Below are 72089 nucleotides of genomic sequence, written 5' to 3' on the forward strand. Positions count from 1 at the left end.
CCTAACCTATAGCCATAGTGAGACATCTGGGGAAAAAAACAAACAAACAAAATAAAGCCACAAAAGTTAGGGTTTTGTGAGGCCAAAAAGGTTCAACAGAATTTACGAGCTACTAGCATTTTCTTGGATGTATTTTTAAAACCTGCTTTTCTCACTCCTAATAATTTGTACAATAATTGTTTATTTTCTCTAAGTTAATTCCATTGTTTCTTTTGTCAACTCTTTCTCATTTTAAATTGACACAAGAATGAATGGCATTGCAGGCTAAAAGTAGGTTAGATAGAGCCTGAACTCCTCAGAGAGATGAATTTTCTAATTGTGACTGAAAGATAGGCATTTCCTCTTGTGAAGCTGTTTCAATTTTTTTGAAGGAGATACAGTGTGCAGGAGTACACTGAAAAACATTTTCAGAAAAAACTGTTCTAACCTATCCAAGTCTCAAAATGCAGTTTGGAGTGGGTTTTGTTTTATAAGTGAACAGTCTCTGAATAGATTTTTCCTTGCAGGCACATGTGGCTTCTTCGGAGGCAAGCTTTCCATCTTCCAATAAAAAGCTGATACACTAATTTTGAAACATCCTATGTATTTTTTGCAATTAAAGCACAATATGTTGATCCTTAAATTTAGTATTTGGTACAATACACTGATCTTTTCAAAAGCTGTTACATAGCATGGATGCCTAGCTTTTTTCTGTGTCCATCCTCCAGTGCATTATGCAACACCAGATTTTCAGAAACTGCACTTAGAAAATCAAAATTTATCATAGATATTTCAAAAAACTGTTAGTCACTTTTACTTCAGCCTTTAATGGTTTGTGTTCCTCATATATTTTGATAGATGAAGATGAGTCAAGAAAATCAGTGGCTAGGTTCTGAAATGGCATAAAACACAGGATGTTGCAATTTCAATAAGAATAGTATGATTTGTGTCTTCTGGAGATGTGTCCCAGCATGCTCATAAATTCATCTATTACATATGCAGATCTAAAAAACAAACCAACCAAAAGACCAAAAGTAAGACAAATAAATGCAAAACAAGAATATTCATAATAAGAGTAGTTTAACTTTTATTCAGCTGGAACACAGAGGATGTGTGCTATCTTCTAAACTAAAATTTTTGGAACAAAATATTCCCAAAGCTAACTGAGAAACAAATTGTAAAGAAGGAAATAAAACAATGAGTAATGTAGAAAAAGGTCTAGAAAAAAGGATATCCTTCTTTTTTTTTCTGATTACCAATTAACATTCAGCTGTAATTCAGTAACTGGAGGAATTGCCATCACATTTAAAGTTTTTCCTTGTAGAATTAAACTCTGTTTCATTTAGTAAATCTCACTTTGTTTTATCCAGGTTGACTATGGAAAATTTCTGTTGAGGAACGTCAGTGCAATTTTAGTCAGCAGAATCCTTTGAAGAGCTCATTTACAAGAATAAAAGTGAAATATATATATATATATATACACTTTAAATAGTAGTCAAAGAAAAGCTCATATGTGGTTAAGGCAAGTTAAAGTGAATGACTCTTCAATTGCTTAAGGTAATACAATGGATATTTTAAAGACTCTTCCCAAAATACCCAAGACTTTTATTTTTAAGTCTTTATGTTGTGAATATCAATTTGAAGACTTCTACTGCATTATTTTTAAACTTCCATTTCACCTTTCTTTCCTCTTTAATAATGAATCCCAGTCCATACTGGTAAATTTTGTGATGACATTTCTTATATTTTCAAAGTCACTATTTTGTATGTTTAGCTGAAGTTAAAATTTTCTTCCTCAACAGATTGCCAAAAATGAGCATTTTAGTACAGAGAAAAAGACACAATGCCTTATGTAAATGTTGTTTTTTTCCCTGTTCCACTCCTTTTTCTTGACTTTCCTCAGTAAAGCAGTCACTAGCTCCCCCTGAACAAGTTTACTCTGTGATGACTAAATTGGAAATCCAGGCTGACCCTTGTATTCACATGTTTTTCATAATCTGGGAATAGGCTCTTCAGAGCTGCACAGGATGTGCCTCATTTTGAATGCTGGTTCATAACCCATGACTAAAAGAGTACATGCAAGGAATACAGTTACAACATTTGCATGAATTACTGTCATCCTTTTCTAGGGCATTGTGTAATTCAGCTGGGATGACGAAGCTTATCCAGAGCATGATCTAAGGGCCGTCAAATGAGAATTAAGGTTTGTATTTTTCATATGAACCTTGGAAAAAGTTGGACTGCAACTCAAGATACTGCAAAATATAGAGAAAGGCTAAAATCTGATGAAAAAGCTTCTCACTGGAAAGAAAATTAATCTCCTCTTACCAAAACTAATCCTCTCTCCTCTTCAGTCATCACTTCCTTTTTCACAGCCCACACTCCCAAAATTATACTCTTTTCTGGGAAAGCGTCTTTCTCAGGGACTTGTAGGCTCCTGGAACCTTTGCTATGTTAGCACACACTTTCTTTCATACAAGAAATTTTATGGAGGACAGAAGGTTGCTGATGTTCTCCTAGAAACCAGGCAGGAACAAAATTTAATGCTGCCTGTCACTGAAGTACAGCAAATGGAGAACCTGAGTACTGATACTCTGTCTATCAATGTGTGAGAGCAAATGTTTTTGCCTGCATTTTCAATTTCTTTAGTTATAGGTGAAGAAGTAAAGTCAAAGTGAAGTTCTGAGATCTTTAGTCAAAAATCACTTTTATTTTTCCCTCATTTTTTGCTTGTAGCATGGCTAGGAGCTGGTATGACTCATACAAAGTCTAGTTTTACCTATTTCCTGCATTTTTGAGGGAGAGAAGTAAGATCAATCTGAAAATGTACATCTACACTACAAAAACATGAGGGTTAGGCAGGAAATGTTTCCTCCTCAAGGGTAGAAGTTAAGTTCAGAGTGTTTGAAATCCTAGTGAGCAGTAAGGTTACATCAATATGTGGTTAACTTCGACAGCTGCTAGAAAGACCTGGACAACATTATTTGATTCAGGAGAGAATAGAAAAGCCAGGAAAAATGAAAGCTAGTGTCAAGTTTAGGAACAGATAGGCCTTTCCAAAGAAAAGAGACTAAAGTGAAGAATATGATCACACCAGTCCTCCAAAGAGAGAGGTCTGTCTTTTGAAGTTTGACTGCATTTTGTTCCAACAGTTGTACGAGTATTGCTTTTCACGGAAGCATAAATAAAATGTTACTGGTAGCACACATCCAAAGTCTGATACATTAGCCCTTTTGATCTGTAGAAATGTGAAGGAATCCAAGCTGATAATTTCTGAGGTCACAGAGCACTGAAGGAAACTTTCATACTCAGAATATCCAGAAATTATATTTCTTCTCTTTAACTACCTTGTTAGGCTGTGCCTGGGTCAATATTTACCTGGATCAGTGTTTACTAAGCTGGGTGCATATTTACTCACATTTTTAGTAAAGGGACTCCACTGCTAACTGTGAAGAACAGTTTATTAAACTTAAGGGGAAGAAATTATTATGCCTAGTGTAGGAAGAAGAGACAGTCTGTAGTACCTAGTGAATGTGGAAGATGAAATGCTGGGAAGCTGTTCATAAAAGCCCAGGTGTGGGATACCAAGGAGGTGGAAAGAGTTCCCATGAGGCAGCCAAGCAGGAGATCTGTTTTCATCCCTTCCTGATGGGGATTGGCACTTACCTGATGGGGACTGGCACTTAACTCTCTGTTATATGAGAGCTTTGAGGCAGACTTGCCTGCCCTTCTTTACCACAAAAACCGCAACAATGCTAACCAGTCTTTGATCATCAAAGCCAGGATTCATTAGAAGGCAGCCCAAGAAAATGCCTTCTTCTCTAGTGAAAACTTAGAATTAGTAAGAATCTGTAGCTCTGGGACACAGGACACCATGTTCCTGCAAAATGGATCCTGTCCTCCTGCTTTGGTTTCATTCCAGGAGCTTTCTAGATTGCAATAAATGTTACCCATTTTTTCCCAGACTCCCTTAAGAAAGCCTTTCTTTCCACACCCAGGGACAGATTATGTCAGTTCCTCTAAGGAGTCTTCAGCCTGTTCTGGCAGCACAGTGTGCCAGAGTGCCTGCTGGACATGCCTCTCTTCCAGCTCAGCCACATACTCCAGGAGCAATTTCCCCAGAAAATGCTTTCTGCTTACAGGTCAGTGTTCATCTCTTTCATGCAGACTTCCACTGGACCCAGGTAAAGCACTCACCAGCAGGCAGGCTCCCTGCCTTCTTTCCCACCACTGCCCTTTGAAAGTTCCACAAAATAAGCTAAGAGCAAATGAAGCAGATGCTATCCATCAAAATTTAATAAAAATATTGTTATATAAATAACATTAACATGCAGTTGCCTGTAACTTTCTGGGAATCAGTATTTGGAGCAGCATGTAGCTCTAAAAGTTTGTTAAATTGGAGTAATAAAATCACATAGAAACCAAGACTGTTCTAATGATGATTTTTTATATTGACTAAGCAGTAGTCAAAGTAGGTCAGACTGGGAAGGATAGCTGATTGTGTATGGGAAGGACTGGGAAGGATAGCTAGGCCCTGTGTATGATCAAGGGCCAGAAAATTACATAATCACTTAATATTGTTCTTTGGTTGGTAGTTTTTTCTATGGTTGTTTATTTTCTGTGTGACACAGCAGGGGGCAAAGAGTGGGATTCAAGGAATGCTTGTATCAGAAAGGATCCACATTCCCATGGAAGCATGAAAATATTGTGTGTGCAGAGAAGGGTAACGAAGCTGGTGAGGGGTCTAGAGAGTAAATCCTAAGAGGAGCAGCTGAGGGAGCTGGGATTGTTTAACCAGGAGAAAAGGAGGCTCAGGGGTGACCTTATCACTCTCCACAACAAACTGATGGGAGGACCTAGCCAGGTGGGTATTGGTCCCTTCTCCCAGGCAACCCTGCAGTGGGATAAGAGGAAATAGCTGCAAGCTGCATCAGGGCACGTTCAGGTTGGACATCAGGAAGAATTTATTCATGGAAAGGGTGGTTTGGCATGGGAATGGGCTGCCCAGCAAGGCGATGGAGTCACTATCCCTGGAAATGCTCAAGAAAAGACTGGTCTTGTCACTTAGGGCCATGGTCTAGTTGACCAGGCAGTGATCAGTCCAAGTTTAGTCTCAATGACCTTGGAGGTCTTCTCCAACTTAAACGATTCTGTGATTTCTTGATTCAAAACAATTGTTAGGATATTACATCAATAATTTAATGTCATAAATCTTCTCCCATTCAGTTGCTCTGTTCCACCTAACTCCACTTTCCATTTCAGTAAGAGCTGGAAACCTAACACACTAACTCTTCTACTTCTGGGTATCAACAGGTAGCATAAATGTTTTCATTGTTCCTAAAGCTCATAGCATCTTTTCCTCTCTGAACTTCTTGGAATGGAATTCATGAAAGAAAACAGAACCCCCAGCCCATCCAGCAGACACCCTGTGCTCCACCTGTTCCCACCAATATCTTCATATTTTGGTTTGAATCCTAATAATGCCCAAGACAAAGAGAAGGAGAGATGGCTGTTCATCCCCACCCTGCCTCCAAAGAAATTACTGAGGCATTCAATTACAACACCTTTCAACCCCATGACAGATATCAGAACAAATGTGTATTAAGGCTTTGCTGTGAAAGGATATGAATGGGTTTTGTGAAGCAAACTGACAACAAGTTTACCCTGACCTGTTCCTCATCAAAATCTTGCTTTGAAATGTTTTTATACACCAGATGCAGCTGGTGACCAAGGTTCAAATAGCTGACATTACTAAGATGCAGCCAAGATTTCAGCAAGCCTCATGGCGACACTTCTGGACAAAGATAAGGCTTTGTTGTAAGCATGAAAGCTTGGAACACCACTAATCATATATAGGAAAATGTCACAACAAAAACCATTAGCAGTCTTGAATCCAGTGGAGAGGCAGGGAAAAGAAGTTAGCTTAAGGACCAGGGGTGAATAACTGATCCCTAACTTTTAGAGTGAGCTATATAAGGAATCTGTAATGTAAGATGTCTGATTACACCTTTGTTCTACAGAGACCAAAACTAACAGACAATTATTCTACCATGCTTTCTTCCACCAAAGGAGAACAATTTTAAGATCTATTATAAGGGCTTTTCTTGAATTTAAATGAGAAGGACAGCTAAACTTTCAAGAGTCTATTATGTTTCTAAAAAATCCTGACTTCTTTTAAGCATCATTTTACAGGCTTTAATTTCAGATTTGCACCTGGTCTTGGCCTAGGGGCAGAAATAAAAAGGATGCAAGTCAAAACACAGAGACACAAGCCTTCAGTGTTTAGATAGGACAGCTAACAGCGCAGTGAAGTTACACATGTTCACAATGTGTTCAGTTTACTAAATAAATAGCAATTATTGTATTTTCTCTCATTTCAGTTCACTAGACTTTCAAAATTATGTAGGAATAAAGAAATCGCATTTTGTCTGCCAGTGACATTTGCATAAAACCAGAAATTACTAAAATAAAATATAAATCTAAACAATAAGTCAGATGCATTTTTCATCCCATATTTTAAAAAAAATCTCTTCTGGCTCTTAAAAAACCCTAACTAACAAAAAAAAACCCACTAAAAAATTAAAATATACATAAAACCACCAACACAAAACCCAAACAGTTAAAGCTAATTTCCCCTCTGTTTTGCTGTCCTGGTGAGAAGGCAGCGAAGGAAAAAAAAAAAAAAAAAAAAAAAGCAAAGTTTATATAAAGCAGCTCTAACCACAAATGTTAGAATCATTTTACTAATGAAAACATGATTTTCCTATATATCAAAACCATGCTGTCATTTGAAAAAATACATGCAAACTCTATTATTAGACAAGATAATAATACATTAAACTATATACTACTTAGTTTGACAATGATTATAACATAAGCAAAGGCAGGTTGATATCTGTTTAAATAGTTTTACTCAAAGCTAACCCTTTTCTTCTGATACTAATCTCTAGTTTGCCTAACTCAAAGATTAATTTTATATAATTTCCTTGATTTCCAAAAACTATAAACAAGAGGCAGAGCTAAAGATTCTTTTCATTAATGAATCGTAAAACCCCCTGTAGTTAAAACCAAGAAAACTTTCCTAAATATATGTTGTGGGGACATAAATAAAGTAAGTAGGATGAATTACAGCTAAGAATCTGTCTTATAATGTGCAAGTAGTTTGGGATTGTAAACAGATGAAAGAGAAATAAAGCAAATGAAAAGGAAAAAGGAGGAAAAGAAAGCAAAAGAGCTGATAAAGTTTCTGGCTGCAATACAGGAGACATATCATTACCATATGATCTAATGTGGGTGTCAGCCTGGATTGTGTTCATTGAGAGAAACATTTTTTAACTGTGCTATGGAATAGAAGCAGGAGGGTTTTCCACCAAGTGACAGTCACTGAGCTGAATTTACCCCCTCCTCCTTTCCACACCTGCAAAGCCTTCTGCCTGGGTTGAATATTTAGTTTAATTACATCTCAGCTTTGAGAGCTCCTGTTGCAAATTCCTGGATTAAAAGGTACGGTTTTTAGTAATTCTCTTGAACTATGGTGCACTAATAGAACTTCGGGCAAGTCTACGGCAAGAACTATTTGAATTTTAAAAGAAGCAAGTTAAAAATCCTCCTAAATGTTTACTAATGTTAAGTTTTCTATGCAGCACTTTTGTTTCTTGGAAACATGAGAATACATTCTCAAAGACTGTGCAGATTTCCTACTGTTTATTTGACTGTTCTGTCTCTTGTTTTGATTTGTATAAGCACTGCTGTAGTCCTTTCTTTTTCTTTGCTGTAAACTTTTACAGCAGTATATTCTCTGCAATCCAGTGTTTAGAATCGGTGATATAGAGAGTGTAAAAAATGTGTGTATGATTACATTTCTGCTTTAAACTGCGCTCTGTGATTTTTTTCTCCTGTGTTTCTTCCTATATTTTTCAGACACTGATGAATATAATTTCAATTTCAGAGAAAAAAAAAGCGTAGAAGTAAGTTAAACGGGCTCTGTGTATGCCTTTGTAATGTTAGAAAGTGCTGTGTTACAGGGTACAAACAAGGGAATCATGATTAAAGAAAGTTCTTATGAATGAAATAGTAGAAAAGAAAATTCATGCAGTTGAAACTCCTGTTAACAGAGTTTTATTCTCTAAAACATCTAACTCCTATGTTTGCATATATAGACTTTATTGCACAAAATGAGCAAAACATAAAATGGAGGGGAATTTTTTGAAACTGGAAAATATTGTTTAGCTTGTCTTTGTGGAACTTTGAGAGATTTCTGACAGTAGGTGAACTAATAATTTAACCTTAATATTAAGGTAAACTGACAAGAAGACCACCAATACAGTGGTGACGTGAACTGATGGAGCATATTTTCAGTGGTATTTTAAAATGAAGTGTGGCCAAGCCTATGGTATAGTTTCCTCTGCTTGTGGAAAACTCTTCTTCATTGTAAACACATAATTAAAGGAATTTTAAACAGTTATATCCTGCAGACATAAATATTGTGTCACAGAATTCAGATTTTTTTTGTTCTCCCTACTCTTTCTTTTTGTAAGTGAAGTGTAAACATTTCTTGGTCGTACAGCTTTGTGTATATCTTTTATTTATGTTCAATTACACATGCAAACAATAGGGACAGATACATGTGTCTGCAGAATTGATGCATATATGCCTGGAGATATCTGTTCCTATATCCTGATTAATATGTGTCTGCTGTTTTCTCTGCTGTATCCTCAGATTATATACTTGATATCCTTTGTTGTCCTGCAGTTTTTCTTTATAGCCAGCTCTTTTTTGATTTCATAAATGTTTTTACAAAACAGGGACGAAAGGAAAGGCCTGCTACAGGGTTTAACTGAGATAAATGAAGTCATCAATATTAATGTGAATAAGAAGCAAAGTGTGAAGACACTCCAAAGTGCCTTTGCATTTGCTTTTTTTTTTTTTTTTTTTACTTTTCTGAATGGTAGTAATTAAAGTCCAGGATAAGATCCTGATTGTGCATTCTTGGGATGGGTGGTACTTCAGCAGCAACCCTGAGAGGGAATAAAGAAGTTTTAAATATTTTAAAGTGTTTTAAAAACATATTAATACAAAAAAAAAGACTGAGGATGGTCTTTAAAGGTCCTGAATGCCACTGCCATTCAAGGATTAGTGTGCAGCATTCCCAATTTTTATTGTTGTTAATATATATTCTGAAAATTAATTTGTACTGGGGAAATGTTTTATTGGTCATTTTCACAAAGCAGCTTATTGTGATGAATGGTGATGGTTTAGCAAATTTTTCTTCTCATCTGAGGTAATAAATAAATTGCATTTTTATTTTACAATAATTTGCAGATGATGATTACTCTTTCAAAAATCATGTTTTAGATGAAGCCCTGGTAACAGCTCACTGCCATGCATTAACAGCACTTGGCTGTGGCATCCTGACATGTCCCTGTGCACTCTGCCTGCAATGGCAGGGGTGTTGGAGGGAAAGGGACACAGCCCCAGTGTCAGTGGGGAGCCAGGGCAGGAGGAAGCACAGGAGGATGATCCACATGGGGACACAGCCTGCCCCTGCTACATGTCCTGAGTTTACAGAGCACTGGCTAACAGGACATACTAAAAACTCTCCAGCTGATGTTGGGGTCTGTGATCCCCCTCAGCACATGCTGTCAGTAAGGTGTCTGTTCCAGGAACAGAAGTACTTTCCTGTCCAACTAAGAAAGCAAATATGCCCCTGAAAGAGACAACATAAACAGTGTTTTACTCCATGTGATTTCACTTTGAAGTCTTTGGGATGCCTGAAGATAGTAGATACATATCTTCCTGTAAGGTAGATCACAGGAATATAGGCTATGATTTTAAGACACCAGCATATTTTATTGGGCAACCTAAGCATCTTCTCAAGAAACAGACCTAAAGGTTTCTGGAGAAATGTATACTTGGCACCTGTAGGTAGAAATTCATAAAGGAAAATGAACTCAGACACAACATAAGTTGTATCTAAATCCAGTCTAATGGCTTTTTTATATATTTAGCTTTTTTCTTAACAGTATCCATTCCTTTTAGAGTACCTGGTGGTAGCATGTTAGAAAGGTAGGCTTCAGTAAACTCTCACCTAATATCATCTGTCCATTCCTGACATCTGCCTGGTAGGTTCCATATGTCAAAGTAGAGAGTAAGACAGTCCTCCCCTTCTACCTCTCCCAGTTTTTTATCCAATAATAAATATGGAGCTGAAAAATGCTCTACCACACCCCAAGCTGTTAGATAACTTCTTCTAGAAAAAGAAATAATCCCAGCTAGCATCCAGGCAAGGTGTTTCTAAGATATTGACCTGAAGATGCAAGTGGACATTTTTGCTTTCATTACAAAGAGCAGCATCTGCATTTAGGACTACACCATCCATTTTAAGAAAAAGCTTATATATAAATCACAAGCTTCCCTTTGTGTCACTTGGCAATTTGAAGGCAGATTTGGTTTTGGTGTTTTTGGTTGCTTTTGTTTGTTTGTTTGTTTTGGTTTTTTGGGGTTTTTTTGGTGGATTTTTAAAATCAATTAAAATCAATAAAGTACGAACTTCATTTTATAAAATAGACAATAAAAGAAAATAATATTCAGAAAATTAGCTATTCTTTACAGTTTTGGTACAAAACCTGCAAACAGTTGTGCAATTTCCCCTTAATGGACAGCAAGACAGGTAGCACAAGCTAGAGTGTGTTGAATTGCATCTAGGCCTAAGTCCTGAGAACATGTATTTAAGCAGCTTTTCTTGTTAATATCTATGGCAATACTTACTTGTAAAAGTTGCTCCTGACCATGAAAGTCTGCAGAATGAAGCTCTGAAGTCCTATTAGAAAGTGTGCACACAACACTTCAAGCATCAATTCAAATGCTTATGCAGTGCAAAGCAGAGGATTCTCAGGGTGGATGTCAAAATTTAGAAAGAAAGCCAAGAATATTCAATATAACACAACATTGTATTCCATTTTATTGTACTGTTTGAACTAGGAAAGAAGTATAGTGCATTTAAGCAACTAAAGACCTTCCCCTCACTTTCCACCCTGTCACTAAATCCTAGTCATTCTCAGTCAGTTTTACTAGGCTATAATTTAAAACATGCAGCAAGCTGACACTTAAAAATATTTCTCAAGACATGAAATACTGAACTACAGTGAGTTTGGGAACCTCAGGTTTGTCCCCAGGGTCAAACCCATTGCTATGAAATAAATGCTAATGAAATCAAATAGACTGTTACATTGGCAGAAGAGAGGCACATGGAAAATGTGGCTTATTGCTTTGACTCTTTTGCATAACAAAGTTGACAGTGCTGCCTATTCCTAAAAAATATTACTCTAAATATGCAAACAGATGTGTTTACTGTTGCCTTCAAACTGCTCTCCAAAAAAAAAAAAGAAAGGCCTATTGACAAGTAGTTACCAGACTCCTATCACATAACTGTCCTATTTTTACAATTCAGTTTTCTTTCATTGAGAGGAACAGTTATGCAATTGGTGGATGTTCTGGACCTCCTTCAGGAGGAACTGTGCAGCTTTGGGAAACTGCTACTTTTGTTTTTAATCCGCTGCTTTGAATCCTAGGTTCTGCCAGGCGTCCATGAACTGAGCCATGAGGAGGCTGGCTCTGCTCCTTGTGCTCCTGCTGCCAGCATGCTTGGCCAAGCCATTCCACCAGCAGGGCCTCTTTGACTTTATGCTGGAGGACGAGGGCTCGGCCGACATGGCTCCAACGGATGATCCCGTCATATCCGGCTTCGGGCCCGTGTGCCCCTTCCGCTGCCAGTGCCATCTTCGCGTGGTGCAGTGCTCCGACCTAGGTAAGCCCAAGAGCACCTGCAGGGGCTCTGTGCTCACACTCCAGTCACGGGCTAGCCGCTGGGATGGTGAGGCTGCCATGGACTGTCACTCCCTAACTGGCTTTTTGCAAAGAAACATGCTACAGCTGCGCTTAACCAGAATTTACTCTACAAAGTGGGCCACAAAGCCCTGGCAAGATGGGCATTTGTTGTGACCATGGAGAATGTTTTGATTTTTTAAATGTGTATTTTGAATGTGTGCATTTCATTTGTTCTTTGAAATGCCGCAGATTTCTCTTGCAGAGAAAATAAGTTTTCAAACTATTCCTTCAGATTAATATTAAATAACTGCAGTGAGGTCAGATGTGGGGATGGAAATATTTTAGAAGGTTCTAAATTGTGTGGTCTAAGGTCCAACACCTTTAATCATACTGTCTAGTACCTCAACATAGAATTCATCCAGTTTCCATAGAAATATATAAGCATGAAATAAGCAACTGAATCATATATCCTGGAACCAGCCTTTTGGAGTAAAGAGCTTGGAAACCCACCAAAATAATGAACACAGCATGGAATTCCTTATTAAATATCTTTCTGAGCCACTATATGAGCTGAAACCATGAAACATTTCTCACAAACTCTCCTTACTCCCTTATGTAAGGGAGGGGCTGGTGTGCACAGTCAGAGTAGCAGGATATGAAGCCATGTCTGCCATCATTTGGCTTTTCCATGCAGAAAAGTCTCAAGTAATGAAGTTGACTTCAGTGAGACTGCTCTTAGTTTAAACCAGTATAATTCAGTCTTAGTTAGTGTACAGTGCAGAAAATCAATTAGAATTGGTTTTGCTCACAGGAAAACAGATGAATAGCTTCTCATGATCTTATAGAGCTTTTTTTTTTTCTTTTAGTCATCCTAGTTCTTTAAATGTATAGCTGGGTGTTTCTATTTTCTTGTTATGACGTTGGCTTTGATAATTACTGTAAATCATGGCACAAATCCACCAATTAGGACCTGTGTCTCATTGTATTAGGGATTGTATAATTACAGAAAGGAGGGGAAATTTTAGCTACACCCCTAGAAACTTCTGTGAATTTATTAAACTGAGCCATTTAATTATGCAATGGATATGTTTGGCAAAGACCCAGTGAACAATGCAAGCCAAGCTGCACGAAACAGAGTGGGTAACCTAGCCATACTTTCGGAAAGCTTCCCATAGTAGTGTCTCTCTTGATAGATGTTTTTTTTTTACCATTTAGGTGCCAGAGAGAGCAAACATGGAGTGGGGGCTGAGGAGGAGGTTGCCCCACATGCCATGAAAGCCTTAGGTTTTATTGTTGTTACACTTAGTAACGCTGATGGAATTTAAGTTATTTAGAGAACTTGTTCTCAGTCTACTTCAATTCTGCAGAATGTAATGAGCTTTCACTTGGTGAAAAAGTAGAGACATTCACTCAGGGACCCTTTGCTCCTGTACTTGCTCCTGCAGTTGTGCACTTCTTCACACACACATTGCATAAGATACTTCTCTGTTAGTAGAGTCCCACTGACAAGGAAACTCCGAAATACAGCAATTAATGCCCCAGGTCAGTGTTTCCCAGATAATTTCAAATGGTGTGAATAGAAAGAGATATATTTTGAGCTTTCTTTATACCCACATGCTGCATATCATGCAATGAAAAGATTGTGCTTTTGGATCAGCTAGGCTGATAACATCCAGCCCTCGGGTACAAAGGAAAAGAGATCTCCCTGGGCTCAAAATATGCAGCCCTGAAAAATGGTAAATAATATTTCCCTGGCAGAACTCAAGGAAGTATTTATCAAGCAGTGCCAGCCTTGGCATTAAGTTTGAGCCATCTTTGTCCCAGCCCATGATGGGGCACGGCCCAGCTGGGAGGCTCATGAAGAGCACAGGGCTGCTGGCTGCCCTGCAAGCAGGGACAGGAGAGCTGTGTGGCACCTGCTCACAGGCAAACCTGACCTCTACTCTTCTGAATTCACTTCTGTGTAACACACCCAAGCAAAGTCACATTTACCTACTGACTTGAGACAAGGCAGTTATTGGCCTTTTGCTGCAAACTGTGGAGGTGACCCCATGCGCTCCTGAGCTGTGGGATGAAGGGCGCTCGTGTTTCAGGGATCAGGAGTGCAATTTGCACACAGAAGGCATGAAACTAGCAATGACAGTTCTGCCTCCCTGTTAACCTGTGCTCCCAGCCTGCTTCTCCCTTCAGCTCTGGGCTTTTCCAACCCAACCAAATTAGCTACATCCGTCCTCCAAAATTATCAAATTTAGTCATCTAGTCCCGTGGGTACTAGTTGAAGAAAAATTTCAGGCACAATAACAAGGGACCTCACAAGGACAGATTAAGACTTCCTAAATAAATTCTCACAAAGGAAAGTTGAAACCTGAATCAGGATCCTTTCCCCTACTCACTCTCTGGCGTGGAAGGAGTGTTTACAGCCATGAGCCTATGGGTGCAGGGGACATGCCAAGCAAGGCAACTGGAGGACCCTAACATGGGCAACATATGGAGACATTTCCTCTTCCTCAGCCTGTTTCTTTTGTGCCTAAATGGACATTTGCTATTTGTAGATTCTTACTTCATAAGGAAAAAACCAACCATCTGACACAGGATTATGTGAATAAACCACAGGAGAACTATTGAATCCAGAGTCCAGAGATCAGGTTTGCCCCTTTTATCATGAGCATTGGATGGGAATAGCAAAAAAAATAAAATCCAAGTTCAATAAAAACAGTGAACAAAAATGCCCAGTAGTCCAATTACACTCTTGTCAGCTGAATTTTTGCATTCCTATAGTCTTAAACTTCAGTCACATCTTCCTAAACACATACCTACAAATTAATTTATTTTGCTTCCCAGCCAAGAGCTGAGTTGACAAGAAGGATAATGCTGCCTTCTCACATCCTGAAAAAGAATTCTTTCTAAGTTTTGGTTACTGATGGATCAAAAGCAGAACCCCATTTCCTACATTTCATGAGATGTATCACCTTTGTGAACAGGCTCAAGGATCTTATCAAGGAAGGCCACTGTGCTATCTTTATAAGAGTGCTGCCTTTTATTAATCTACCTCCTGTTGTTAAAACGGAGCCACAGGTTCACTTTTTGATCATGCTTCAGTATGAGGCATTGCTATGCTGTACCTAGGCTTTTCATAGGAATCACAGGCATCTTCCTTATTAGAGCACAGTACAGGTGGGGAGTAACTGATGTAGCTGCTCAGAGGCCACTTTTCCTGCTCTAAAGTAATATATACAGGGAAGATGTGCAGTCAGCTGGGCAGGCAAACACGCCTCAGAAACCCTAGCAAGGATTAACAGTTCCGTTTAAAGTCTCATCCTCCCAAAGGGAGTCTCAAGCAAAGTTCATCCCAGAGTGTCCTGGTAGGCAGGAGGATGCATGTGTGGTTACTCATCCCTGCAGCAGATGCAGAATGCTTCATAAGCACACTCAGAGGTGGTGGCCAGAGCTTTCTTTCACCTTCAGATAAGTCTGGCAGCCCCTTCTAAATGAGCAGTGTCTCTATACAGGATGCAATGAGATTGCCCTCCTTGGAGAGTTACAGGGCATAGTGGGGGTCTCTCCATCCATATCACTTGGAGTATCCATGGAGGTTTTGTGGTTTCCTAAAGGTGTGTGAGAGAGACATGCCAGCAAAGATCAAGTGGTATTATAGCTAAAATTGAAATCTTGCCTACAGCTCAGAAATGCAGGGGTTCTCCAGCTTGTATAAAGAAGGGTACATTAGAGCTCAGCATGGATGCTGGAGGGTGTGTTTGAAAAGCACTTTGAGACCAGGAGATGAAAGGTTCACAGATATGTAAAGTATTATCAGTAATTATTATCTGGTAACATGAGGCAGTTTATCTGAACAAATAGTGTCTCAGTATATCAACTGATGGCTCTTCAACACTTGAACCATTGTAACATGGCAATATATTTGTTGGCAAAAGATAATTTATCTCATTGTAAGAAATCTACCAGAAATATCTGAACAACCATTTTCTGATTTTGACTTCATGTGAGAACCTCATTTTTCACTATAAAGGAAATTATCTCCTTTGCAATATACCTTGTTTTGAAACATAATCTTTAAGGCTAAATGCTCAGCTCAAAATCCTATAGGTAAATAAACATGCAAAAGAAAGCACATGGCCAGGCATTAACAAATACAATTTTTAAATAAAAAATTTTTGTGAATTTATGTCATCACTGATGGGCCTTTAGGACAAGTTATTCCATTTTGATGTGGTTTTTTTTTTTTAATTTTTCTTTTTTTTTTTTTCTTACAATAAAGATTAAAGTCTTACTCCTTTTATGTTTAATAGAAGCTGATACGCTCATGAAATCCCCTGGCTTCATAGAACTGGATCATTTACCAAGTTATTATTATTAAAAAAGGAGCCATGAAATCTGGGAAAGTATTCTGTAACTTATACTGAGAATAGCATCTACATCACAAGACCCTGGCCTTAAAACTGACATTCTTTAGCCCAACATAACTTAGGCTGTCAGCAAGCACAGGCCATTGGGCATTCCACATGCTGACTGGGTGAACTCTTAAAGTGTTGGAGGTCAGACTGGAGGTTCTATAGGAATTATCAGAGGATGTTAAGGATCTGAGAGTGGTCTGCTTCCCTTTCATAGTCATTGGGTGAGTTAGGCTGCCCATGCAGGGGTTCATCCTGTCTAAGGTGGATGTCAGTGACAGAAACATCCCTCTTGGAGAACCAAACTGCCAAGACAGGGCAATCACCACTGGAGGTTATAAAACTTATTTTCAGATTAATGAAGTTATTTTTTTTTAATTAAGGCAAGGAAAAATAAACCCACATTGCCATCTTAGTTTAGTTTTAAATTTGGCATGGATTCTTAATTTTTTTGTATATACTCTGGTTCGATACAATTTTGGGGATGCCCTGGAAGTTAAAAAAACATTAATTAAAGCCCTGTGCTCAGTACATTCTGAAAATGTATTAAATGAAGAATCCAATAATTAGAAAACACACTTGAAAAATGGTCAAGAAAAAGAATATTGGCCTGGATGTAGACTACTTTATATTAACAAAAAGCCATTATCTTTGCCAGTATGGCAGTAAAAGACAGGTCTTCTTGTGCCACCACCTGAATGACTGATGTTCCAGTTTCAGCTGATAAACATGATCCTAGATGAAAATTAAGCCACTCTAAGTACATCCCTTCTTTATTTACTGTTTACTCCAAGGTAAAAGTGAGCAGCTTTGTATGTTTTCTTTTTTGGTCTAAGTTTTTTTAGATTTGTTTGCTTGCTTCAGACTTGGAAATGCCAGTTATGAAATCCTGGTGGCAGGAATGGAAATGCAGACTGCCAAGTCTAAGTGATATAGGAAGTGACTGTTTTCTGGCTTGCTCTGTCACAATTGTTCATTTCTAAAATCTCCCAACGCAATAATAAATAGCTAATAGATAGCTAATAAAATATGAGTAAATTAAAAGTGATTATAGGTGATTATAATGTTTAAAACATGCTGAATAACCATTCCTTACATGACCTACTGTTATGGACTAACAGGTGTGACTGGTATATGTGTTATGTTCTTAACACATTTGTAGGGAGTGTTACTTGGTAAGGGATATAGCTATTTTAAAAATACCTGTGTTTTCACAACAAAAAGCCTCAGGTATTTAATTGTGGAGGTTTCTCAGCCATAGAAGAGATAAAGAGTCCAAAAGCTCCTTCCCAGTGTTCACTGAGAACCCATAGCAACAGGGAGGAGATCTAGGAAATCAGATCCTGTGTGAAAGATAACCAATGATAACAGCCAGAAACTTCTGGTATCAGCACCCAGCTCTCCAGAAAAACTCTGTTCACACAGTCCAGTTACCATGGTATTTCGTAAATCTAATTTTAAGCAGATTTTCAAAACACCAGTTTCAAACCCAAATTGGATTGTCCCAGCCTTATGAAATTTGGACTAGGTGGTCTATAATTTGTTTTACACATGCCCTGAATCTTTGATCAAAAGGAAGTGGTCCAAAAGAAGGTAATCAGGTTACAGGAAAATAAAATATTTTTCTGAATATATTTTATTCTTTTCCTAAAGTTCAAATGAAAAACTATATTCTTCAAACTATATTGTCATTTTTTAAAATTTATTCATCCTCTTTTCCATGTCTGCCCTGACAAAAAAATGTTGATAAATGCTGGAATTTTATGTCTCTTTGGCTGTACTGTATTTAATATGCTTACACAGAGCACTGCTGTCCTTTACATTATGAAAGCAAAGTAGCTAGATAATCACAGAATCACAGAATATTCTGAGTTGGAAGGGACTCATCAGGATCATCAAAATCCAGCTCCTGGCCCTGCAGACAGTAGCCCCAAGATTCACACCATGTGCCTGAGAGTGTTGCCAAGTTATTCTTGAGCTCTGCCAGGCTGGTGCTGTGACCCCTTCCCTGTGGAGCCTGTGCCAGTGCCCAAACACCTTCTGTGTGAAGAACCTTTTCTAAATATCCAATCTAAACTTCCCCGAACTCAACTTCAGGCCATTCCCTTGGGTCCTGTCACTGATCACCACAGAGAAGAGATCAGTGCCTGCCCCTCCTCTTCCCATCATGAGGAAGTTGTAAATTGCAATGAGGTCTCCCCTCAGTCCCCTCTTCTCCAGGCTGAATAAAAGAGTAGAACTTGCTGTTGGGCTTCTCTGCAAAGATAGAGGTGGAAAAAATAAACACCGAAACACAGGGATCTCAAAAACAAGGACCATGCCTGCATGGGTTTTTTTTGGGAGGGAAAAAAATATATATTTGTGTTGCAGTTTTCAGTTTATGGAGCCAATTATGAGATTCAAACAGCTCTCTACAAATGACCCTGATTTTAGTGAGATTCCATTTGCTATGTAGGCAACTCTACTGCAAACCTCATATGCAGTCAATAGGAGTTGAAAAAGGGGAAAAGCAGTATTTAAAGAATTTATGTACTCTCTGCATGCATACTCATGTGAGGGAGCATCCAAGAGAGAATCCCATACCATCTCTGTGTTTGTTACCTGTGACATACTTGGAGTGTTTTTAGTTTCTACAAAAATCTGTTAAGGAGAGACTGCTTACAGTTTTAATTTAAATAAGAAACAGAATGCAATACTTATATTTTACAAATAGCAGAGAAAGTGAGAGACCACTTCTGCCCACCTAATGGCAACTTTAAGGACTTAATAGCAAAAAAACCCAAATGTGACATAGGAATGTCACAGCTTTTAAAACGTGTACAAGTGTAAATGGGGCTACAGACTGGTCCTGTAATACAACATTAGCACAACAAAAATGTGCAATAAGACATCTCAGAACCAGTTTCTGCTTGCACCTCCTCTACCACTTAAAATGTGAAAGCCTAGAATGATTTCAATTTCTATGCTAGAGTACATATTTTCCCTTCTACTGCTCCAGAGTGGACCTCAGAAACTAAAGAGTTTGTCAATTAATTAATATTTTAGGGTGACATGGAAGAAAAGTATCTGTAGTGGTGCAATAATCAAACTCATTGCTGAATACCTCTACCTAAGAGATATAGGAGCAAAGGCAAATAATTGAATTAAAAATCAATCATTTTCAGGATTAGGGGATAAAATTTACTTTCTCTTCTTTATTCTTTCACTCTGTGGTAGAGTTTACATCTTCTGGGCTGGAGATGACTGGTAGAGTTGCAGAAGACCTGGGGAAGCTCTATCACTAAATGTCTGACAAAATAAAGGAGTGACAAAGCATATATGCCTAAGAGTTACAAAGGGTACATAAAACACCCTCTAGTAGAAAGAAGGAACTAGCAGGTCTGTAGATTTCCTGATTCAGTCAGGGAATTCTCTTCCAAAATTTGTTTGTTATTCACTGTGTCCAGACATGACCACAGCAGCTACTTCCATTTTATGACTGCATGACAACAATTCTAAAACATTTATGAAAAATGGCTGTGTTATGTTTAGAAGTACCTGAAATAACCAGGAACATGTCTCTGCCCTCAGGTTATAAACTAGGGCTGTGTAATGACCATGTGGTCAGAACAGGAAGGGGTAAGTTCACTTGAAACCAGAGAAGACGTCCCCCAAATGATTCTTTATGACATTATGTTAGAGCCAATTCTGGTAAATCCCAAAGTAAAAATTGAGGGAACTATCCTCAAATTGTAATCTGTTGCCTGTTGCTAACTTAAACTGCAGCAGAGGTAAACATCGAATTGCATTACTCCAAAGGGTCATTCAAAACATAATTTGCTATATAATGCTCACTTTTCTGAGTCACTGAAGTGCTCTCTTATGTCTGCTGAAGGAATAAATGTTTCACCTTACTGTGTGAGCACTGGCAGATAGCACATCTGCCTTGCATCCACTTTGAGTAAAGCCATTACACACATGGTGCTGGCAGATTGCATGAATCACAGGGGTCACTTGCTGCTCTCTGATGGGATGTTTTATGTCTGCAACCACAGCAGTGGGAAATGTAAAGCTGATGATTCTAGGAGTTAACTAGAAAACTCATAATACTTGATTTTTATTTCACCTAATGTCTTAATCCCTGAAGTATAAAGATTATTCAGAATATTTTTCTGCCTATCTAAAATGCTAGTGTTCTTTAGAAGGCATATACATTTGAGACCATTGTAATTAAAAGTCAGAAGTAGAAGTTACATGAATTTTAGCTTCAAAAATGTATCATTACTCTTAGGTATTAACTTTTGGAGCCAGGAGAATAACTCTATCTGTACCAAAAATGTGACTAGCACTGAAAAATAATTCATAACAGCTGTGCCTTGCAATGTTCGTTATGCTTTGAAATATGTGTTCACTACTCAGAGTGGGTGGAGGTGGAAAAGAGCAGAGAAAGCCATGCATTCACTTTTATACCTTTGTTAGGGCTTTTATCATTATTAGTACTATCATAGTGGAGAACTATGCATTTGATCTCAGTGTGTGTGAATTAATTTCCATTTTTCTGTGTTTCTCACTCTGTTTCAGGAAGCAAAGTTATAAGTATTTGGGGGGGAATAATACTCCATGTAGTAATAGGTCAGTAGGTCTACCCTTGTGAGGGGCCATCTCAGCAGGGAATGGAGTTTGTTTTCTTGTTCTTTCCTACGGGAAGGGTCAGCCATATACAAAACCAATAATCTGTGATAAAAATAACCCTAAAATGGATCTTATGAGACTTTCAGACTGCCGAACAGGGAAAGTATCTAAAAAATGGTTGTGAATCATCCTCAAGAAGATATATTTTAAGAACCTTATTCATTCCAGAGTGGTTTTTATATCTAATTTATTAGCAAGAGTGGAGAAAGTGGAGAAGAAGCTTTTAGTTTGAAAGTGGGAGAGAGAAGGAGGCCATGGATACTTGTCTGTAGAAAAAGACAATTGTTTCTTATTTCATGGATGCAAATAATGAAATTACTCCTATTTGCAAATCCCACACAATAGAGAACAAATTTCCAGTAAATACTGTAGCACATTTCCTGAGAAAGTATCAGTAAACTTTTCTAAGTCAAAGCATTCAAGGCAGTTCCTTGCCATCCTTCCAGAAAGCAGTCCTTGGATCCAGTTATTTTTCCGTGACTAAGTATCCTGACCCTGTAAACTTGCCTTTTGCCTCGTTTGCCCCAGAGTCCACTCAGGGCATGGCCGAGGTCGTTCACCCCTGGGAGGATTACTGCCCGTCAGAGGGATGCAGCAGAGCTGGGCTCGGAGCAGGGAGAGCAGGCAGCAGAGAGCAGAGACAGCCCAGGCAGCTGCTGGAGAGGCTGCCTCCACTGGGAGAGCAGCCACTGATGATCATGGCTGGGAATTACACAGAGCTCGGTCCAAATTCCTCAGCTGGCAGCAGCTGCTTGCGGAAACTGAGAGAGCCTTGAAACGAGCCCCATTTTATGGCCCCTGTGATAATAATCGTAAGTGTTGCAATGTAGTAACACATGTATCTGAGCTAAGGACTTCAGATGTCTCTCTGCCTTTTGGCCCGTGCTCTCCAGCTGGGAAAGCAAAGGTTTATTCAGAGGAATAAGCCCCATCCCTGCTGCTTGTGAAATGGATAGGTGAAGGAAAAATCTACCGAAATACCCTAAAGACAGCAAAAAAATCAAACCACAAAATTGTAAAAGTTGTTTATCACTGTCACTGTTCACATATTTGTGACTTAGGCTTTGTGGTCTCAGTGTGGGAAAGATGCAATTGTCAGGAAAGCGTCCTCATCTCTGGGCTGCAGACTCAGACTTCTGCTTGCTTGGTCTCCCTCGCTGGCCCCATAAATCTTGCATTCCTTTTTCGCACAGTCGTATGGCTTCAGCAGAAATGTGGCTCCATGCCAAGACACAGTCTAACTTGTGGCTCTCACTGCTGAGAGGCTGGAGCAGTGGACTGAAACCTCTGCACAGCCAGGAGGGCTCAAAATTCTCCCTTCTCCTTTGTGGTTTGAAAGATTCCATGGCCACTTGATCTCAGCTCCTGTAGCTGAGCAGGTTATTCCTTCAGCTGCAGAAATAATAAAGCCTGCTGTGTACACCAAAACCCATAACATCCTCACACTATTCCCAAATTCCTGCTGCATCTCCCACACCTGTTTGGCCGGCTAAAGAGCAGCATGTGCTAGCTGGGCTGGTGCAGTGCTACACAGAAGAGGGCTAGCCACTGATTGATTCTTTCTCAGGGGCCAAACAAGGAGTGAATTATACCAGTCTTGGCCCTTCTCTGCCTAATTTCCCATCTCATAATATCTCCAGACCCACCAGCCTTCTATCCTCTCCAGGAGGTGAGGCTATCACAGCTGAGCAGCCAGACACTGCCATTTGCTTAAGAAATGATGACAAAAGGCTACACCTCACAAGGATGAGATCCCACAGAGACAAGCTTGATTTCTGCAAAGTTACCTTCTCCAACCTCCCACTAAGCAGGGATTCCTGGTCCATGTAACATCTCCCCACCAAAGGTGACTGTGGATGAATCTTTCTTGTGTGAGAAAGAAAATGGTTAACAATCCAATTATTCTGGATTTTATGGAATAAATTTTGATGTTGCATGTTATCTCAGAAACCTGTTGCGTAGCAAGGAAGTATACAAAAAAGTTAGGAAAACTTCTGTCATGAATAATAAAAGCTCATCTTATCCTAAGAAAAAGAAATACTCAAACTTCCTTACACAATTTTTTTGCCATTTTGTAGCTCTGTGGCTTATTCTGTTCTTCATGTGTTTTCATGTGCATACATTTTTACACAAGTAAATGTATACTGGTGGGAAAATTGCTTGCTCCAGGTTGACAATGCAGAACAGTAGGAAGTTTCTGCTTATAAAAATTCATAAGGGATATTAGAGATCTGAGCTGGGCTACAGGAACTGATGGCTGTTAAGCTTCTATAAGGAAGTAATGATTTCTCCCAAGAAATATTTTAGTGCAAATCAAAAGGGTATTTTGACTAAAATACATTAACTGGTTAATTAAACATCTTTTCTTCCAGAAGCTCTAAGCTCTTAATCTCAGTATAAACAAGAATTTTGGAAGGGTGGAGCTATACCATTTCCTCTTGTTTGTGAATAAATTTATTTATAAAAAATTTATTTATCAACTTTAATTTTATTCAGCCAAAATTTAAAAGAAGATATATGTATTTCATACATATAAAATATGTATAAAATACATAGATGTATGTATATATGTGTTTTCAATTTAACGTTAGAAAGGCAGATGGATCTAAATTTTTAATAAGTTATAAGTTAATTTTGGGAACTAGAAGCCTGAAATTCTTCTGGGGAGTTAAATACCCAACTGTGTAGTGCTGATTATTAGCATAAAAGCTCAGTTGCCTCTGAGAGGTTTTCATATGGCTTTTCAAGAAGCAAGTTTTAATGTATGAAAACATCACAGCTAAGAGCTGGAATCTGAGTACACTGTTCTTAAAATGATGGAGAGGAAACTCAATTGATATTTTCTGACACCAGTTTTCCTTTTGGTTGGCATTACATAAATTTCACCGTACGTTATCAGTAGGTGGGTGTGTGATCGCACCGTACAACATGGCTTCAGAAGTACATGGGTATCTCCTGAGTCTCTCAGAAATGAGTAGTAAGGACAGCCCACAATTCCCCTCTAAACTTCTGTCTCCCAGACAGAAGAACCAAAAAAATCTCTCTGGGACATGATAATTCTATCCCAGGAGCCATCTGAGCTTCCAGTGGGATTACAATTTTCTCCATTTGATTTAAACTCTGCCACACTGTCACATCAGTTCAGGCTCCCCCATCCATCTGAACTGGCTGCTGTTGGCCAGAAAGGTTTGAAGCTTTGCTCTCCAGGCTGGGAGCCTGCAGGGATGAGTTTGCACGACACCAATGCTCCTTCCACATGGATCTCTCTGGAGGTTCATCAGCTTGTACAGGGACCTGGAACTGCAGGCTGAAGCACAAGACAAGGTAGATGTGGGTCTGGTTTACACCTCAAATGCACTTTAGTCCTGAATTATTTAAATGCTGATTTTGCAGGCCAGTGTCCCGGTTCACACATTTATAGACTCTTCCTCCACTGAAGAGCTTTAGATGATGTAGGTTTCAGCTGGAGGATGTCTTCAATTGCTTTCACTGATAATGCAAGATCTCCACAGCAGCTGGTATGCACCCTGTACTCATCTACACTTTGCTCTTCAAAGCCCACACAAGTCAATTAAAAAAAAAAAGAAATATAATGTCTATAGCTGGTTTTGAAAACATTTTAAAAAACAACTTCAGGAAATGCATTACAATATATGTGGGTTAGGTAAAAAAAAAAGCTCAACTCTTCAAGGGATGGCAATTATACTCTGCATGCAGAGCTATTATTGTATTGTACATCCTTCTAGTTTCTAATACAAGACAGGAAAATGATGTCATAAATAATTTTCAGAAATGGAATTCTGATTATCAAATTTGTCTTATCTTTATAATATGAAACATTGAAAGTCTAACTTTATTGCTCTGAGAAATTATCAGTTCTACCATATTAATGAATAACACTACAGCTTTTATAAACTGAAAATTACAGCTGGAAGATGTGGGTGAAGTTTAGTCTCTGGGATATTATCCCTTCAGTGGCAAGCCAAGTGTTCACCAAGTACTCTTACAAAGTGTGTTCCAAGGACATCCCATAAAGCATGGCTGCATGGCTCTTGCACCCTACAGTCTGCCATAACCCTTATTAGAGGTACCAGCCTACCAACACAAACGTGCTGACAACCAGAACATACTAATGCTACTTTGAGTCTTTGAATATAAACAATTAAACCCTTCAGGTTGTTTTTTGTTGTTTTTTTTTTTTAATATTTGAAGAATGCTAGAAAAGTTGCTAGACTGTAGGAAGTTATAACAAAATTATAGTCTTGAAAAAGCAGAGTTTTTGGGAAAGAATTTTATAGTTGCTGACATCAGTGCTGTTCACTGAAGACAGAAACTTCCAAAGACAACCAACAGGCAAATTATACAGTATCATATTCTTATATATTTGGAACTCTAGTACTACCCTTCTGGAAGTAATGAAGGTTTTGCAACTGTTGAAGTAAGAACAAAGTCCATGCCTAAATGAGTAAAAGTTATTTTAGTAATACGAACAATCTTAATCTGTATAAAATATTTGTGCACTGAACATCATTAAGGTAAACAGGATGGGATTTGAGTTTTGGCTGATGTCAGTTTATGAAGGTTTAACTAGTTCATCCCAGGCCACATGATTCTGCTTTTTAAAACCTTTGAAATCTCTTGTAATTAAAACTCAGATAAGTTTTTATTGCACTCAGTTTTAATAAAAATCTGATCCAAATATTTTAATATTTTTTTATGTTACCAAACTTTTCTCTTTACTTTTCTCTTTACATATACACACATCTATTCTAAGAAAGGATTGAAAGAGAAGGAGTTTTGCTACACACAGCAAGATTTTGACAGAGAAACCAACATTCTGTGTGTGAGAACAAATTTTTGATGAGCAATAAGTATCACAGAGTCACAGGATTTTTGAATTTGGGCATCAGCTCTTGAGACCATCTAGGCCACTCCCCTGCTTAGAGGGTTGCTTGGGGCTGTATCCAGTGTACTCCAGCTTTGGAGTATCTCCAGGCATGGAATCTCAACAGCCATGGTGGGCAAAGAAGCTTTTCTCCGGGAAGCATATCCCACTGTGTTTGCAATGCCATGCTTGGGATTAGTATGCAGGTTTAAAAAAATAACATATATAGGTATATATCTTTCCTCTGAGAAGAATATTTTGCAGTTCACCATCGTTCTGGGGAGACACTGGAAATACTTGCAGAGAGATCTTTCCCAGAAGAGTTCAAATATAGCTTCAGGAATACTAGTTAAAACCTTTACTGGTAAAAAGACAATTTTACCCAGAGACGTCCACTTCTGATACATGCCCATATAGAGACTTTATTAGTGTCTAAAAAATTTTTACTACCAACTATTCATTTACCATTTCACATTCTGTTAAAAAGAAAAAAAGCTAGTTAGGAAAGAACATTTTAATTTTGTGGTAAATCAGAATGACTGTAAAAGATTTGTTTTATTCCAAGTCACAGTATGAAAGGAAAGCTGGGTAAAGCAAGTGTTATTTAACACTAAATAATTTCATTTCCATGACTTCATCAGACTTACATATCAGCTATTCAGAAAATAGTCCCAAAGAGAGTCTTTAATTTAAACTGTCTGATGTTCTTTTGGCAGTTGTAGTGAAACCAAGAGATTTGTTCTCCAGAAAACTTGGACATAGTTTCAGTTCAAAGAAAAGGGGGGAGGTGGATTGGTAGTTTGGGGTTTTTTTTAAGGTGGACTTCACTGCAATTTACTCAGTTTCTGTCAAACAAACTGTATTTTTTCTGGAAATTATTATAATTAACTATCATACTTGCTTCAAAAAACCTAGTACCTTTTAAAAGCAGGAAATGTTCTCTGTCTACAAAAGCTAACACCCAGTGAAAATAATAAATACTACATCTCTGTCCAAATACTATATCTCTGTCCATTTTTTATTCACGCAGTTCAGTGGAATAAAACATGTTAGAAATTATTTCCCTAAACTAAATCCTTTGCTTCAAGCCATACCTCAGATATTTTCTCAGAAAAAGCATAATGGAAATGTGAATAAATAAATGTTGGTTCAACTTAGCAAAATAAAACTCTTTGACTGGCTGGAGACAGAAACACTTTCAAATAAGTCTTCATAAGCTGCTTCAGGAAATTAGTTCTATAAATGGTGTTTACTGAAAGAAAAATGCTACTAAGAAAGGCACTGTCCCTTATTTAAAGTTTCTTCCAAAGTTAATTGTTCTTTTCACTGTCACTAGGTCTGGAAAAGGTGCCAAAAGACCTTCCCCCAGACACAACCCTGTTGGACTTACAGAACAACAAAATCACTGAAATTAAAGAAGGGGATTTCAAGAACCTGAAGAATCTTCATGTAAGTGTAAAAATGAACTGGTATTTACCAACAAAAATGGGCAGAAAATGTGACTTCGGCCTGGAAATGCATTTTTTATCGAAAACTGATTAAATAATTTGTGATCTTCCTCCACCAGCCCAGCCTATTTATTTCTATCCCCATTTCTCTCCTGCAAGGTTTCTTGCCCAACTGCAGAAGTTTCTCAGCTCTTTTCAGCTCTTCATGCCTGTCTCCTGTCCATTCAGTGCCCTGATCTCCCATCATAGCTCCCCTCACATATTTATTTATGTTCTCAGTCTCTTTGGCACAGTTACTTGGTTATTTCCATCTCAGCCCTGCCACCTCACTCACTTACTGCACTCTTTCCCCTCCTACCTCTGAGCTCACAGAGATTTCTATGTGCCACGTTTGTCAGCAGACATTCTGTACTAATTTTAGTTCAAGAATCTTTCCAAATTACTCTTCTGCCCCCTGGACTACAATGAAATTATGTTTTTGCAATAACCTTCTCCCTGCAAAGCTCCATCCTCATCCTTTACCTGCCAGTCTCTTCTAACACTTCTGTCTGGTTTCCTCTTTGCTGAAATATTTTCCTTCCTGGTTTCTGTGACTATTTTTTTTTTCTGGTTCACCTCTTCTTTTCCAAGTTTCCATCAGACAGCTACCTTCCTCTCTGTTTCTATTTTTTTTCTCTGTCTGAGGTCCTCCTCCCTGTCTATAGTTTTTATCAACATTTTTAAATACATATCTCATACTTCTGCCTAAATTTTGTTGAAATATTTTTCTTTACAGAGCAGAAAAAGGCTATTTTCTCTCTTTGAAAGTAATATCCTAATTCAGGCATACACCTGAAAAAATTACTTTCTAGGCTTTCAAAAACTCATTTTATTCTGTGTATTCCTCCATTTGATCCTTTATTATTATAAACAATATCTTATTCGGGTTTTCTTGCCTGGCTCTTCACAGCCTATTTTAATTCTATTCTATTCTATTCTATTCTATTCTATTCTATTCTATTCTATTCTATTCTATTCTATTCCATTTCTTTCACAAACAAGAAGCCAACTCCCAATTTTTTATCCATAACTGATGCCAATATCATCACCCAAAGAATCACTGTTAAAAACAAGAATCTACATTCAGCCACTCATATTTGGAAAAAACCTATAAAATGTTACCTCTTTTAATTTCTTCCAAATTCCATCTTAAATATTTGTTTAAAGGCAACATCAAGAAGATAATTTAAAAAAAATATGAATGCCAGACTGTCCATAGTGAAGGGATCTGCATGAGTGAATCATGATGAGGTTCATGTCATCTAATTTTAGCATAGGTGTCTATAGTTGATCTAGTTCCATAGATAACCTCTAAAGACAACAAAACATGTTCTTCCACATCACGTTTCACCAGTCTAGCTTTAAGAATGAGATAATTTGTTCCCCAGATTTTTTTTCAATTCCCTTCTTTGGCTACAGGACAGATTTGACACAGTAATTCCTGCCCATTTGCTTTGGTTTTCTTCCACCTTGGAAAGAAGTCCTGTGTTTTCAGTGAAGATTATCTGTGAGGTGCTAAAAGAGACAAAATTCTTATCAGTGAAATTAATCTTTTGGCAATCCTTCTTCATGACACTGTATTAAATGAGTCAGAGCATTGCAGATGAAAATCACTGCTCCCAGTGACTTCTACCCACTTGGCATTTGGTCCAGGTCTCAATTACACATCCTGCTGTGAGCTATGCTGTTGTGAACTTATTTTATGTCATTGAAGTTAACTGTAAGGGGTTTTCTTTATTTTGTTTTTTGTCGGTTCTCCTTTTTTCTTTTTCTTTTTTTTTTACAACAGATGCAATTGAATAGTGAATTGAATATGTAACACCTCAGGGAAGAAATTATTTGTTTGACTTGCTCACAAAAGTACCCAGGAGATGCTTAAGGACCACTGGAAATCATGCATTAGCAAAAATTTTAACATGTAACTTCAAAACTGCAATTTTCCTGGATTTACTCAAGAACAAGTAATGATTCTCTCAAGGTCCCCTTCCAACCCAAACCATTCTATGATTATATGATCTCCTCCCCAAAAAAATAATTTAGTCATGCAGTATATTTATGTAACTAGGCACCATCTTTGCTCTCAGCAGGGATATTCCTGTGTAATATCTGGGAACGATTCCCATTCCCCAACTTTCAATTAAATATTTTTCAGAGGGAGTATTGTTTTTAGAAAGTAAAACTCAAAAGCATTGTTGCTGACAGAGCTCTATTATCTCATTTATTTTAAAGATATATGAGTGTGTGAGGTACATATAAAAAAGGCATGTGCTTTTTAATCTTATTTCCAGAGAAACATGGCTTGGGTTAATGCCACAGTTGACAGTGTGGTGTTCAAAAATTTCTTAGACTTTACTAAACTTTCTTGTACTCTACTAAAACAAGAAGATTTACTAAAATTACCAGTAGTATTGTTACAAAATCTAAAATTGGAAATTGGACTTAACTGCTTGCATGAATGATCGATTAAGGGAAAAATTCCTTAAACCCCAATTTTCATAGCTCTTGAAAAATGAGCGGCTTACACAGTTTGTTACTTTTAAATAATCCATTAAATTACCTTCCTAATACTTACAAATGTCACCAACCACAAGTGAATCAGTTTTAGAAGTGATTTTCATGAACAAGTTGGGTTGAACCTAAGGTTTGACTGGTTCTAAAATCCAGAATAGGTAGCAAGAAAAGAAAGGATTTACCCCGAACTTGTTCATGGCTTCTGAACAAGTACAAATGTAACTGCTTATGCTACACATCACTGTGTAGTGACACAGCACTGGAGATGAAAGAAAAATTAAAACCTACCAAAATATTCTTAGTATAGAAAATTTTCCTAAGTAGATTTCCCAAGCACAGCTAAAATTTGCAGCTGTGGAAATATGGCAAGCAATTAGAAGAGGACAGAGCTAAAGGAATATTTACCTGCAAATAATAGATTTCTGCCAAGAAACATCCCAGTCAACAGTTACAGTGCACTTGGTATTTTCATAGCTTTAAATTATCCAGGAAATGTGGCTAAACTATTAATGTTGTACTATTAAAACTCAGTGAGACTTCACTCTATTTGAAAATGAAAGATTGTTTGTTTGTGTGGCTTTGGTTTTGTTTTTTAACACAGGGATTGAGAGAACAGAGGAAAATTTGAAGTCTTTTTTACAGGCTGAGGACTGAGTTTCACGTTTTCAGAAAAGTGTCTGATATTATTATATAAAAAAACTTGCTTATGACTTAGACCTGTGGCAAAAAAGTCAGACAGGAAATCTATTGGAAAAGCCAGGGAAAAAAGTCTCTATTTCTATGAAACAGTAAGAATTTTCCAGGCAGACTGACATTTCTGGATGGAGTTCAGTACTTTGACCCCATGGACACAATAAAGAATCCAAAATACTGCATGAGTAATCTCTCATGCAGAGTAAAGGAGGAGCCTACACAAACAGCACATGGAGTTGCAGGCTGTGTGGCAAAGCCAAAGCAAACCAGAAGAATGCCTGCACCTGGAAAAAGAGGTGAAAGAAACTGCTCTGTGTTAGATCATTGTAAGAACAGCACAAACAACAGAATAGTGACTGCATGCTTCTCCAACAAGAATTTTTCAATTGGCAGGGTGCTAGTGTAGTGAAAGAAGATGAGTGCACTATTGGCCTGAAATCAAGTGGAACATTACCTAATTGAAGCTAGCAGAACTGTTCAAAGCCATGGCTGTACATACAAAAATGCTAAACCAAACTTTGTTTAAACTGAAGGAAAAGATCTAAGAGATAAAAGATTTAAACTTGGAACTTAAAGTTATGACCATATCCACACTAAATGTGCAGGCAGAGAAACTGAAACTCTTTTTGTAGTAACAGCAAGTGGAAAAATAATGTATGGCACTAGAAAATTTAATGCCATTCTTTTTCAAAACAAACAAACAAAATAAAAATCCCAAAACACCCAAACAAACCAAACCAAACCCGAAGAAAAGTCTAAGATCTTTCAGAGATACAGAAAACCCCCTGAGATCAAAACAGAAACAAGTATAAAACAGACCACATGAACAGAAAACATTTTTCTTGTACAATGGGTAAAGATTTTTTCATGTGAGGAAAAAAACCAGGACCAAATATTTGAGGTCCTTAAAATTCTGGAGAGAGTCCGCATTCTAGGCTAATAAAAAAAGGGAAATTTTTATAGAATAGAACAATAAAAAATCAGATCAATTGTAATAAATTTAATGAATGACCAAAATTTCTTGCCACAGTAGACATGGACAGGGTTGAAAGAAAAAGGAAAATGCAGAACCACCTGTTTCCTCATCATCTGTGCAAGCCATGTTGCATGAGAGGTACCAGTGAGAGCTCAAAGGCCAGGCAAACTGGGTCTGCAGCAGGCTCCTCTGCTTTGTGAGATTGTTCAGCAAGGTCCTGTGCACATGATTAAAGTGCTGTCCACAGGCTTCTGTTGTTTGTAGGCTGCTTCTCCAGTGCCTTGACATCTCCTTCCTTCACTATTCATTCATCTCTATTGCTTCCATCTCATCCCTTTTCCCTTGCTTTTCTTAGCTATGTCCTCTTGATCCTAGCTTTGGATGATTAGAGAAAAATGTCAAGTTCTGGTTTTTTGGGCGTTTTGTTTGTTTGTTTTGTTCTTGGGTTGTTTGGTTTTTTTGTTTTTTCCATAAATGTACATACATCCTTAATAATTTTGAAGAAAGTCTTCCCTCTATGTTCAGGTTAAAAGTATGACTTAACTTGAAATGTAAGGTAAACAAAAGGGATTAATTTTATTATTATTTTTATTGGGATGCCTGGCTCCTGAGGTTAAAGTTCTTAAGATATAACTGTTCCTAGCAGAACTGTAATGAAAAACATGTAATAATGTTATTCATAACCCAGGAAATTAAAGAAATTCCATTGGGTCAGGGATTGACTTTTCAGTTTAAACCCTGAAGGATGCATGCATCAGTAAAGAATTGATGTTAGATAAGAGTTCCATCCCCAGCTGACAAAACAGGTGTATAACTATGTAAAATGGCTGATGAAAGTTTGCTGGTAATTTTCCATTTTAATTCTAGTTTTGGCAAGGCTCTCACTTCTAACTATGCTAAGTTAAGATGAATGGGGATTGAAACACCTCAGAACAGTCTCCTGAGATTCTCATATAATGAAATTACGCCAGAAAATTTAATTCCCCACCCCTAGACAGGGCAAAAGTTGGAAGTTTTAGTAACCGCAAGAAGAACAACCCTATGCTAATTCCAACCTGCCTGCCACACGCTGCCTCTGCAGTTTGTCAGGGTGTATTTTGACAAAAGCCTGCCAACAAAGGTTCCAGAATTTTCCTGAATTGTGAATCCTCCTTTTTGTGTTGGGAATAAATATTTGATGTAGAAACCAGGTCAGAGGGAGCTAAATGGCCAGACTCCCACTGACTTCAACATAGCCAGGGTCTATTCCTGTCATACAGTGGTTTTTATTTTTCTCCTCACTACAGAAATACCAGAAGTGTTTCACTAAAAGAGAAGTCATCTTTGGAGAAAAGTTGTTTTTTTTTTTTTCCACTCTGAACGCTACTGAAATTACTGGTCATGATAAGGTGGTGCAATGTTATAACTGAATCAATGTTTACTGTGCATTTTACATGCTGTATCATGACAAAGGAAAAAAGCTTTATCTCAGGAAAATGAGGATGGAAGTTGAGTTTTCTCTTATCCATGGGAAATTGCTATGAAACATCTGAGCCTAACAAACTGATGTATAAAGACTTGATGCATTTTTGCCTCTTTCTTTCTTTCTTTCTTTCTTTCTTTCTTTCTTTCTTTCTTTCTTTCTTTCTTTCTTTCTTTCTTTCTTTCTTTCTTTCTTTCTTTCTTTCTTTCTTTCTTTCTTTCTTTCTTTCTTTCTTTCTTTCTTTCTTTCTTTCTTTCTTTCTTTCTTTCTTTCTTTCTTTCTTTCTTTCTTTCTTTCTTTCTTTCTTTCTTTCTTTCTTTCTTTCTTTCTTTCTTTCTTTCTTTCTTTCTTTCTTTCTTTCTTTCTTTCTTTCTTTCTTTCTTTCTTTCTTTCTTTCTTTTCCTTCCTTCCTTCCTTCCTTCCTTCCTTCTTCTTAAGGCCATATATTTTTTGTATCCATACCAGGTCATGTTGAAAGCTGTGCATTTGTTTGCTCAGTCTTTATTGTGAATTCATTATGTGCTTCATTTTTTGGGGAGGGGGAGGAAGTTAGAGCTTAGGGAGCATATTTATTTTAAATGAAATATCCTTTTTCCTCCATTAAAAGTGAACGTGTAGAAGAAGGTAGATTTTCATTTTCAAATAAGGGCATCAGTTCATGTGACTTTTGTTCTAGGATGCCATTTCTGCCAAATTATCTCACAGCAGCAACATTGTAAGTGGTATCTGTAACCAAGGGCTCCAGTGTTATTGAGCACTTTCAGGATGACCCTTATTTTTCTCTCCAAGTGCTTCTTGCCCTGTACAAAAAAGTCATGTCCTTTAACACACTGAATGTAATGTCCCATCATGCCATCTGGGCTTTATTCTGCATAGCTGCTCCTGTGACCTGCTTTTGCCTAAGATCCATTCCTCTGTAACACTGCCTGCAGATGTTTTCCCTAGCTTTTTGTCCCCTAGTTCCTGTTTTCATTGACCTCTAAATCCCCTGAGTTTTTAATTTTATTTTATTTTGGTTTGGTTTAGCTTTTGTTACATGCAAACCATGCGGGACACATTCTGAGGAAAGTAAACAGCCTTGCTGCAAGGCTAATAACTTAGTTCTTTAAGTAAGGGATATAATAGAGGCATTGTGAAGTGGGAAAGGAATCCAGGGCTATGGCTTGCCAGGTGCTATACTGGTGTGTTATCCTCATCATTTGTTGTTGCTCTGGGAGACAGTAAAATGTCTCTTACAAACTGTAGTGTGTGGGTTTATTTTTCCTTCTTTACAGCTGCACAACAATGGAAAAATAATGCAGGTTTAAAATACTGGGAGCAGGGACTAGCAGAGAGGGCTCTAAGTGGGAAAAAATAATCTGGTACAGAAAAAGCTGTAAATTCTGGCTTGTGTTACTTTCCCACCTTATGCCACCAAACACATGTTCCCACTGTGAAATTAGTGGCTTTATACATACCTTTGATAGAATACCATAATTTCTAAGTGAGAGACTACTTGAGTGTTTGAATAATAAAAAAATCTGTGTGTTTCCCCAGGATAACATTAACATATTCAGGAGAAAGCATTGGAAAAGCATAATTCTAGGTACCTAGATAACGTCTGCGTTTGGTCAGGGGTATCAGTTACATTCTGAAGAGATATAACAATCAACTACTCAGAATATTTACAGTGCCTAGCTGAATGTATGCCTGCCTATTTCCCTCAAGAAGTATTTGACACCAAGTCATCAGCTGTGATTACTGTTGGCCTTTTTTTTTCATTTAAAAGATAACATAGTTAAAAGAAATCCAAAAAAGGCAGACTTTTAGCTGAAACAAATGGTTACATAGTACAAAACAAGATACAGGATAAAAATTTCAAATACTCATAACATGAGCCCAAACTCATTGAGTGTTAACTTAGAGATCTATGAAAAAAATACATGGTGAAATTAATAAAGACCGATGTAATTAGCAGTAGCACATTTGATTATTGAAATAAAAACAATGTAAGAGACTAATCTGCATAATTCCAACTGTACCACCTTTAAATAACTGGATTGCCATGTCCTAATACTCTGCAGGTAGTAGAATTTCACTATGGGAAGAAGCTACATCTGTATCACAATTCTGGTAATCATGAATCAGAAAACCACTCCCAATGTGTATCCATGTATTGTCTTGTCAGATTTTATCATACAGGCCCAAATAAAAGAGAGTTGGTGCCAGGGCCTCCACTGCCCAACATATTTATTTTGGGATGGGCTTATTGTTAGGGAAATACTCTGCTGAACTGTGGGTGACCTCTTCTACCTCCTCTTGCATGTGAGTTATTTCTAGCTAGCACACCAAATTGAAACCAGCTATGTTCAGCTTTACGTGCACTCGGTGAAACTGTGTCCAGTACACGCTGCTGGCTCTGCTCAGGGTGATCTGCAAGAGGAGTCCATCAGGGGAAAAACACATCACCATTTTCATCTGCCCACTTCTCTTTCCAGTTTACATGATGGAGAGGTGCTCTCACAGAGGCTGATAGCCTTTTCACTGTTTTAATACTTAAATGATTACGGAATAAGTCAGACACTTCATTTGCCTCCAAGAAACAGACTAAAGTGTAATTCTGAAAATATTGAAAGTGTATGAAAATGCTCTGATGTTCACTATAGTACTTACAACAATTTTTGTCTTCTGTTTCTGAAGCTAGCACAATGGAGGTGGTGAAAAAAGATGCCCTATTAATAAATATAAGTAGATATTATATCAATGTTTAAAGGGCCCATTCTACATAATCCACTGTAAAAGCATGCAGCACTGTAAATCTGATAAGCAGATAGCAAACAGATGGAATGATGAGTCATTCAAGTATCTATTATATCTGAAATACTCTCCATTACTGTGTTATGTCCTGACTGTAATGAGACCTTCTCCCTTTTTGTGTCACGGTTAATTCATCTATGAGATTCAGAAGTAATGTAACATTTCAGAGGCATGCAGAGAACACTGTTGCAGATAACAGTGCTTTCATGGAGGTCTTTCTCCCCTGGCTGTAGAGAGAGATAATGTTACAGTTACCCTGAGTCTAGATATCACAGTTATGAGAACTGGATTAGGCACCAACAGGGAAGACAAAGTACGTATGGTCCATGATTCCCAACAGGAACTTGGAGCCTGATGCTTCAGATTTTTCCCCTTCCATACAAAATTTTTCTTACCAAAAAGATAGCTTATATCTCTGAAAAAAAAAAAAAAGGTTGTTATTTGTCAGAAATCTAGTAAGTGCTGTTTTATAAGAATAAGAGTAATGAGGTGAAGTTATGCATATTTTTATTAAGCTGGGCTGTGCCTTCACTCTATTGAGTAATAGAATTTCCTGTTCAGGAGAAACTGATTAGAAGGGTTGTGTGATGATGGGTAAGGTATGACAGTATCCTTAGGACAAACAAAATCAGGAAAAAAACACCCAAATAAAAATTGCATTTTTTTGTGACTGTCCTGTTCTTCCCAGCTTTCAAATGGAATGATTGTACTTATTCTTAAACATAAATTATGGATGCTAACAGAAGCTGCACTGCAGTCCCAGCAATGAGGTAACACTTGCATTTGTTCTATAGGACTTATGTTTCACTGTTTCAGAAGTTTATAATCTTTTTTTTTTAGTGCTGCATTATATTTACTTCAGCTCACCAAATTTGCCATCAGAAGACCTCAAAAGGCACTAGAGGATGATAATAATAATAATAATAATAATAATTTTTAAATGTTTCACCACAAAAATAATTTCCCTGGTGGTCATCTGAGATCTCCTTGATTATTACTCCACAGGCATTGATCCTTGTCAACAACAAAATCAGCAAAATAAGCCCATTAGCTTTTGCTCCTCTGAAGAAACTGGAAAGACTTTACCTGTCCAAGAACAACCTGAAGGAACTCCCAGAAAACATGCCGAAGTCTCTCCAGGAGATACGGGCTCATGAGAATGAGATCTCCAAGTTGAGGAAAGCTGTCTTTAATGGACTGAATCAAGTGATTGTCTTAGGTATGAGCATGAGCAATTATAACAAACACAACTGAGTGTTTTTTTAAGATGCTATTTGTAGTTTGACCAGTGATTATAGTCAGAAGGCAACAAATGCCCCAATAAATTGTACCTCCAAATTAGCTTTGACCTGAAGACTATAAGTACCTACACTGCAGCACAGCTCACAACCATGTTTTGTTGGCAGAACTAGGCACCAATCCAATCAAGAGTTCAGGCATTGAGAATGGAGCTTTCCAGGGCATGAAGAGGCTCTCCTACATCCGTATCGCAGACACCAACATCACAAGCATCCCAAAGGGTAAGAAATTCCATTGGTATTTCAGAGAATTGCACAGGTATAATGTAGTAGCTTCTACTCAGTTGGGAAAAAAATATTATGAAAGCTTTTTAAGTCTGTCCTTAAAGTGTGTGGTTTTAAACCAGATTACTTTTATTAGTTTAGAAATTTTAGCATTCGGTTACAAGAACCTTCATGAGAGGCGCACTGTGAAATGTCATTTTATGTTATTTTGCTTTTGTTGTCTTGTAGCTGAAATATAAAATGGAAGAATGTTTTCAGCCTCCAAGCCTGGTTATTGAGCCTGATTAACATTACACAACTGTAAACTCATGTAGAATTAGCTGAAGTTGTACAAGCATAAAATCAGCCCTCCACAAGTCTGTGGGTTTGAAACCAAAAATAGTGTCCCTATAACAAAACAGAAATCTTTGCTATTTTTCAAAGTCCTTAATTGCAAATTCCTAGAAAATAAGAACAATTTCATTGTAATTTATTAAAAACAAAACAAACAAACAGGAATGATTCTAATACAGAGGGAATGATATTCAATTTATTCATACTTCAGTCAAGAGATTGTTTGGAAATGGCTGAAAACTTTTTGAGAGATAATACTGGTTTTTATTTTTTTTCTTCCCATATTTCCTGTTCTGGATGTTCTTTTGAGGGACCTCAGTTAGATAAAATGTGTTTCCTCTTTTTTTTCCCTGATAAACAGAATTTGTAAACTAGTATGCACCCTAACTAAAATGACATTAAAATTATTTTGCCTCATATGTACAGCTGCATTTTCTACTGCTGTTTCTTGTTAAATATCTAGGTGGCACATGTTTGCACATTTATGTATATGGATAGTCTGGCTAAAATGAGAGACCTTTATAGGTCCCATTTACATAATCATCAAGAGTAGAATTAATACATGAGAAGAATTTAATTTTTCAAGAGTTAACTGTTTTATAACGACACTAGGAGCTTGGTCTTATTTCATACTAAATAAATTGTTATTATCTGTTTCCAGTTTCCCTGATTGTGAAAGTTCTTTATTTCATTCAGTGAATAGTTCATGGGTATGTTTAGAAATAAAATTTTGTCAGCTGTGAAAGAGCCTTGTTATGGTACAAATATTTTTTTAAAATATAAGAATCCAGTTTAATCAAAAGTAATTTGATGGTGTTCTCTCTTTCAGGCCTTCCTCCATCCCTTACTGAGCTTCACCTTGATGGCAACAAAATCAGCAAAATTGATGCTGAAAGTCTCTCTGGACTCACTAACTTGGCAAAGTAAGAATTAATTTCTTCTTTTCACATAAAATATTAGCTGAAACTGCAATCACCACACACACAATTATAAAACATAAGTCTGGCCTTCATGAATATTAGAATCATTGAAATAATCATAACTTAGCAGGAAAGACTTCTAAGGATTTGTGTAGTGATTGAAGAGAACAAACACTTTTTTTTTATTTTCCTGACAAAACTTTTCATCTGTTTTCAATTATGAGTTCTATATGCTCAGGACAACTGTTTATTTGATTTACAAAAAACAAGAAACAAAAAGAAAAGAAAAGAGAAAAAAACGCACACACACAAAAAAAAGACAAACAAAAAACCCAGAACAAAACAAAACAAAAAACCCCAAAAAACCCAAACAAACAAACAAGAACAATAAGAATTTTAAAATTGTATCATGCTCCTTTCATTTCATGTCCATCTTTGGTTTATGCAGTTTTCTTGGAACACAGCAATACTCATGCAGTTTGCCTGGAAAATGAGGAAAAAAGTACATGGGAACCAAAACTTCTTTCAACAGTGGTTCCTTTGTTTCTCAAGAAAGGCAAGTCTGCAATGAGTCCAGGAACATGATTAAGAAAAGAAAATTATAAAATGTAATTGAAGAATTGTTACTGTCAGAGTGACTTTACTCTGCTAATCTGTGACTGTTGTTGAATAAGTTTCTCTAAGTGTAGGAAAATAAAAAGGAAAATTCCCAAAAAGCCCTTATACAGAATTATTTGTGAATTCATTCACATAAAAAAAACATGTAGCAGAGAAAATTGGTCCTTTACTACAAGTAATTTTTATAATTTAATATTCAAAAAATTACTATGAAAATGGTTTTTAAAAAGACTGATAATCAGACTTCTAACGAGATTACTGGATTAATGGACTTTCATCATTCTGCTTGTCATAATGAGGGTAGAAAATAGAAATCAGAGAGAGATTACTGAGCAACAGGAGTTAAGTTTACAACTATTTATAGTTGCTTGGACAGCAGTTCAATGCAATGAAGTATATAGTAACCTAACACTTATTTTGAATCTAAAAATTCCAAGATATAAGCTTAGAACAGCTTTCCAGATCTTATAAATTAAGACATTTCATCTTATGTTTTATGTTGATATTTCATCACAGACTCAAAAAGAAATCTGTCCTAGATTTTAATGAAAAAATAAAAATATTATAAATATGGACTAGAGGACTATGAAACAGTTATTGTTTGTTACAGAGGCTTAGAATAGATTATAAGATTTCTCAGAGAAATTATGAAGAAAACTTCCAAAACCAAAACAAGATGATTACTACTCAGGTAGAGAGTAATTTACATTATTGGAGGTGGGGGTTGTGGGGCATGTGAGCTGTCCTGCAGATGACACAGTTTTTCTGTTTTTCTCATTCACACTTGGAAAACACCACAGGCAGCATCACATGGACAACATTGTTGGAAGTCTGCCTTAAGACATAAAGTTTTAAACAGCAGGTGCCAATGGAGTCCTAAAAATATCTAAGCTTGGGCTGCTCCTATTGTGGCTGTAGTGTATGGAACAAGGTAGTCTGTTGACCATGATGTGGAAATGTGGAGCTGCTCAGAGCAGGCTCCAGGTTTTAAAGCACTCTCTGCCCTGTACTTAAGCAGGCAACCTAAGCATAGTCAGAGATGCTCTTTTGCAAAGGTGAGAGGTAAGGAAGAGCATGAACAAGGAGCACCTTGCACAAAACAAAACAGACAGATGAGGAAACGAGGGAGCTACGGAAGAGCTCTAGCCCACCATGAAGAACCCCAGCTTTTTTTTATATGACTAAGTTTTCAGAGATATTAGGACAAGGTCAGACAACCTTGTTCAAGCCTACTCAAGCTTAACAGTTTAATAGCTGCCCTAAAGCACAAATAAACTTTGAGAAACAGGTAATTTTTCTGGCTGTGTTAAGGAATTTTAAACTGTAAAATGCAAGAGCTTGGTGTATGTCTGTTCATTCTCTTTTGAGTTTTCTTGCATTCTAGTAGACGCACAATATTTGTCATTTTTTGTTTGTTTTCCTTGTAAAATTGTTCCTAAGTCTTTCAAAAGCCTTCGAGTGATTCAGTAAAAAACCAATAATCTTGTGAACGTAAATCCAAAAAAGACTTTGCTGATTACATGCAGGAATGAGTTCCAAGAGAACATTCACATTACACATCCTTACACATTACATGTTGATATTACCAACAACTATATTCTAATAAAACTTACGGAAATGGTCTAGCTTCAAACAGTGGAAATTGAACCAAAAAAAGGGAGTTTTCGATGAGATATTAGGAAAAATTTCTTTACTGAAAGGGGGGGTCAGGCACTTCAACAGGCTGCCCAGGGAAGTGGTAGAGTCAGCTTCCCTGGAAGTGTTCAAAAGGCACGTGGATGTGGCTCCTGGGGACATGGCTTAGGGGTGAATGTGGTGGGACTGCATTAATGTTTGGACTTGGTGGTCTCAGAAGTCTTTTCCAACCCTAATGATTCTATGATTCTAAACCCATAATAATAATAATAAGAATGCTGAGCATCATGAAGTTTCTTTCAAAAACACAGTAGAAATGATTCAGCAGGGATGTTAGAGAAAAAAGGTGAAAAATTATTTGAGAGTTTCTTCAATTTTGAGATATGTTTTTGATGATGCTCTTAAATGATTTAGAACACTTGGATGAGATTTACTGAAATGCTGGGAAAATGTTACTTATTCACCAATGAAAAAGGAAGTAATATATCAAAAGTATGAAGCAAGAATGATTTGTAAAATTCTTCCTTTCTTTTCCTATGGGAAGGGTGATGGAGACCATATTCTTTCCAAATCACCCTCTGTTTTACACAATAATATTGACTTCATCTGTAAGCATAGCCCCAAGTGGCTGAGAGTTCTTGTAAGATATTTAGAGGAGATGTAATTGCATATTATTTCATTCCTTCTGGGATTTAGGTCCACTTCACTACAGACTCCTATAATTTCATTCTTTCCCTAAAAGACTGTGCAAAGGGACTATTTTTCTTCAATAGACTGATATGAGAGTCAGAACTGGTTTTCTTGGCACTGGTCTCCCAGGTTTGAGACATCTGCTTGTAGACCTGCATATGTAGTGAGCACATATTTAGGTATGTGTCAAACAAGAATTTATAGCCCTCTGACAAAACATGGAGGTGTTTTTTCCAATCTTTTCAAAGACATTCACTATGAGTACCCATCACTGAAGTCCATTGTAAGCATTCTGTAGAACTTCAGACTGAATTGCTATGTAGGATCCAATTCCCCAAGCTATCTTAAATCTTGGTATACCGTATTCAAAAGAAAGTTAATTCCAATAACTTTTAATGAAAATTCTTCATTATTAAATCCTAGCTAGGAGAACTGTGAATTGATTTCTAAGCCAAGTAAATTCATGTTGATGCAAGTGAGAGCTTTCATGAAACTCTCCTTTGTCATTTAATAGTTTGAAAGCATTGCCATATTTAAATTAGTATGATAAGACTATTTGCATTATATGTAATACTAATTAGTACTAGGAAACCTCTCAGCTGTAAAGATTGAGCAAGGATCTTCAGTCCTGCGATTTGTTCTAGTTTCAGGCCCTGACTTCTGAAACTGCTACAAGCCACAAAGAATGACAGGTTATTAGGTAACTGTGAAGAAGGCTTTCTTTAAAAGTACTCCTCCATAGCAAATTATTTTAACATGAGGTCTCTTATTATCTGTATTCAATTCTCATATCAATTAAGCTGTTAAGAAGTCTCAGAGAATTTTCCCCCTCAATATTAATTTTTTTTTTTTTACTTTTTCAGACTGGGTCTCAGTTTCAACAGTATTTCTTCAGTTGAGAATGGCTCTCTTAACAATGTACCTCACCTGAGGGAGCTCCACTTGAACAACAATGAACTTGTCAGAGTACCCAGTGGACTGGGTGATCACAAATACATACAGGTAAAGTTTATCATACTGTCTCAGAGAGCAGTAGTTGTAAGTTTCCTCGTGGTATTTGTGTGTTTATTCATTCTTAAACAGAAATGTGCACAGCATTTTTAACTTGATGCAAGTTTCATAAATGCTTGAATTATCAAGGAAATGTTGAATACAACAGGAAGACTCTGATTCCAATTTTTTTGCAGAAATGGTTATGGAGATGTATAGATCTGGAGGTGTACATTCATTGTCTCTGTATGTCTGAAGGACCACAAAAAATATGGGATTATTTTTGTACTTTGGTTTCCTCTTTACTCAAAAAATAATTTCTAAGATAATTTCTTCTGTTGATTTTTTTTTTAGTTTCTACTAAGTGATGTTTTGCAACCTTTCCCAATAACCTTTCCTTTGTTATCTCACAAATCAGTGCCATCAGGAGGGCAAATAGACAAAATAGGCATTTCACATCACCAGTATTTTTGAGGTCCTTTTGACCAGATATCTAAAAATATTGCCTCTTGGGAGCAATTTAAATTTGTCTTCACCCAGACTAAGGTTTTACAGGAAAGAAAGCTCCCAAAGAATGAAGACTCCCAAATGTAAATTACCCCCTATATATTGCTCGGAAAAATTCCCCAGAAGTGGTGAATCTGGAGCTAAATAATATTCATCAGCTACTTTAAATTGTCATTAGTGGTTACTTTGGCTCTGAGTCCTGTATAGCTGCACTCATGAGAATGAAAATATTAGAACTGGAGAGAAACCAATTAGCATCAAATATATTCTCTGTATGATCTTTTTATAGAGCATGACACAACACAAAGTACCACGACTCCATCAGAAGGGTTCAAAAGGGATTTCTTATAGCAACATGTTGCTTTTATACTTTTTCAAGATATTTACATTCACTTAACATACACATTCACTGCCTATTGGTTATAAGAAAGAAACAAAATTCTCAGTAGGTGACCAAGGTGCCACATCATTCTGTGAGCCAGCTAGGGTCCATATCTTATAACTTTCTCTCCTTCATCATGTTGCCATGGTGGCAACCTTGGTGTCTTCCTCAGGAGAGATATGAGGCTTTCCTTATCTTCAGGAAGCCTTTGCTGGCTCACAAGAACAGCACAGAGTGTCTTTCCTACAGTATACAGAGCGTGCTCCAGAGCCACAGTGCTGTATTCATAATTTCACATCTTTGGCTTCTCTTTTGGTTACAGTTCCACCAGCTGACAGTAACATTATTGTGGTGGTGTTCACAGGGGTCCCAGGATGAGGGAAGAGACAAGAATGTTGACTCCATGTTTCAGAAGGCTTGATTTATTATTTTATGATATATATTATATTAAAACTATAATAAAAAAATAGAAGAAAGGATTTCATCAGAAAGCTAGCTAAGAATAGAAGAAGAATGATAACAAAGGCTTGTGACTGACTGAGACAGTCCGGACAGCTGGACTGTGATTGGCCATTAATTAGAAACAATCAACATGGACCAATCACAGATCCACCTGTTGCATTCCACAGCAGCAGATGATCATTGCTTACATTTTGTTTCTGAGGCCTCTCAGCTTCTCAGGAGAAAAAATCCTAAGGAAAGAATTTTTCATAAAACATGTCTGTGACACATTATTAGATTCCTTGCACAGTTTGTGCACTTTCTGTAGAAATTATGTCAATTGGGTGTATGCTAGGTATTTCAAAAAGTAAACAGAGTCAAGGATTTGTTGGAAAGAAAACATATTTGTATAATGTTGCCAAAACGCATATGAAGCATTTAATATGAAATAATTTCTCTTATTTGCTGTGATAGCTCAATTTCTCACTTCAGTACTTGAATGCTTTTTAGGTGGTCTATCTTCATAACAACAAAATTGCTTCCATTGGTATCAACGACTTCTGCCCCCTTGGCTACAACACCAAAAAGGCCAGCTACTCCGGCGTGAGCCTCTTCAGCAACCCCGTGCAGTACTGGGAGATCCAGCCCTCTGCCTTCCGGTGTATCCACGAACGCTCCGCAGTACAGATTGGGAATTACAAATAGATCTCTAGGAATGGGGGTCAGTTGTGTTCCAGCTAAAATGTCTGTCCTCATAGGCCTGTTCAAAAAACCGTTGCTAACAATTAATGCCAAATGCCAGAAACTTCACTTTAAAGTGGAGATGATCCATTGATGTAGAATAAATGCGACATAACAGATGTACAAGAGCGAGCATACCATCAATAAGAATTGCCCACTGTGCTTTAAACTGACTTATTTCAGCCTTCTTTTCCAGCATGCTTTCTGTGGCATTGTTCAGTTTGCTGAATGCTGCAGGTTTTCAGATTCCACTGTATATGAAATTCAGAGTAAATATTTGTCAAGTTATGATTTATTAAAAAAAAAAAAAAGACAGTGATTGAGGTTATTTTTATAGCCACACACAGAGAAAAATAGCAGAGGGGAAAAAAGACTCTCAAATCATCTTGAGACTTGAGAAGGTAAGAGTTGCCTCCTTTAAATTTATTTCAAGCCCTGGAGGTTTAAAAATATCCACTATAAGATAATTCTGAATGTATCTATTTAGCAGAGGCAAATAAAGTTGTTGCTAATGTCATTATTTTTGAAAAAAATAAAATAAAATAAATTTGTATTGTACACATAGTTCTTTAAAGTTTGCCATTTTTCTAGAGCAATGCTATTCAGAATTAGCCTAACATCATCCTAGTGAATAAAATATTGAGTAGTCTGCAGTAAAAAACTTGTAACCTATATCTGGAGCTCAATGACTAAATTTCTCTAGAGCAAATCCTTCTCACCTTAGTCAGAAGAGCAGTTTTTAAGACTGTACTGCCTTGCAGAGTATGGTATAAGGGTTTAGTAATTGTTATCAATCCATGTATTTATCTAAAAAAACCCCATAGCAGTTCACTTTTCACTTGTTCTTCATTTTACATTTATCAGCATCCTTTACTGGTTTTGGATTTTTAAAAAAGGAATTAATTGTGAAGTAGAGATATGCAGGCTCCTCTGTCCAACAAATTTGTGGAATTTTGACTACAGAAGCAAAACCATAATTATAGAAATAGATGAAGTGAAATAGCTGCTATTGTGGACATTGTTGGGACATCATTTGTAGCTGTATCTATTTAGAGTGATTTGGAGCCCTCTGTAAATTGGGATTCTTCAACCCATACCAGTGGGTAGCAAGCACATCAAAGGTAGGCTGCACATATCTACTGTCAATCTTCAAAGCTAAACATATACTCAATAAAAACATCACCTGAAAAGAACCTTCTGCAGACTCTTAATACTCCAAAGTCAATCTCTCTAATTTGTAAAACTTATATGTCATTTATATTAAAGAATAATGTAATACAGGCAAACTCCAAAGTGTTTGTCTTTCTTCTTTTGTTTTGATAGAATAACATACGTATGTCAGAACTTTAAATAAGTCTTGAAAATTGAACATCTTTGGCATGGTGATAGCTAAGAATAAGTTGTGTGAAATTCTTTCGCCTCAAGGAACTTTTTCATGCCTGACTCTCATAGGTATTTTCTCAGCAGCAAACAAATATAGTCTTTTTATAGCTGTCATTTATGCAGTAGTAAATAATTGGAAACAATTATGACTCACTATAACCACTACACAGAAAAAGCATGTTTGCACTCTTCTGAGCTGTCTTCTTCATATAGTAGCCAATGATTTCTCTGCTTTCTATCTGTTTTTCTTCTGCATTTCACATTTTCAGAGAGTTATTTTTAAATAAAACAAACAGTATATGATATCTTTTTGTCACAGGAGGGAAAACACTCCAGAAAATCATCAGTTATGTTTTTTTTTTTTTCTTTTGGTTCTTGGTTGGATGTTGACTATTGTGCAGACAGATACTTCATGCAGAAAACTAAGCATTGGCATTTCAAGAGAGAACAAAGGCGTTGTCTTAGCCTGAAAAATTCCACAGAGTTTGTATGCACATCGTTACAGAAAAATATTCACACAAAAAATAACAACAATTACATAAAGCATCATGTAAACATATGCACAAACTCTCCATTTCTCCATCCATAGTTTCAACATCTCACATACTAAGGCTTTTGTTTCAAATTAGAACAAACTTCAACAAGTCCAGAAGCAAATATCTGAGTTTGGTCCTCTCTGTAAAACTCACGATAGGTATCCTATCAAGCTTGCTGCTTGCTGCTAAGGCATAAGTTATTTCTCATAAAATACATTCCCTTCTAACAACCCAGGGCTGCAAAGATAGCAGGACTTCCCTGGTTCCCAGTCTTTCTCAATGAAATAAAACAAGCAAATCCTGTAACAAGAGACCTAAGCAAGATCATGACATATTTGAAAGGTAAGCACACTGTTGGTTTTCCATAAGTTGTGCAGCCACACCAATAATATTTGACTGATGGGATTCTATCCACTCACAGCATCTGCAGAGACTTCAAAGCAGTGGGAAGCCCAATACTTTCAAAACTGCTCTTCATATAAATGAAAAACAGATGGTTCTTCCACTTAAAAACACAACAAGGAAAGAAAAAAAAGGAAAAAAAAGAAAAAGAACAAACACAAACGATGTATAAACAATTGGGTGGAAAGAAATAAGATAACTAAAGTAGAAAGCCTTTGGGCCTTGCAGTGCATCCTCAACTTCTTCATAAAGTATGAAGACAGTAAATGGTCACAACTGTTGGACTCAAAACACATAAAGAATAATTAATACCCTTGTTTCCTGGTGCAGCCGAAAGCATCCCTGACTGCCAACAAGGGTGTGGCCATCTTTTAATCTGGTTTCTCCTACAGTGCACCAGGTTATGGATAGTTGTCATATACTCAATTGCTGATGTATAAATGACACTAAATCTAATTTCATTTCTAGGAAAGGACCAGCTCTTAAATCCTTGGCATCAGTGTGTTGCTCTCATTTCCAAGACTGTACATTTTTTCAATTGCCTCCACAAACTGTTTCTAAAATTATCTAAGCACAAGGTCTGGTAACAGGTCTTTGGGGGCCTTTTTTTGGGGGGGGTGGAGGTTGGTTGAGTTTTTTCGTTTTGTTTTTTGGGGGTTTTTTAAGCTTCTAGTGAATGTCTCTGATATAATCTATTTCTGCTTATGTTAGATATTTTTGAAAATAGAGAAGATTTTCTACCTCACACTCACTCATGTGTAAAAAATAAGAAAAAGCTGAAAAATTGTGTTTGTTAAAAGCAAGCATTAACTTAATGTATTTCTAATATCATATGCAAAACAATTAAAAAAGATTACAGACTTTCTGATCCCACCACTACTCTGAAGTGCCATCTAGTGTCACAGAAGGACAGCACCAAAGGTACTGTTAACTAGAGAAAACCAAAAGGAAAAAGGTTTATGAAGCTTTATGAGAAGAGGGTACTTAAATTCACATACTCTGTTGTTTTGGTTTTCTCTTTTTATTAAGTCAGAGATGCAGAGCTGTGAAATCAATAGTCTTTTTGTACACCCACAATCAAATACACTTGCTTTGAACAAGGATGTGTTTTTGCTCATTCTCTCTATGCACACATTGCTCTGAAGTCAGTTTTGCTTCAGAGACTTGCCTACATCTGTGTTTTCTGTTGTTTTGTTTTTTTTTTTTTTGAAGAGTTCCCCTAATTTAGCTGAAAATAGTTCATTCAAGAAAAAGGAAAATAAATTAAAGAGTCATGTTAGTGACAATTTGCAGAGCACTGAAGGGAAATACGGGCTGTGAGACAGAGGTTCCAGTATTAACTGCCTCATCTTCAAAATGAAATTGTGAAATTCAAAATAGTTGATACTTTTTAACATAAAACTTTATCTTAAAAATGCTCCAGCAGCTCGATCTGCAAAAGAACAAAGTTTCTGTGGTGTCCTGAAAAGGCACAAAAACTGTGTAGCTGTTTGGATTACACTCAACACAAACACTCAAACAGCTAGACTCATCAATGGCTGCATTTTAAGTGACACAAACCAGCCTTTGGCCTCCTGCCCTACTTCCTGCTCTGGAAGTTCAGGGCTGTTACTGTGCCATAAGAGGATCAGTCTGGATACAGGCACTACTGAAGGCTGTTTACCCTGCCTGTTAAACACCACATTTTCCTTTCAGAGATTTAAAGAAGTGGTTTCTTCATAACTGCTTTGTCAGGCAGTTTTCTTTCTCAGTGTGTACATTATGCTGCTTGAAAGCTTTGGAGATTACCTCTATGTGGGTGTCTTAAGTCAGCAGACCAGAAGAATGTTAATGCTCTGTTACTGCCTGCTTGAATTGGACTTAAATCTGCAGGAGAAACAATGGAAAAAAACTATGAGAAATCTTATTGTCCTAATTATATATTTATTTATATATTTCACACATCTTTTTAGACTATAGCAGAAAACTAATAACTAAATTATAACAGTGTGATGAGAAGCAGCGATGGTTGTGTTTCTATATCCACAAGTATTTCTTGAAACACAGTGAAGCATGAAACACAGTGAAGAAGCTTTTGAAAAGCAGCAATAATTGTAGGCCTTGCATCTTGCATCTGCAAACACTTAGCCACACAAACAGCTCTAATAGTTTCACTCAGAGGAGCTGAAAAAATACAGATGGGCATCAATTTTGAAGGTAAACTAAAAAATAATAATAGAAAAAATACATTAACTCTTTAAATACAAAAAAATTCTGAACTGTCTAAAACACTTCAATCCAGGAATTTTTCATGCCAGGAAATGTCCCAGGCACTTCCTTTGGCTCACTCCCAGAAGGAGAGAAGGTGAATACTTGAAAATTATTATGATTTCTAGTCATAAATGGCATGATATTTTGTTTAGATGCAAAAATATTAATTTATAGATGGGATGGTGTTGTTAATAGATTTTTGCAGAATGGACAGTGGAATATGTACTGCTTTATTCTGGATATTCCCTGGATGAAAAGATAGAATGTACCCTCAGAAATTTCAGTGATGATACAAAACTGTGAGGAGGGATTGTTGGCTGATCAGTTGAAGGCTGTGCTGCTGTTCAGTGGGACCTTGATAGACTGGAGAATTGGGCAGAGAGAAACCAATGAGGCTCAACAAAGGCAATTTCAGGGTCCTGGACATGGGGAGGAATAGCTCAAAGTGCCAGCACAGCCTGGGGCTGACCTGCTGGAGACCAGCTCTGCAAGGATGGGCCTGGCAGTCCTGGTGGGTGACAAGGTGACCACGAGCCAGCAGCGCCCTTGCGGCCAGCAGGGTCAGTGGTACCCTGGGGTGCACTGGCAAGAGCGTGGCCAGCAGGCTGAGGGAGATGATCCTGCCCCTCTGCTCAGCCCTGCTGAGGCCACTCCTGGTGCTGTGTCCAGTTCTGGGCTTCTCAGGACAAGAAAGAAAGGGAGCTACTGGAGAGGGTCCAGTGGTGGGCTGCAAAGGTGATTAAGGGACTGGAGAATCTTTCTTATATGGAGAAACTGGGGCTGCTGGGCCTGTTTAGTCTGGAGAGGAGAGACTGAGAGGGGATCTCACCAACACCTGTAAATATCTCAAAGGTGGGTGTCAGGGAGATGGTGCCAGACTATTTTCAGTGGTGCCCAGTGACAGAGAGAGGAGCAGTGGCCATAAATTAAACCACCTGAAGTTTCATCTCAGCATAGGAAAAACACTGAAGCTGGCAGAGCACTGGAACTGGTGGCCCAGTGAGGTTGTGGGGTCTCCCTCTCTGGATGCATTCACAACCTGCCTGGACAAGTTCCTGTGAAACCTGCTCTAAATTGCCCTGGCAACTCTCAAGGTCCCTTCCAATTGTGATTCTGTACAAATTATTACAATTTACAAAACTTTTTACATTCATATTTAACATGAAATCAAGAAAATTTTTTCCAACTCTTTATATTATTATCTAACCAGCATTGAAATGTTTTATGATAAATGATACTTACACCTTTTACTCATTTTCAACTAGTGTATTAAAGCATATAATATACTTGAATAAAAAAGCTTTAAGAATTTTGTTGCTATTTTTGAAACTACAAGTTTATACAAGTTACATTATTGTTTCCAGATGAAGACTTTAATTGAGATTAATTAGGTTAGTCCTGCTCTACAGAGTAATTTTTGAAAGTGTTCAAATCCCTAAAGTCATGGAAAATAGGGACCATGTGTCTGCTACTAAGCACATGTTAGAAAGCCCTTTCAGCAGGAAAAACTCAGAACCAATTAAAGCTAATCATGTAGCATTCTGATGCTGAATCCCTTAATCTTTTAATTTCAAGGTATTGAATCTTTGCAGAAATCAAAAGCTTGTAAAGAATAAACCAAATTCCAGAGTGCAGAAAAAAAAATTTCAAGATGCATAAAATAATCTCAACATGAAAGACAGAATAATTGTAACTACTGCTTCCCTATGCTAGAAACTCTAGACAATTGAAATGCTTCAAAAGCATTTCATATTCCCCTCTGAGAATAAACCTTCAGAGGTTTGTCCCTACACATCATTCTAACATGGAAGAAAAACATGGATACATTGCAATGAATTCTTGAAACAAAGCGCTGACTTTGAAGTGTTGGCTAACAGAGAGAGACTGAGAGATCCTAAACCTCAAGTGACTTAATATTCCATCATGCCATCAAGAAAATGAAGCAAAAAATTAGCCTTTTGGCTATATTTTAGATTTCTATCCTTTACTGCTCATTTTCAGCACCAAAATCTATAAAGACATGCCAATCTTTTATATACAGGGGAGCCTCTGCATGTGTAGATTGCAGACAGATAGAGAAGACTGTGTGAATTTCTCTTTAACAGATAGAGATAATTGGATTGTTATGGAAAAACTTAAATATATTAGCTCTTTACTGTTGTCAAAGGACTAAATTAGAATGAAGTGGCAATATTCCCTTTGAACTGCCTTGTTAGAATTCTGACACACAGGATTCTAACATGTTTCCTACACCTTAGACAGTGGGAACGGTCTCACACTATGAAAAAAAACTGCAACAGCACAAGGATTTTAGTTTATTCTGCAGAACTTGGAAAGAAATAGCATTAATATGAGTTGAAGAAGACATGTCCCCTACCAAAGCTCTGTCCTACAGAGGAGGAAGCTGAGGATGCCTCCAGTGCAGCTCCACCCTCCCTCACCTTTCAAGTGAGGAAGTTGAGATAAAAGAGCTTTCTACCCCTTGGTTACCTCATGGACAGCTTCTGGGCTGGTATGAGAGCATGTAGGACATGAACACATGTGAACCTCATGAGGATCAAAGCAATCCCAGCATTGGTGCAGATTGGGTGATGAATACTCTGAGACCAGTCCTGCAAAGAAGAATTTTGGGATACTGGTGTATGAATAATTGGATGTGAACCAGCAGTGTGCACTCGTGGCCCAGAAAGCAAAACATATCCTGGGCTGCATCAAAAGCAGCATGGCCATCAGGGAATCCAGGGAGCTGATCCTCCTCCTCTTCTCCACGTCCCTGAAGAACCCACCTGCAGTTATGCATACAGTGCTGGGGTCCTCAGCACAGGAAAGAGCTGATGCAGTGGGACTAGAGGACAGCCACAAGAAGGGTCAGAGAGCTGGGGCACCTCTCCTGCAAAGAAACTCTGAGAGAATTGGAACTGTTCTGGGGGAAGAAAAGACTAAGGAGAGACATTGTTGCAGCCTTTTGCTATATAAAGAAGGCTTATAGGAAAGACAGAGGCTTTTTACCATGGCTGGTAGTGACAGGGTAAGGTGCAATGGTTCTAAGATGAAAGATGGTAGAATTAGGCTGGACATGAGAAAGATTTTCCCTAAATTAAGGCTGGTGAGACACTGGAACAGGTTGTTCAGAGAAGCTGTGGCTGTCTCTTCATTGGCAACGTTCAAGGCCAGGTGGGATTGGGTTTTGGGCAAGCTGGCCTCATGGAAAGTGTTGCTTATTACAGGGAGTTTGGACTACATGATCTCTAAAGGTCCCTTCTAAACCAAGCTATTCCGTGGCTCCAAATGCAATATCAGGGCCCTGGGTACACCAGTGGGCTCTTGCTGCCATGACCATCTCTTCCACAGCCTCTGTCCACCTAGATTTCCACCACTCATTGTCCAAGAAGTGCATTTAAGCTCAATTCCTTGTCTTTTCCCTGAGCTTACAGCTGGGTTTCAGCAGGAGAGAGCATCTCTGCTAGAGGAGAAGGCAAGCTGGGAGCCAGCAGCCACACAAGGCATGGAGCAGCCTCAGGATTGAGCAGGGTCACAGCCCCCCATGAAGCACAGCAAAGCTGTTTGGGTGACTGTAACAGATGTCCCCTGAGAGGGCAGGCTCAAGGTCAAGCTCAGATTGCCAGCCAATGATATAATGCCAGGTACAAAACTAGGAACAGCATGCCCAGAGCAGAGCTAGGACTGGGATCCCTCTGGAATACAGCTGCTGGACAAGAGGTGGAGGCAGTGTGGCTGGAGAATGCTGATGAGGCTGGACTAAAATCTGCATCATCTGAGTTAATTAGGAACCCAAACCCTGTTCTCTAAAGCCTTGAAGGCACTTCTCTAAAAATGTTTTGATGTATGTGACAAGTCATTAGCGTCAAGGCTTTCAGAAGAAGGATTTCCTGCTAATTGGTAAAGCAAACACCTTCTTCCCTTCACCAAGCTTTGAATCAAAATATTGTGGGCCATAACCTGCACATCTATTCCCTACTTGCTTGAAAGAGCAGCCCTCATGTGGGCTCCCTGGAAAAGTATCCATTCTGAGACAACACACATCTGATGGGCCTCAGGGTTATTCAATTCTGCTTGTGTAAAAAGGTCCATAATAATGGCAAAGATTTAACTGCTAAAACACAGTGTAAAACCCTTCCCTTTATGAGTGAAGTTATTACAAATATGCGATACTAAGTCTCATTCCGTTTTCATGAAATTGAATATGAGCAATGGGTTTGCTATATCACAACTGAGTAGTTATATTATCTGTGTCTATCTAGAAGCTATCTATGAGGTAAGAAAATCTAAATTATAGTGTTGCTCACTGGAACTCCTGTTGCTAAGTTTGTGTCAGCAGTTCTATGTGAAACCAGCTTTTCCACTTAAATATTATTCCTCTGCTAAATTTTTGAATCAGATCTTGTTTCTCAAGCATATTTGTTTCTCCTTTGAAAATTAAAAATAGTCCATAGTATCTTCAAAACCTCAGTGCAAGGCAAAAGTGTATATAAATACCACCACACATATGCACACAACACACACTCATGAAATTATAATTTGATAAAATTATTTCAGGGTATGTCCACAAATCTTAGGATCTGAATGTCTACTTTCCTATTGATGGTTTAGGTTATATTCTAGAGTCTAAAGCTACATTTCTATTATTAAGTGAAATCCTGCCATTTTTGAAGCCTGGAACACGACTTAGTCCCATCTCTGTTGTAAGGCTTTCTTGCCTCATGAAGCATAGTGGTTTAATTTAAGCTCTCTGTTGAGAGTGATAACTCCCAAATCCTGGCTGGGAATTGTTTAGTGCAGGCTAGAATCATGCAAAAACCTATTCTGGAATACAAATACTGCAAAGATTAACTTGCCAGTTTCAGGGACATTATGTGATTTACTAGTCTAAGTAAAGCCTAAAGAAGAGAGAAGTCAACAATTTCCTTTTATACAATAATTTTTTGTGACATTAATATTTTGCATTTATCTACCTAAATATTGAAAATGCTGTTAATCTGCCTGTTATCTGAATGCTTTCCTTACTTTTTCTTAGTCAATTGTAATGCTTTCTGCAATCCTTCATGGTAAAGTTTATCTCTGTGTTTTTATATCTTTGAAATGCTGATAATATGGCATTCTGATCTGACTGAGATTTGGGAAGAGTTACACTATTTGATTGGTTGTGAGTATGGAAAGCGCTTTACTTTCCATACTCACAACCCATAAGCCATTCCAACCCAGTTGAGAAGAGAGAAGGGAAGACATTTCCTCTGGGTTAGCTTACTATTCCAAAAGATGCAGCATCTTTCAAAATGCTGTTCTGTTTTGTAGCATAATGTATTTATGTATTTTATACATATATATATATATATATATATATATATATATATATATATAAATATTATGGAAGCATTAAAAGGTCTACTGGGAAGCTAAAGGGCCAGATGTTGATTCCAGTTTTGATCCAATTCAGTTTACCATTTAACAAACACACACACATTTATAAAAATATACAGATACTGAATTATCCAAATACAATAACTAGGTGCTTGCTGAAGTCTGACAAAACACAAGATGAAGAAAAAAGAGTTAGTCTAAGTAGAGGTCTGAAATCTATGGGAGGCGAACAAGTTTAATTGGGAAATGCTGTATTCTCCTTAAAACATTGCAGCATGAGGGAAAAAGTGCAGCTGGGCCATGCTTGAGTTGGATGGAGATCAACTTAGACCTTAAACACATTTGTGTCCAGTCAAAATAAGTTTATGTGTGACACAAAATGTCTTTAACAGTTTCTCTCCTTTCCAATGTATACAATTTATATACTTAAAGCTTTTCTTGACTGAAAAAAAGAAAACTGATCAGTGAGGCTGCAGGGGATGGTCTAATGGAATCAGAGAACTGTCTTCTAAGTTTTTATTTGAGCTTTCAGTGAATTGCTTATTTTAGCTTTTTTTGCTATTGTGACTTTTAGAGGTGGTAAGAAAATGGAAAATACCTGTGGGTCATGGCTGCTTCCATTCTTGTACATCCCATTTTGCTTGGCTCTACTTTTGTGACATTTCATTGCAGATATTCTGCTGAATACACAGCTAAGAGAAGACTGTGGAGAAAATTGCTGGAGAATACTATTCAGACAGTTTACACAAAGTGGAGCTATTACTTAGGAGATTGATTATTTCCTGCACTGAAGCTCCAAGGGCACAATTTAGCTTCCAAAAGATAAGGGTCTAATATCATTCTGGATTGCTTATATGTGCCTGGCGTCCTGCTGCTACTTCAGGAGACAGATTTCCTCAAAATCCTGACTCACAGTAGCCAGACCCCCTTGGCTGTGCTGTGCAGCCCAGGGTACCTCAGAGAGCAGTTGCATGTCCTTGCACTGTCTGACTTGATCCCTTGACCACAGGCAACTGCCTAAGTGCAGATGTCTTGCTATTAAGCACTGGGAAGTTCATTGCTTTGCCATCAGATACCATTTGAAAAGGGCATAAGTGTTAAAGTCCTCTTCCATAATCTATACAGGTGACTTGGACACCTGAGAGGCTCTCAAATAATGCTGGATGCCTACCTTTAGGTAAGTGAATACTGTTATAGTGTCTGTGTTGACAATTGACTCACCCCCCAGGCTTCACAGTGTTTATTACATCCCCACTGATCTTGAGCAGTAGCTGGACTCTTATCACACATGTAGACACCTGTGTTTGATGTCTCCCAGGACCAAAATGTCAGATTCATCACATATCTGACACTATTTATAATAATAGATAGTCTGCATCTTGCAGAGAGGTGGAGGGAATCTTAGTGAGATATAAGGTGGAGTAAATTAAAAAAAAAAAAAAAGTAGCTTTTTGAATGGAAAATCTGATTTTGTGAGATGCTTTTAGCAGTGCCATGTGGCCGTGTAGTAAAGCATTTGTAGAGTTTCTCAACACTGCACAGTTCTTAAGTCAAAAGGCATTTTATACAGCATGAGGTTAATCCACTCTGGATCTCCTGATAAAAATAAAGACAATTAAATCACTGGATTGGAATCTGTGGTTGCCAAAGCTGACCATTTAATATGGCCAAAAGCATGTTTCCAGCCAGCTCGTTCAGAGCAGCTCTATGTCTCCAAACAGAAAAAGGATGAACAAATTTCTCTGGAAGGAAAAAATTGTAAGAAGAATAAAAATACCTCTTCATATACCTCTTGTTTCTTGATATAACACCCAAAAAAGGCCAGTTTTAACCATAACTTGCTTTATTTCACTTGATGAGTACAATATAAGATGAAGGGAAAAAAATTATGAGACATGAAGAAAAAAAGAGAAAGGTTAATATTAAATGTGTCCCTGTACATATTATTAATAAGGAAAAAAAATAAAGCAGTTGCACTGAATATGTCAGTGACAGATCCACAGATAGCATGGCAGAAGATAGCTGGAAGAAGATGGAGATTTTGATGAGGAAAAGAAATTCTAGTGATGTTATGTATAATAGTATTATACTCCTACTATACATATATACAGTAGATATATCTATCTTTACTACAACTAAAGAGACACAAGCCAATGGTTAGCAATGGAATATGAATAAAAATAATCATTGTTTGCTGCATTTGGAAAGGAGTAGATCTGCTTTTTCAGACTGATGCACTTTTATTATATCACGTTCTTTCTAAAGGAAAAAAAACAACAAAAATGTTAGTGAGAATTACTTTTAGATTTGGTTGTCACAATAGTTTGTACTTAAACATCTCAGGAAGACTTGTAGGAGTTGTTTGGTCATTTACAGTCCATTTTCATGAACCTGGGAATACCAGAACACTGATGTGGTGTTACTGTTCATGGATTTTAAATAGGTAAATGCTGTCTTTACCTCAAGGCTATTAATCTGCCACCAGTCCTAGGGAAAATAATGCAAAAATCTCATACAGCATTCAGGGGGTAATGAACTAAGTGGCAGCTAATTTCAAAATGGATACTAATGGGTAGCCAATGATATAATAGATATCTATCAAACTTTACTTGCTGAAGAGGTTTTAATTTTGGCAAAAGCATCTTCTGTAGTTGCAGTATATTTGCTCAAGGTGCTTCATTTTAGAAATGACAATGTGTGACGGTACTCACAAGGGTTTTCAGATGAGGGAAGAGACGAGGATTTGACTCCATATTTCAGAAGGCTTGATTTATTATTTTATTATACATATTACGTTAAAACTATACTAGAAGAATAGAAGAGAAAGTTCTCATCAGAAGGCTAAGCTAAGAATAGAAAAGAATGAATAACAAAGGTTTGTGGCTCGGACAGAGAGAGAACCAGCTGTGCCGTGATTGGCCATTAATTACACACAAGCACATGAGACCAATCCCAGATGCACCTGATGCATTCCACAGCAGCAGACAACCATTGTTTACATTTTGTCCCTGAGGTCTCTCAGCTTCTCAGGAGGAAAAAAAACTTCAAGGAAGGATTTTCATAAAAAGATGTCTGCGACAACAATGAGCAGTGTTTTTAAAAGCTGCATGTTAAGTGGCTCCCAAAACTGTCCCACCATCATGGCAAAAATGATTTATGACTTAATGGATCTGTTTAAGTCCAGAGTCACCTGAACTAGCAGACAGCCAAATGCTATATTCTCATTGTACAGCAGAATCCAGATGATTTAACATCTCTTCTGACCTTAATCTGTAGTGATCTGAATGCAAACAGACATTGATAATGCTAAGATTCTGCGAAGGTGTTTAGCACCCAGTGATTTTCAAAGCAGGTACAACAGTTGTACAAAGTTGGTACAAAATTAGCATATACAAATAATAGGTGGTGAACTAACCAAGTTGGCGAAGTCCAACTCTTCCTTTTCCATAAATTATCTGTACTGTTTACAATACAGAAATACAGAGATGCTGCTATAATTTTTACATGTAACCACAACTTACTCACAAATATAACAGCTCCTTGAGATACTCTTGAATTCTTTACATTAGGAATAATGTAAAGAATTTGCATTGTCTCATGCTCCAAGGCCACCTAACTTTCTTTTATACATGGATCAGTAGATCTTAAATGCTATGACAAAACATACAGGATATATTAAAGAGTCTGTTTTAAAAACAGACTCTTCCCTTCATATTTAGTCCTCATCAAAAAAAAGCTTTGATCACACTTTGGATCAACTCAAAGAAATTTTGCTGTTGACCATTTGAATCAAATCAAAACCAGTCTGAAAAACAACAGAGAGGAGGATAACACTACAAGAATACAGACGCTGTCAAGTTTGAAGCAAAACAGTGAGCAGTCTTTCAGAAGGACAAAAACAAAGATTTGTGCTCAACTAAAATATCTGTTGCGGTCTGCTAATAGGTTGTAACACTGTTACCATTTTTGTAAGTTTCCATAGCTGGCATTTCCTTTTTAGGAGAAAGGAAAAGAAGGATTTGGATCACCACAAATTTTGCAATGCTTATAGTATGTGGTCTAACACTTTCCATTTAACATGTAAGTCCAGTGTAGAGACTGAAAAAATAAAATTTCAATTAGGAGGAATGGAAGTTTTCAGATGAAAAAATAAGCACCTACAGCCTCCAGAACCTGGAACTGAATTGTTTTTAGTGGAACTCATTAAATATGAGTCAGCCTTCAGTAATATTTTCAAAATGCTGCAGAACTTTACAGAAATACTTAACTAATTGTTCCTGGAGATTTATGCCAAGATCATATTTTTGTATATTCACTCTATATAGGCTAATAGGCTGTATATTCACTGTTTAGAGACATAGAAAACATCATGTAGAAACACTATGTTGCCTTTTTATAATTAAGTGTCTTGCTGCATGATGTCCATGGAAGCCTTTTCCCTTGATGGAGGTTTCTTAACCCCTGCTGCAGGTAGCCAAATAAAATGAGCTAACCTTAATTTCATCTTGAGAGTAATATTTAGTTTAAATTCTGAGTGATCAGAGGAGAAACCTCATTGTTCACTTCATATGGCAGTGTGAAAAGTTCCATGAGGAATTCTTCTGGAGCTCTATGTTCCCATGGCAGAAACACACTACTCCTGATACTGGGCACCCCCCAATTCTCTTGGTTCTGTGCACCAGATGTGTGCAGTGGTTTAAGAGGAAAGCAAAGCAGCAGTTGGTTTAGATAGTAGCTATTAATTTTCATTAACCTCAGACTTTTGGGGAAAAGGGTATTAAATCCAAATAGACTGGGAGGCACTTCCATTTATGCAGAAGTGCATAGAAGCTATAAAGAGGGCACTTTTACAAGAGACTAAAAGCAGAGAGGATATCACTGATGAGTGTAGAAACAAAAGGGTGACACTGTCACTCAACAATATTTGACTGCTAGATCTCAGCCAGTGCAAATTGACTTGCAGTGTGCTCTACTTCCAGATTCTTTCATTACAACCTATTAGATTTGGCCATCTCCAGCTATGAAAATATGAATTTTAAAAAAATCAAGACAAAAAGGAGCTTTGTATCACTTTAAAAAAAATTTTATTCATATATCACAAGATAAAGTTAGATTATAGTAGGTTTTGATCATATTTCCATCAAAGAAAGATGAATAATTAAGGTACAAAAGAAAATAAATTTTGAAGAAAGACTGGAGCACAGTAGTTGTAAAATTGAAATACTAATATGTCTTGACGTCATCAGTGTGAAGCATATTTATAACCACTTTACAACTTAGATGACATAGGTGAATTTACATATTACTTTGTGTATTCCTTAGAAATTAAGGAATTAAACTTCAGTCACATGCTGTTTAATGACTTCTGAGACCTACCAAAAGAACCCCTGCACAGAACACAAAATAGGACCGGAAACAAAGAAATCACCCCACCACAGTCCCACCCTCTCTTGCAGAAGAAGCAATACCTTCATTTGCTGGGTTGTAGCACCTACCTGCTCTCCCAAACAGGTTTATGAAGTGATAGATGCATGAGTTACAACTGTAAGATTAGGAAAAGCATAAAAAATATGCCAAAGGGCATTATTAAGTAACAGATTGGAGAGATGGTACAAATCTTATTAAAAAGGGTGAAAAATCTATTGTTTTTTATCTTAACCTCAGAAGGCATGTGATTCTTCATCTTGACTGTGCAATTTCCATAGCTAATGTAAAACAGTCAGCAAAACAGGAACTATATGAATTAACAAGTCTCAGCTGAACTTTATGTGACCTAAGCTTTTACCATATGTTAATTTCAAAATATCATCAGTTTGATTAATAAGATTTGTAAGTTAAAAAGATATGCATGTTTTGTATTTCTGTTATCAGAATGAGAAAAGGGATGTTTACTTGATGTATAGAAAAACTGGTTCATAAACACAACTGTGCCAAAAGCATATTAAGCCTGGATTATCCTGTACTTGCAGCCAATGTTTAATTCTATTTGTACTGCAAATGCAAAACTACACCTATTACTGAGGGTTCAAAATATACATTAATTTATCATAATATTTGGCTTGTCCTTCAAAACAAATCTATAGTCAGAGAAAGCACAATTAATGCCTTTCCTGTGATTTTAAAATTCTCTTTACAAATATTACGCTCCATTGCTCACCTTGTTATATGTTCTTCCATAGAGCAAATCTTGGTATTACCTTAAAGGTTATCTCTTTCTGCATGAAAAATATTTTTTTTTATTCCAACTGCTGAGTGCTGCTTATTGCTACATTTGCACTCAAGTCACAGTTGAGGTTTCCTTGGTCAAGTAAAGCTAATGAAGTAGTTTTCAGATAAATATCATGCTGTGCATGAGAAACTCCATCTGGTCTCCATTTGTCTACATGCAGAACAACAGCAGCTTTGTCCACTTGTACATTTCTAGTCCTGATACTATGCAGTTTTTCACTTAGATTAATTCACAATTGTAATCCCACTGCTGCACATTCACTTCTTGGCACCATGCAAGCAGTAATGCAGTAACAATCTGTCACCAACGTGTTTCCCAGAGTGTAAATGGTTCTCCCACACCAGGGAGACAGGCATGATGTCAGAACATCAAAAGCATAACATTCCCTCCCTGTGGGCTGCACTGGCACATGGCACTCTGTGTTAAGCAAATTGTTTGCTAATTGGGGCACTGCAGAAGCACAAAGGTCTGTAAGTGTTGGTTGTGTTTCCTGTTCTTGGTGAAGGGCACTGGTTTTCCCTGCTCCCAGGAGCCTTCACTGCTGTGAAGACTGAGATGCATCAGCAGCAAATTTTGGTAGAAACTCACATCCAGGCTCCTCTTCAGGAAACTGATAGGGTTCTCTAGCCCAGAAACATTCTGTATTACAACTTTTCACAAAGATAATAGGTTGAAAATCATCAAAATCCCTGAATTTCTACCCCAACAATTACAATGCAATTAAACACACAAGACACTTTAAAATGGCTTGTGTGCGCTTTCTATAAGCACATTTGACATTTTTCCCTACCCAAATCTATAAAAAAATATGTTTCCCATAAAAAGGAAGACATCCTCCATTTAGAGATAAGGGAAAGTTCTTATGGGAGCATTAAGATCCACTTTAAACTGTTACTTTCTTAATGTAATTTTTTTCAACATTTTCGGTGAAAGTAACATCTCATCCAAGCCTTAAGATGCATTCTTGAACTACATCCATGGAATAAGAAACAGACAACATAAAGCTGAGTAGTTCCAGATTCTGAAATGCAGGAGAAAACTGTAAGTGCAAAAAGAACGAATGTATGGAGTGAGTTTACAGTGACTGCTCAAAACCCATTCCTGGGATGCGTTTTTATTAAACAAACATACATTTAACCAGAAAAGAAAATCTCCAGACCAAATCAATTCCAATGATTTGCAGAAGAGTCTTTGAACGCAAATATGTACTCTTTGAACTCAGTATGTAATGTGGAAAAGGGTATGATTCAAAGACAATTTTGAATCTGATCCTTAGGCTAAAGTTTTCATTAAGGATATTTTACTGTGGTCATAAGACAGTTAAAGAAAAAGGCAGAAAAATGAATGAGTCACTTGGCTGAAGAAGAACAGCAGCATTGAGGTCTGAGTGCTATGTGTTAGCTCATGTCTAGCAATATAAAATAAGTTGGAAAACAAAAGCCTGTTTGCAATTTATTTTACAATATAACGTGTTTTCCCTCTGAAATACAAAAAAAAAAATCTTGTATAAACCTGTGGCTTTTTAACTTTCTCAGGTTTGTGAAATATCATTCTCTGATCCCACAGGAGGAACAGATGGGTTGTCCTTGTACAAAATATGGTATCCACCTGCACTTCATTAAAGAGCTGCATTTTTGTACATGCCACACCACAAGATCACCATGATGACATAGCAGCTTCAGAGAACAGCGTGACTAGGGCTTTTTTTTTTTTTTTTTTCCCTCTTGTAACACAGAGGATCTGGCAGACTTTTACCTCCTGACACTGTTTAGAGCATATATTGGTCGATACAGCCTCTTATTGCATCTGCTCTGGGAATTAAGGAAAGCAGCTTGAAGGCAGTAAGGTAAGTGCTGCTGCATGCTTTAACCGTAATGTTCAGCTGTTTAAATGTAGCTGTAATGGGAACATGAAAACATGACAGGATAAGTTTGCCAATTTGTAAATTGAGCACAAATTAACAGTTTCACTGTCGATTCACTTTCTCAGTTTCCTTAAAACAGCTTCACATATTTTGTACATCAGTGCTGCAATTTTTCACAGTCTGTTTTGTTCTGCATCGGAATAAGATTTGATACACAGTACAAAGAAGTGTGTAAGAGTACTCACTGTTTACTTTTTCATTCATAATATTAATGAGAGCTTTGTAAACCCCATTTGCTAAATCATTTTGCTCCATTCTACAAAAAGACAATGTATCCTGATATTTAAATAATTAATCACATAAACAGTGAGAGGGAAACAGTAGATATTTTAAAAATTCTAATTAATTTTAAAGCTCATTTTAAATATACCAGTGAAACTTTAAAAATATAGTCTTTTACAAACTTAATTTAAGAAGTTAAACTACAGAATTAAGGTTGACTGACTGTTAATTTTATATTTATTCTGTTTCATAATAAATTAATGATTAAGGAAATATAGACAAGGTCAAACATAATTCAAATAGTATTTCTATATTAATGTAGCAAGCGTTTTCCCAAAATTATGGATTTATCATTTAGTATGTTTTGGCAAGTTGCCTGGGCAACTTCACAAATATTTTCACAGGTATTTTGCAGGACAACTGCTTAGAACAGGCACAGACAATTAATTAAAGCATGTTTATGTTGTAATATAAGCATCTAAGAATGTTTTCTGATTTTATATCTTGGATTCATGTAGCTCATTGCAACAAACAAACATGATCTATTAACCTTTTACACTTCTGACAGTGAGACAGTCACATACCTGAATGAGAAATGCATTAATAAAACAGGCTAAATAAATTTCCCATTTACTTTGCAATTTTGTGTTGCACACAGGCCCATATGCCCCTGAACTATTGAATTGTCACATAAATTCTAAAACGTTTTGATAAATTAATTCAAAACACTTGCCATCTAACATTTTTAGTTACTTGAAGGGTTCTGCAGAGCAGTAAAATTTTTACTCTATTTAAAGGACTGTAGGACTACGATATCAATAATGCAACTTAGCATTACAAATATAATTTGAAACCAAAAAAAAAGAGTTTCAATTTAAAATGTCTATGTTATTTTAAAACTATAAAATTAAAGAGGTGTGTAAAAAATGTCACCATAAGGCTAAAGAGTGTAGTCCAAGGAGTTCATTACTCGTTTTATACTTTGAATACAGAAGTATTTGATTTCCTTTATTTGATGTTTAGTACCTAAATAGGACTGGATCTTGAGAGGAATTGTGTTACTGCACTCTTTGCTTTCAGATGAGCTGTACTTATTTATACCAGCAGGGGACTAAAGGTCTAGCTCATGTTCATGTTGCATGTTCTCATGCAGTAATGAAAGACAGGCAAAGAAAATTACACTGACAACTAATATTTCAATGATTATCCTAGGGTTTGTAATTAGGTAAATGTGATGGGACCAACACCATGGAGATGATATGCAATCAGATTCCTTTTCCAGGGGACAGCAGCTTAATATCTAGCAGTGGGACTTTATGGGTTATTGAGTAAAGATAACATAAGAACATTTTTAAAAAATTCTTTGTGCTGTACTGCATGAGATCAATAGACCCTGCCTAGAGATGCTTTAAATGAGATTGTTATCTCACTAGAATATTGTATGGCTTTTAAGAAGTCAATAGAAGGAAAGACATTTAGAATTAGGGAAAATTTTGTAGCTATGGCCCTGCACTTTAACATTAAGTCCTCTGTGTAACAATTCCAATAGCAAGACTAACTTACTCTGCTGGAAAATTGCCCAGATCTGAGATCAATGCCTTGTGGTCTGTTTACAGGCTTCACATACTTTCTGAAATTCCTTGAGAAAAAAAAAAGGTTTTAAGGATTTTCTTAATCCTCTCAGTCTCTGAACAGTAGTTGAGTACTTGGAGCCTTGTCTTTTACTAGTGAAAATCAAAGCTCACTGACTTTATTGATTCTAGACCTACTTTTCCAGCAGAACATCTGTCTGTCCAGTTAGAGGTATAAACAAGATACTAGTCTTCACAGATTAATTGACATCTTGTGGAGTACCTGATGAGAAAGCTATGGCCATAAAGAGTTAAGTGACCCCATGTATACTGAATCACAAACACCTCCAAGGACACCAAATATCCTTTTGCTGTATGTGAACTGAAAAACTAACTATGTAAAGCCAGTTCAGTTAAATTAGAAGGGGCATAAAATGTAACCAATACCTTTGTTGTATAGAGAATTTGCAAGAACATTTTCACTATCTGAAATTCAGTCATTTCAGGTCCACTGTCAGATTCAGTCATTTCAGATCCACCACACACATATGCAATACTGGTTGTTTGGCATGTTAAAGATAATACACTTTATATTCCTATTAGTTTGTTCTTTGTGTGACTATGAGACTTAGTGTCCCATGCTTTACAGAGCATAATCCATGAGAAAAAGAGCTTTCAAGCCACACACATCTTAACAACCCACTATGCATGAGAGCATTACCCTCAGTTTTAGCTTCCCTGTCTCTTTCAAACTTAAGTCAAATAGCCACATGTTTAGAAATGAGACAATTCAGCACATGGAATGCTTGGTAGAATTTAAATGGTGGAACTGTCTCTGAATGTGGCCTTCAGCAAAACTGAAAACTTCTGTGGCAAGTTTAAAAACCTTGTACTTCATTCTTTCTTGTGACTTAATCAATGAATGCATAAAAATATAAAAAAAGTTTTACTTACAACAGCAAAATGGCCAGCAATTTTGCGTTGCAAAGGAAGATTATACAAGGCAGAGGCAGTAATATAGTATTAACAATGTAATACTAACAACCCAATATATTTTTCTCTTAATTAAAAACTTTAAATAGGAACCATAATTAGTTTTTAAATATAACCTTTATGTGGTAAAATTTCAAATATTGCTGAGAGAGATAAAAAACTAAAGTTATATCCTGTTTATTCCCTTTCATCATACAGGAACAGGACACATTAGAAAGATGACTCTAAATTTCCTAGCTGTCTTTCTGCTGTTGATTAGTGGCATTTTTTGCCAGTATGACTACGGTCCTGGAGATGATTATGGCTATGATCCTTTCGGGCCATCTGCAGCAGTCTGTGCCCCAGAATGCAATTGTCCTTTGAGCTACCCTACTGCCATGTATTGTGACAATCTTAAGCTGAAAACCCTTCCAATTGTACCAAGTGGAATTAAATACCTTTATCTCCGAAACAATATGATTGAGGGAATTGAAGAGAATGCGTTTGACAATGTAACAGACCTACAGTGGCTGATCCTGGATCACAACCATCTGGAAAATTCAAAAATTAAGGGAAGAGTCTTTTCTAAACTAAAGAACCTGAAGAAACTTCACATTAACTACAACAATTTGACGGAAGCTGTTGGACCACTTCCCAAAACTCTAGATGACTTGCAATTAAGTCACAACAAGATCACAAAAGTCAGTCCTGGTGCATTTGAGGGGCTGATGAATCTGACTGTCATTCACCTCCAGAACAACCAGCTGAAAGCAGATTCTATTTCTGGGGCTTTTAAAGGCCTGAATTCACTTTTGTATCTTGACTTAAGCTTCAATCAACTTACAAAGCTACCGACAGGACTGCCTCACTCCCTGCTCATGCTGTATTTTGATAATAACCAGATTTCCAATGTTCCTGATGAGTACTTCCAAGGTTTTAAAGCCCTACAATATTTACGCTTATCCCACAATAAATTAACAGATTCTGGAATACCAGGTAATGTCTTCAACATCACATCTCTAGTTGAGTTGGATCTCTCCTTCAATCAACTGAAGAGCATTCCAATTGTCAGTGAGAACCTGGAAAACTTCTACCTCCAAGTCAACAAAATTAACAGTAAGTTAAATTTGCACATATTCATTAGTGTTTACCACAGACTAGATACTGATGGCCAATGCAAGTATCTGAAATAACACATGAACCAGTCTGAAAAAATAGTACTGCTTAGACTGTTAGCACACTGACATTTACCTAACAGTTGTCCACATTCATGTTAAAAGACAGATATTTACTGAATAGCCACTCAATATATCCTTAAAATGAGAAATTTATGCTTTCATGCTAAAGTGGATTTTTTCCTCAAACTCTCATCTTTTGTAAATTGGAGTAACTACATAGAAGCCAATGAAGTTGTCTTGTACAATTCAGGAAAAAAATGAAAAGTTTCACCAGTGCAAAAAAATGTTCAGAATTCTTAAGTTAACAAAAAAGAGAGATGTCAGGTGTGGATATGACTATGGTAACCTTTCAGGACCTGGTAATCAAAATGCTGGAGGGAGGAGAAGGGGAGAAAAATCAAATTCATAAGATAGCAGGCACAAGATGCACTGAAACAGATACATCAAAGTAACTGCATTTGTTTCTTTCCTCCCTTGCCTCATGCAGTATCCCTCCAAACCTCTCTTGAAATCCAAAGAGCTACCCCTGTTCTTTCTTTTCATTCCCATTTTGCACATCACATGATCAGGTGGCAAGTTTGTCTCCATTCATTTATAATCTGAAAAATGTTCCTTGTGATGTCAAGAAACGCCACACCTTGCACGAGACCATGCAGGTTTCTGCAGAGACAGGGCTTTCACAAGGCTGTCCCCTGCCTGGGCTGACAAGGAGGTGTTGCAGAGCTGGAGAGGCCTCACCACCATGCCAGAAGTTCCCCAGCTGCACCTCCATCAGTGGTAGTCCCTGATGGAGAGGGAGATATTCCAAGTATGACTGTGGTCTTCAGGAGGATTTACATCATCTTGCTTGTTGATATAAAGCTTGTTGTAAACCACAAAATCCTCCCTTCTGTTTGCCTGCTTGTATCCATCAAGGATTAAGAGTATCAGTGTTAGCTACTCCATACATAGCTAACCCCATGGAGACGCAGCCTTTAAAACCAAACATTTTTAGTGCAGATCTTACCAGATTTAGGGCAAGATATTTTGAAATGTTTTGTATTTACTATGTTTCATTTTTCTCAGTGGCTTTTTTTTTCTAGTGCATCTCAGTTTCTTGTTTTGATGAGGGAAAACAATGAGTTAATAGTTCCCACCCAAGGCACTACATACAGCAACCTGTGGAACTCTACCAGATACTCTGCCACTCCTAAAATAGCTAAAAATTATGATTTTTAACTTCTCATGAGATATAAGCACTTTCCCCTACTTAGAATGATCTCAGCCTTCTGCAAAATAACCAGGTACCAAGCTTGGCTGCTATTCACTTTTCCAAGGACATCAGGGTCAGGGACTATGACAACAATTTTAGCTTTTCAGGGCAAGCTGCATTTTCAGGGGGATGGTGTGGGGAGTGGATGTTCACCAGCTACTGCTACACTATCATTGCTACCCTGTGGACTGATGCAACAGAATTATGATTTCCTTTTTTTTTTCTTTATCATAAAATCTAGCAGACTTGAAGAATCAATTTACAGGCATAATATATAGTTCCCTAAGATGCTGATAGACAATGTGGTATAAAAATTAATTATAAATAATCATTAATACAGGGAAAACAAAGCCCTTGGATTTCACCATTCATTACACCTGATCTACAGTTGTGAGTGCTTAGTCTTTTGGGAAATTGAATTAATTGATCTGTGATTATTTAAGCCTCAAACCAATGACCAGTTCATTTGTTTAATAAATTGTTATGATGTACCATTGATTTATGAAAGTAAATTAGGCCAGCTTCCATTCCATGTGATGGCCTATGGTACCCCTATGCTGTGAGAGACTTCTGTCTAAGAAGTAATGATAATTTGTCCTCAAATACACAAAAGATATAATCTTTCAGTTCATGCTTACTTAGCTTGAAGTTTTCATTATACTGACACCTAACATAAAGATATTTCTCCAGAGTTCTTAACTTGCTATGTTTCCCTTTTCTCATGTACCTTAAAGCTTGCAGTTAACATTTATACTTGTCTAAGAAAGAATAATCTGGTTCTAGCTTTGTTGATATTACTGGAAAGAATATTTCTCTAAATTGCTGTCCATGAGTTTCACCATGGACTTGTTACAATCATTGTGCATTGTCATTCATAAAAAATAATCTGTTTGAGAAATACCCTTATTGAGTGACTGAGTGTTTTGAACAAGAACTGATGAATAAACAAACACATCAAAATATGTAGCAGAATTGGCTATGCCTTAGAATGTGCTCTTACAAGAAGCAGTGGGTGAAGCAGATAGCAAACTGTTGAGAAATCAAATTCAGAGTAGCTCCTCTGATTTCTAATAAATTGAAGCACATCCATTATATTGATCGTAGGTGTCAAATCTACACTTTTATCTACTGTACTTGGTGCTTGTTGGATTTCCAAGCTAGAATAGGACCATGGAAGATTGAGAAAAGCTTTCACTTTCTCCACAGCTCAAACCTAAACTGTAGTTTCTAAATTGAAATGCCTTTAAGATGCCATTATTATTATATACACACACACATGAATGTACACAAACACACACACACAGACACAGAGACTTGTGTTACAGACTTCTCAAGCCAAAAAGAAACTCTGCAGGATGGAAAAAAAACCCGCAAGAACCAAAGAGTTTCAGTGAAACAAGAAGAAGGTCCAAAGATGGCCTTCTCCATATTTAATCTATACTTGTAAGGGATTAATGAGGAAATTGTTGCTTCCACATGAAACACCAGGAAGTAATGGGATTACTCCACATAAATGGAGTATGAAAGGGGAAATATGAAAATGTGCCAGAGGACAATTAAGAGACTACATACCAAATTGTGGAGGTGCTTTATGGTCTTTTATCTGGTTCACTCCAACAATTCCCAAAGGAGTTTTTTAACATGGCCTATCTAAAAATGTTTCACATGTGATTAGTGGACAAGAGACCAACAATAGTGACTATGGAACTTCAGATCCTGTTAGGATTGCCCAGTGTACTCTTAGATGAAAATCCAGTTTTCATCCAATACTTATTCTCTCAGTGTCTGGCTTATGCAAGATTTCTGTGTTGGGAAAATATGTGGGAAAAAATTCCAGCTACACTAGCTCTGAACCTGAATTTTATAAATTCAGGAAGACATTTTTTCACCTGCAACATGAATAAGTGTAACAAAAGAGGAAGTAAACTACAGAGATATTTGATGCCACAGTACTCCAGTCTGAAGGATTGCAATTCCCATACAGATCACACAGGTAACAGCTCATCAAGTGCACTCACAAGAACCACTGGTCTTATTTTCTGCTAGTAGAGACTGCAATTAAAATGAAACATTTTTAATATGTTTTTAACAACTGAAAATTGTATGAAGAGTATAAAAAATTGATACCCACATACAAAAGGTGTGGACCAAATATTGGAACAAAATCCCACTGAGGTCCAGGAGTGAGTTCATTTGACTTCTGTGAGGCCAAGATCTCCATCCACTTCCCAGGTGGTTTTAGTCTCATAAACACTCGGTACACATCAGAGTTTTGTTATCACAGTTAAATTTTGTGATTTACATGTATGAAGTTTATGTTCTTTGAGTAGTTAACCATCTATCCAGCTTGTATAAGCAAATCTTCTTTTGCAACCAAATATTATGCTCAAAAGTACCAATATGAAAAAAAAAACCCTAAAATTTAAATTTATAAAGTTTTTTAATGTTTGTCATCAGCAAAAATGTACTTACTATGTCATTCCTGAATGACAAGAAGATGGGAAAAAATTGATATTAGAATTCATGTTTATTTTAAACTTTACAAATTAAATCCAAGTTATCTGAAGAAAACTGGAACTAAATAGTCAATGACATAGCCTATAGCTCAAGAAAATGAGCTAAAATCTCAGGAATTTATGTTTTCATTCAGCAAAATTCCACCCAGACATAATCCTATAAAAATCTCTCTGATCATATGATCTTAATGAACAAGAATTATCAGTTTGCTTCCGCTAGTGCATTCTGAACCAGAAGAGTATCAGAATTGGTCTGAAGTCTTAAAAGTTTCCTGTATTACAACATGGACTGCCCAAAGGTTGTCATTCACCTCTCACCCTTCCTAAAGAAGGCTGCACTCTACACAAAATTTAGGAAATTGCTTTAATTTGCTTTAATCAAATTGGTGATAAAGATCTTACTTTTAAATTATATTTCCTTAACTCCTACTCAAAGCAACTTATTTTGTTGATGGTACTTGAGTCCTTACCCACTCTTAATATCATATCTCTGTCCAAAATATTACCTAAGCTCTTATGCTCTAAAGAGCTCCTTGTACAGCTTTATACTTAGTATACAAAAGCCATGTTTCATTAGTGATAGAAAATTATTATTATTAAAGCATGTCCTGGAAGAATCCAATTAGAAGAATGTTAATCCAAAAGTTTATGAAAAGGTAAGAAAGGTACTTCCTCCACTTTCTTTAGTATTACAATTTGATCATACTTTCTTAGATGAGTTAAGTAGCCATGTAGAAAAGATACATAAAGGTGGCCTATGAAAGGTAAATCAAATGGCATTTGATTTTGATAATACTAACTTGATGTCTCAGAAATTACGAGATGCATGGGTTCATTGAAGGAGTCCCTTTAACCTTTTAAAGTATTTTCTGTGTGAATTCATCCAAAGTCAGTGTTCTGAAGAAGAACAAGTCTCTCAGACTGTTTCTTTAGTACTTATAGAGCTTTTCAATAGATTAATCCTCTGTCTGACTTAAAGGAAACAGTGAATGAAGACTCTCTTTGCAAAATTACACAATGTGGCATGCAGGCGACATCAGATTTATTCACATACATTCTCTCCTGAGGATTGATCTTCTCTGCATGAAAGAAGTCTATAAAGAGGTTGGGTGTGTGCTCTTCATACTGAGCAAAAAAACTTCAGTAATTAATGTTATTTTTACCTTACAGTTAATATTGATCATAGGACACAAGGCAAATTTCTGTTCAAGGTCTATCTGATGTTACGTGAACAAAATAATCCCCCAACTGAATAGAGATCATAAATAACATGATATATAAATTACAATAAATATATATATATTTTATCAGTAATTCCCTTATCATACTCGCCTAATTCTGATGTGGAAAGGTTCAACTGCACAGTTTAAATGTAAAGCTCTTCTCCAACCTTAGACCCAAATTTCATTCTGAAACAGGTAAATCAAAATGGCACATATAAATACATACAAAATACACAGACACCCATTGGGCTGCCTGTTCTTTAGGGTAAAGCTGTATCATGATTTCAATTTCTCCAGAAACTTCAATATCTTATAAAACAGTTTTTACCCTTCCATTGTAATGTACATAAACTGGCTGATTCCTCTCTTTGCATCTCTAGGGGTTTTTTTTAAGATTGTTTTTTTCCTTTTATCTAAATGCCAGATTAGACCTCTATATAGAATCCGAAGTCTAAAAGTCAAACTTGTACTGGAAGAAAATGGCATTTGAAAAACTCAGCCTTTAAATTCCTCTCACAACTAACAGAAAGAACCTCTCCCAACACAAGTCCCTCAAGTTCCAATAAATTTACAGAGA

At 37.1% G+C, this 72089-nt stretch overlaps 2 protein-coding genes across 2 annotated transcripts in view; both read left to right on the top strand.

Annotated features, from left to right (window-relative positions):
• Positions 1–7281: 7281 nt before the first annotated feature.
• Positions 7282–45761, top strand: DCN (decorin). Its single transcript, XM_054631690.2, has 8 exons — positions 7282–7482; positions 11550–11785; positions 27107–27219; positions 36701–36914; positions 37102–37215; positions 38381–38474; positions 42278–42416; positions 44245–45761. Exons 2-8 carry the CDS (start codon positions 11578–11580, stop codon positions 44437–44439), a joined length of 1077 nt encoding a protein of 358 aa, XP_054487665.1. The 5' UTR covers positions 7282–7482; positions 11550–11577; the 3' UTR covers positions 44440–45761.
• A 16389-nt stretch (positions 45762–62150) lies between these two features.
• The window catches only part of LUM (lumican), an 11133-nt gene continuing 1194 nt past the window's right edge, over positions 62151–72089 (top strand). Inside the window, exons 1-2 of the mRNA XM_077178762.1 lie at positions 62151–62500; positions 65563–66459. Coding sequence (XP_077034877.1) covers positions 65583–66459 — 877 coding nt within the window. The 5' untranslated portion in view covers positions 62151–62500; positions 65563–65582. The remainder of the gene's footprint in view (positions 62501–65562; positions 66460–72089) is intronic.

Source organism: Agelaius phoeniceus, chromosome 5 (assembly GCF_051311805.1).
Source record: "Agelaius phoeniceus isolate bAgePho1 chromosome 5, bAgePho1.hap1, whole genome shotgun sequence".
In the NCBI taxonomy this organism is placed as follows: domain Eukaryota; kingdom Metazoa; phylum Chordata; class Aves; order Passeriformes; family Icteridae; genus Agelaius; species Agelaius phoeniceus.

Coding starts and splice junctions, on each gene's coding strand:
- DCN (XM_054631690.2), top strand. CDS start 11,578: ATGAGGAGGCTGGCTCTGCTCCTTGTGCTCCTGCTGCCAGCATGCTTG. Junction 36,915..37,101: donor GAATCAAGTGATTGTCTTAG/GTATGAGCATGA, acceptor TTTTGTTGGCAG/AACTAGGCACCAATCCAATC. Junction 38,475..42,277: donor GGACTCACTAACTTGGCAAA/GTAAGAATTAAT, acceptor TTACTTTTTCAG/ACTGGGTCTCAGTTTCAACA.